Source organism: Procambarus clarkii, unplaced genomic scaffold (assembly GCF_040958095.1).
Source record: "Procambarus clarkii isolate CNS0578487 unplaced genomic scaffold, FALCON_Pclarkii_2.0 HiC_scaffold_211, whole genome shotgun sequence".
In the NCBI taxonomy this organism is placed as follows: Eukaryota; Metazoa; Arthropoda; class Malacostraca; order Decapoda; family Cambaridae; genus Procambarus; species Procambarus clarkii.
The window spans coordinates 353,253-425,341 of NW_027189244.1; the positions used below are offsets into that span (position 1 = coordinate 353,253).

General features: G+C 41.4%; 1 long non-coding RNA gene across 1 annotated transcript; it reads right to left on the reverse strand.

Moving 5' to 3' along the window:
* Window positions 1-70,245: 70,245 nt before the first annotated feature.
* LOC138361166 (uncharacterized) lies at window positions 70,246-70,794 on the reverse strand. Its single transcript, XR_011226829.1, has 3 exons — window positions 70,737-70,794; window positions 70,453-70,581; window positions 70,246-70,339 (listed from the first exon to the last, which is right to left on the reverse strand). It is a non-coding gene; the product is annotated as an uncharacterized lncRNA (long non-coding RNA).
* Between the last annotated feature and the right edge of the window lie 1,295 nt (window positions 70,795-72,089).

Genomic DNA, 72,089 nt, shown 5'->3' on the forward strand with positions numbered 1-72,089 from the left:
ACCTTGAGATATAGAATTTCCAAAACATCTTTAGTTTTCCTAATACAAATGTTCAAAGTTCCCAAATTTTTTTTTGCAAATATGGCATGTTTATTGCTATTATAAAATCAATAAATGAACTTAGAGAAAAATGAAAACCCCCAATGTAGAGACATGCTCTCCACATATACTGTGAAAGTTTCATGTAAATTGAATAAAAAATGAATCAGTTTTGTAAACGTTTGTGTCAACTGAAAATAAAACAGAAATGAATAAAGTCTAAGGTTCTAAAATCTGTGGCTGAGGTTGACATCAACCAATTTTCTCCAAAATTGGCATCCTTACATATAAGCTTACGTACAGTCAGGTGTGTGTAAGTTTGATGCAAATCGCCCGAAAAAAAAACAACAACTTTTTTTTCTTAATTTTTTTTCAATTAAACTAATTATAATATTTGTTTAATATATACTATTGTGATAGCAATGAGTCATAGCTATGATTTCAGTTGACACTTTTGATTGATAATCGATTTTGACCATTTTGGCATAATTTTCACAACTACTTCAATATTTTTTTTCTCACTTCCTATTTATGCTACGATGCTGAAATTTGGACTAGATGAAACACTTTTCACATAGAACTTGTCAAAAAAGTTTGATTGAAATCGAACGAATTTTCATTTGTTGCATTTTTAGGGCAAATTGGAACCTAAGGCCCCCTTAAGACACAAATTGCAATCTTGTTATTTGCAGCCCTCTAAAATATAAATCAATAGCAACAATTTGCAAAGACACTCCTACCTCTACAAGATGCTCATTCGGCCAACCCTTGAATACCCGTACACCCCACTCACTCTGGCAAAGAAATCGAACATGCTGAAACTGCAACGGGTCCAGAACAGGGCACTCAGATTTGTGGCAAATGTATCACTCTTAGACAGAGTGCACATAAAAGACCTTCATACCACACTGAGGATCGACCCACTGAACGTTCGCCTGAATCGCCTCTCAATCAAACAGTTATATAAAATGAAAAGTCGTACATGCCAAATCGTGAGGACCCCTTTGTTGTCCTCAACACAACGAATTATGCTATGCTCGACCAGCCCCACAGATCGAGGAGGATGTCCCTCCAACATAAGAACGTAAGAACAAAGGTAACTGCAGAAGGCCTATAGCCTATATAGAGCTGCCTACGAGGCAGCTCCTATCTATAACCACCCAATCCCACTCATATACTTGTCCAACCCGCGCGTGAAACAATCGAGGGACCCCACCTTCACCACGTTACGCGGCAATTGGTTCCACAAATCAACAACCCTGTTACTGAACCAGTATTTACCCAAGTCTTTCCTAAATCTAAACTTATCCAATTGATACCCATTGTTTCATGTTCTGTCTTGTGTTGATATTTTTAATACCCTATTAATATCCCCCCTGTTATGTCCATTCATCCACTTGTAAACCTCTATCATGTCACCCCTAACTCTTCGCCTTTCCAGTGAATGCAACTTAAGCTTTGTTAATCTTTCTTCATATGAAAGATTTCTAATTTGGGGAATTAACTTAGTCATCCTACGCTGGACACGTTCAAGAGCCGGTTGCCGCGTGGCGTTGTGGAGGTGGGGTCCCTCGATTGTTTCGGGCACGGGTTGGACAAGTATATGAGTGGGATTGGGTGGTTATAGAATAGGAGCTGCCTCGTATGGGCCAATAGGCCTTCTGCAGTTACCTTTGTTCTTATGTTCTTATGTTCTTAAGTGAATTTATATCCATTCTATAATATGGCGACCAAAACTGAACTGCATAATCTAAATGGGGCCTAACCAGAGCAAGATATAGCTTAAGAACCACACCAGGTGTCTTGTTACTAACGCTTCGATTAATAAATCCCAGTGTCCGATTTGCCTTATTACGAACATTCATGCATTGATCCTTTTGTTTTAAATTCTTACTAATCATAACTCCCAGATCCCTTTCGCAATCCGACTTCACAATCTGAACACCATCTAGCTTGTATCTTGTAACTTGTATCATCATTACCTAGCCTCAGAACTTTACATTTATCAGCATTAAACTGCATTTGCCAATCCTTTGACCATTTCAAACCCCTATTTAGATCAACTTGAAGTGATAGCGAGTCTTCTTCCATGTTAATTTCCCTGCCGATTTTTGTATCATCGGCAAATTTGCAAATGTTGCTACTCAGACCTGAATCTAAATCATTGATATATATTATATTTATACAACAGAGGTCCCAGGACAGAGCCTTGAGGCACTCCACTTACAACATTTTCCCACTCTGACTTAACCCCATTTATACTAACTCTCTGTTTCCTTTGGAATAGCCATGCCCTAATCCAACTTAATATAGCACCCCCAATACCATGAGCCTCTATTTTTTTAATCAGTCTTTAATGTGGCACTGTATCAAATGCTTTGCTAAAATCAAGGTACACAACATCACAATCCTTACCACTATCAACTGCCTCAACTATGCTGGAATAAAAAGATAGCAAATTTGTTAAACATGAACGGCTATTTGTAAAACCATGTTGCGACTCATTTATTAATTTATGTTTTTCAAGATGGAGATGAATTGTATTTGCAGTTATTGATTCAAGTAACTTTCCCACAATAGACGTTAGGCTAATTGGCCGATAGTTTGACGCAAGTGATCTATCTCCTTTCTTAAAAATTGGTACCACATTAGCTACCTTCCATGCCTCTGGCACTCTGCCTGACTCTATTGATTTATTAAATATGGTAGACAGTGGCTCAGAAAGCTCCTCTTTGTATTCTTTAAGCACCCTGGCAAACACTTCATCCGGCCCAGGGGATTTGTTTGGTTTTAGTTTTTCTAATTGTTTAATTACATCTTCCCTGGTAACAGAGAGTTAGTATAAATGGAGTCAAGTCAGAGTGGGAAAATGTTGTAAGTGAGGTGCCTCAGGGCTCTGTCCTGGGACCTCTGTTGTTTATAATATATATAAATGATTTAGATTCAGGTTTGAGTAGCAACATTTGCAAATTTGCCGATGATGCGAAAATCGGTAGGGAAATTAATTCGGAGGAGGACTCACTATCACTTCAAGTTGATCTAGATAGGGTTTTGAAATGGTCGAAGGATTGGCAGATGCAGTTTAATGCTGATAAATGTAAAGTTCTGAGGTTAGGTAATGATAATAGGGTTACAAGATACGAGCTAGATGGTGTTGTGATTGCGAAGTCGAATTGCGAAAGGGATCTGGGAGTTATGATTAGTAAGAATTTAAAACAAAAGGATCAGTGCATAAATGTTCGTAATAAGGCAAATCGGACACTTGCATTTATTAATCGCAGCGTTAGTAACAAGACACCTGGTGTGGTTCTCAATCTATATCTTGCTCTAGTTAGGCCCCATTTAGATTATGCAGTCCAGTTTTGGTCGTCATATTATAGAATGGATATAAATTCACTTGAACGTGTCCAGCATAGGATGACTAAGTTAATTCCCCAAATTAGAAATCTTTCATATGAAGAAAGATTAACAAAGCTTAAGTTGCATTCACTGGAAAGGCGAAGAGTTAGGGGTGACATGATAGAGGTTTACAAGTGGGTGAATGGACATAACAAAGGGGATATTAATAGGGTATTAAAAGTATCAACACAAGACAGAACACGAAACAATGGGTATAAATTGGATAAGTTTAGATTTAGGAAAGACATGGGTAAATACTGGTTCAGTAACAGGGTTGTTGATTTGTGGAACCAATTACCGCGTAACGTGCTGGAGGTGGGGTCCCTCGATTGTTTCAAGCGTGGGTTGGACAAGTATATGAGTGGGATTGGGTGGTTATAAATAGGAGCTGCCTCGTATGGGCCAATAGGCCTTCTGCAGTTGCCTCTGTTCTTATGTTCTTAACTGCTAAACTAGTCAACCTGTCCTCATCCCCACCCACATAGACTTGTTCTTGAAGGCATATTGTTAAGTTCTTCTTTAGTAAATACAGATATAAAATATTTGTTAAAAATACTACTCATCTCCTTGTCATTATCCGTTATTTGACCTGTCTCAGATTTTAATGGACCTATCCTTTCCCTAGTCTTAGTTCGATATAACTGAAAAAATCCTTTAGGATTTGACTTTGCTTGCTCTGCTATGCGAACTTCATAGTTTCTTTTTGCTTTCCTAATCTCTTTTTTAACATTTCTAACCAGTTGTATGAATTCCTGTTCTAAACTGACATCCCCATTCTTAATCCTTTTGTACCAAGCTCTCTTTTTACCTATAAGGTTCTTTAAATTATTTGTTATTCACTTTGGGTCATTAGTATTCGATCTATTCAATTTGTATGGTATACTACGTTCCTGTGCTTTGTTTAGAATATTCTTAAATAAGTTATATATTAAATCCACATCGAAATCCCCTTTTACGTCACCTATCGCTGGGTTCATGTCTCGCTCCAAGACCGGCCCACACCCCATACCCAAGACTTTCCAATCTATTTGACCCAAAAAATTTCTTAGGCTATTAAAATCAGCTTTTCGAAAATCTGGCACTTTAACAGAATTTTCTCCTACAGGTCTATTCCATTACATGCTAAATCTGATTACTTTGTGATCACTGCTCCCTAGCTCACTCCCTATTTCGATGTCATTAATTTGTGTTTCCCTGTTAGTTAACAGTAAATCTAAAATATTATTTTCCCGCGTTGGTTCCTAATGTGTTGCGTAAGAAAGCAATCGTCAATTAATTCTAGAAAATCTTCTGGTTTACTATTCCCTGTTTTGTTCACCCAGTTTATTCCACTAAAATTAAAGTCATCCATGACATAAATACTGTTAGATCTAGATGCTCTAGATATTTCATCCCATAGATGCTTTGCTTCAATTCTGTCTAAATTAGGTGACCTATATATAACTCCTATTATAATATTATTTGCTTTTTCGTTTAATTCTATCCAAATAGTTTCTGTGTGTGGCTCAGTTTTGATTCCCTCTTTGAGACTACATTTCAAATTGTCCCTAACATATATGGCTACTCCCCCTCCTCGTCTAATATATCTATCTGTGTGAAATAGTTTTAATCCATTTATTTGATATTCATCTAATAGTTCTCTATTTTCTACATTCATCCACGTTTCGGTAAGTGCAATAATATCTATTTTTTCTGTGCAGACAAGAGCATTTAATTCGTTAATTTTATTTCTTAGACTTCTACTGTTAGTGTAATATACCCTAAGTGAATTGTTATTTTGAGGCCCTTCTCTTTCCCTGATCATTTGGCCAATTCTTTTCTCCCACGAACACATACTTTTATTACCTCCTTCCTTCAAATCAATTCCCATACCACTATCTACTAATAGTTTAAACCCAAACAAACACCTCTAACCACTGGTTCCAACGAGTTCGCAACAGCAACAACCCCAGCCCTTGATAGATGCACCCCATCACGAGCATATATTTCATTTCTTCCATAGAAGTGTTCCCAGTTGTCTATGAAAGATATTGCATTTGATTTGCAATATCTTTCCAGCCGGCAATTGACACCAAGTGCCCTCGACATCCATTCATTTCCCACTCCCTTTCTTGGAAGAATGCCACATATGATCGGGATTCCTCCCTTGCTCCTAACTAATTCAATGGCTGTCCTGAATCTCTGTATTAGTTCTTCACTCCTAACTCGCCCAACATTATTACCCCCTGCACTAATACAAATAATGGGTTTGTTTCCATTTCCCGTCATAATATCATTCATGTTTCCAACAATATCACCAATTCCAGCTCCCGGATAGCAAACCCTTAATCTGTTCCCCCTATCTCTGGCACAAAACGTTCTGTCTAAATACCTCACCTGGGAATCTCCCACAACCAAAATTCGCTTCGGTACCTCCTTAACTTTCTGAGCAGCCTGAGGGGCCTGCGCTCCGCCGCTCCTCGCTGTTTTCCGTTCCGAGTGAACTGTAGGCTCACCACAGCACTCGTCCTTCAACATGGCAAATGAATTTGCTGTCCTTAGGGCGTCTGTAGGTGGCCTTGTCAAGGTTTTCTTAAGACCCCTGTCCTTCATGTTAGCTCAATGACTTCACCCTATGACAGTCAAAACCCAGTGATGTTAATTACCTTAATTATCTTGGGCCATTAATTAGCCATCCTACAGATAATTTGTCCAAAGCAATTACGTTACCACAATTTCCGTCGCCCTCCCGACAGTCCCTCACTACTGTGTACTCATCTAGTTGTACTCACCTAGTTGTGTTTGTGGGGGTTGAGCTCTGGCTCTTTGGTCTCGCCTCTCAACTATCATTCAACCGGTGTACAGATTTCTGAGCCTACTGGGCTCAGGATGCAGGATTGGGTCAGAAACTGTGTATGGGGTCAGCCTCCACCACATCATTACGTAATGCATTCCACCTGTTAACTACTCTGACACTGAAAAAGTTTTTTCTAACGTCCCTGTGGCTCATGTGGGTACTCAGTTTCCACCTGTGTCACCTTGTTCCCGTATGTACCACCCATGTTAAACAGTTTATCTTTATCAACCCTGTCAATTCCTCTGAGAATTTTGTAGGTGGTGATCATGTCTCCCCTTACTCCTCTGTCTTCCAGTGTCGTGACGTGCATTTCTCGCAGCCTTTCCTCGTAACTCATGCCTCTTAGTTCTGGGACTAGCCTAGTGGCATACCACTGAACTTTTTCCAACTTTGTCTTATGATTGACATGGTATGGGCTCCATGCTGGGGCTGTGTGAATTCACTATGATGAAGCTACTTACCCTAATTAGCTAGAGTGATCAATTAGTTGCCCATGTACAGACAATTGCACCCGAATGCATTAAGTTATTCATTAATAACTTAAGCGCGAGCACTCGACCAGTACACCTCTTGATGTCTGCCGCGTGACTGGGTTAATGACCACAATATCCCACACCATACCTGCTCCTGCATACCTCTTCCCCTACACTTAGTAACATAGCGTGGAAATCAACTTTTTGTATAATGTCCAAATATAATTTTTGAAAATGCGAAGCATGTTTAGCACCCGCTCCATTACATCCAGACATCAAATAAAATATTACTGCATACATGTTTAGTTCTTGTAACACATTACATCATAACGTAACGTAACGTGGAAATCAACTTTCTGCCTGATGATCAAATAAAATTTTGGAAAATGTGAAGCATGTTTATGGGGTGTTTGCGCTGTCTGTCCGTTATTCTGTCTCGTTAGGGTCAGGCCTTCGTTAGAGCTCGGTCTTGTCTCTCCAAATCGCTTAGTTGTCTGTCACCTAGCATCACCCCTCTCTCATCCCCCCAGTAGTGCTCGATCCTACAGGTGTCTAATCTTCACCTTTTGTAATTCTCAATGGAGTAGTCGGTGAGTGTTTTTTTTTTTTAACAGAGGAGCTTAGTTTTAGTTTTAACATACTTTCAGTTGACAGCCGTTAACTACGTAGGAATGGATAGACCAGTTGTCCTGAGCAAAAAGCCTTTTCTTTTCACTTGTGCTAAGTGAGCCAGACAAAATGTGGCATTATACTATTAGCATGGCAATACAGAACAAAGAAAAATGTAGCAATACTCTATTAGTTAAATAGTCAAAACATAAAACACGCATTATTTCACAGGCTTTTAAACTATTACAAGTTTCTTCCAGCAAATAAGGTTCCTTTAAGCAGTTCAACACATCAAATATAATGTGGGCAGATTTAGTTTTTTCACATTTCTTTTCGAGTGTGTTGATTTTGTTTTAAACAAAGGTGTGCCACTAGTCCATGAACTAAGAGGGATGAGTTAGGATGAAACACTTTGTGAAATATGTCCCATACCAGGCTGGAAGACAGAAGAGTTTGGGGAGATGTGAATATTTTTTGTTAACTGTGTTATCACACCATATACCTCATAGTCTCTACTTCTGCCTCTCACTAGTCAATAAACACAATTTTTGTATCATTTCTTGACTTAAATAGCACTCCGAAACATCTCTGCACATCTTAATTTTTCACTGACACGTGCACAGCCATCAAAGGGACTCTCACTACTGCATGGATGTCTTGTGTGTTAAATAAAGCGTCCCTACCTAGCTTATCATTTTCTTTGAGAAACTTATATGTGATGATCATATCTCCCGAGTCCACACAAAAACACCACACATCACCCAACTTGTTTTCAAATCATAGCACCGGATCCTTTTTTTTTCCAGAAACTAAGTTTTGAGAATAAGCACAAAGTCACCAATTAGTATTCGTATCATCAAAGTTATTCTCAGATTATTTTCTAATTTAAAAAATACTTCCACCATCCTACATCCATTTTGAGAGATGGCAAACATAACTTGGTTATTGCATCTAGTTTTAAAAAGGGTTCGAATAAGAAGCCATGTTCCATAAAGAAAATACTTTAGAGCATCCATTATCTATGAGCAGTAAGAGGTAAACAGGATCCTAACATTCAATTTCCAAGCATTTTGCATCATTTCTTGACTAAAATAGCACTCCAAAACATAGGTGGTCATTTTTATTCTCATTGACACACGTATAGTCAACAACAATTTATTTTGCAGAGTGACGAGTTATTCACAGTGACGAGATTTCACGGTGTGCCCAGTTTTAAGAGAGTTCACAGTGTATTAATATCGGTCGTGGATATGTTATGTTTATGAAGATCATTAATGCTTCTTATTTTTACCGATTTCACTATGCCATGTTTTTCAGTCTTTTCATGTTCTTTTTCAAATAAAGTTTACTTACTGTTTTCCAGTAGCATCGCTTAACACTACATATATATTAATCAACTTTCAAATTCTTTACAACTTTAGTTCAGTTTCTTTCCACTATCATGGCTTTTTGTTGTTCCCCCCCCTGTCAGTATCTAGTTCAAGACCTCCTATTATCAGTCATTATTGTTTGTCAACAAGTTATTTTTTAGATAGTTCAAATTATTTTGTGCTGATAGCATGGTTACCGCTTACTGTCTACCACCAATGTGTGAATCATATTTCCTCTTTCACAAAAACATATATATATATATACTTGAACGTTACCCCCTCACAGTCTTTTATTCGCATTATAGCTTAACACGCGCACTTGACTTTTACTTATTTTATATTTTCTCATTCTTTTCAAATAATTTATAGAAAAGACTGTTATACAACATCTAGGCTTTACATACATTCTTTTTCATTTATCATCTAATCATATGCATATATGTTTTTCTCCAGCTCGGTTGCGGTTTATCCTTATGTGTTCCATATACTTTCCCTCCATCATACCCATAAAATATTTATAAATTGGCTCTGATCGAGGTTTGGATTGGACTCCGGTCCATAACCAGGACCAGAGGTCCAAGCCCGACCTCTGGCTTCCATGTATCTTGTCCTCCATGTGCGTCTCTGTTCTCCCAATCTATCTTCCATGGGTTAAAGTCTCCCATGATTACTAGTTCAGATCCATTCCTGCTAGGAAGAAAAGCTGCATTCTCTCTATTATGTTAATGGTGGCCATGTTGTTTCTGTCATATTCCTGTCTGAGTCTTTTGTCATTTGCTGATGGGTTATATATGACTACGACTATAATTGTATGTCCTCCCGTTGCTATGGTACCTGTTATGTAGTCACTGAAACCTTCACAGCCCTGAATAACCATCTCCTCAAAACCGCAGCCTTTTCTTAACAGCAGAGCTACACCACCACCTCCTCTTCCTTCTCTCTCTCTCATCACAACACAGTAGTCCTGTGGAAACACTGCATTTGTTATGGTTTTTGTTACCTTAGTTTCTGTGAGTGCTATTATGTCTTGGTTTTCTTCAAGTCCCCATTCTCCAAGTTCATTTGTTTTACTTGTAATCCTATCTATGTTAGTGTACATTGCCTTGAGACTCACTTTCTTCTGTCCTTTCTCATGTTCCCTTCATAGTTCCCAACACGGGAAAATAATATTTTAGATTTAGTGTTAACTAACAGGGAAACGCAAATTAATGACATCGAAATAGGGAGTGAGCTAGGGAGCAGTGATCACAAAGAAATCAGATTTAGCATAGAATGGAATAGACCAGTAGGAGAAAATTCTGTTAAAGTGCCAGATTTTCGAAAAGCTGATTTTAATAGCCTAAGAAATTTTTTGGGTCAAATTGATTGGAATGGCTTGGGTATGGGGTGTGGGCCGGTCTTGGAGCGAGACATGAACCCAGCGATAGGTGACTTAAATGGGGATTTCGATGTGGATTCAATATATAACTTATTTAAGAATATTCTAAACAAAGCACAGGAACGTAGTATACCATACAAATTGAATAGATCGTATACTAATGACCCAAAGTGGATAACAAAGAATTTGAAGAACCTTATAGGTAAAAAGAGAGCTTGGTACAAAAGGATTAAAAATGGGGAGGTCACTTTAGAACAGGAATTCGTACAACTGGTTAGAAATGTTAAAAAAGAGATAAGGAAAGCAAAAAGAAACTATGAAGTTCGCATAGCAGGGCAAGCAAAGACAAATCCTAAAGGTTTTTTTCAGTTATATCGTACTAAGACTAGGGAAAGGATAGGTCCATTAAAAACTGAGACAGGTCAAATAACAGATAGTGATGAAGAGATGAGTAGTATTTTTAATAAATATTTTGTATCTGTATTTACTAAAGAGGAACTTAACAATATGCCTTCAGCCGAACAAGTCTATGTGGGTGGGGACGAGGACAGGTTGACGAGTTTAGCAGTTACCAGGGAGGATGTTCTTAAACAAATAGTAAAACTCAAACCAAACAAATCCCCAGGGCCGGATGAAGTGTTTGCTAGGGTGCTTAAAGAATGCAAAGAGGAGCTTTGTGACCCACTGTCAACCATATTTAATAAATCAATAGAGTCAGGCAGAGTGCCAGAGTTTTGGAAAGTTGCTAATGTGATACCAGTTTTTAAGAAAGGAGATAGATCACTTGCGTCTAACTATCGACCAATTAGCCTAACGTCTATTGTGGGAAAGTTACTCGAATCTATAATAGCAAATAAAATTCGTCTTCATCTTGAAAAACATAAATTAATAATTGAGTCGCAACATGGTTTTATAAATGGCCGTTCATGTTTAACAAATTTGTTATCTTTTTATTCTAGCATTGTTGAGGCAGTTGATAGTGGTAAGGATTGCGATGTTGTATACCTTGACTTTAGCAAAGCTTTTGATACAGTGCCACATGAAAGACTGATTAAAAAAATAGAGTCTCATGGTATTGGGGGTGCTATATTAAGCTGGATTAGGGCATGGCTATACCAAAGGAAACAGAGAGTTAGTATAAATGGAATCAAGTCAGAGTGGGAAAATGTTGTAAGTGGAGTGCCTCAAGGCTCTGTCCTGGGACCTCTGTTGTTTATAATATATATAAATGATTTAGATTCAGGTTTGAGTAGCAACATTTGCAAATTTGCCGATGATACGAAAATCGGTAGGGAAATTAATTCGGAGGAGGACTCACTATCACTTCAAGTTGATCTAGATAGGGTTTTGAAATGGTCAAAGGATTGGCAGATGCAGTTTAATGCTGATAAATGTAAAGTTCTGAGGTTAGGTAATGATGATAGAGTTACAAGATACGAGCTAGATGGTGTTGTGATTGCGAAGTCGGATTGCGAAAGGGATCTGGGAGTTATGATTAGTAAGAATTTAAAACAAAAGGATCAATGCATAAATGTTCGTAATAAGGCAAATCGGACACTTGGATTTATTAATCGCAGCGTTAGTAACAAGACACCTGGTGTGGTTCTCAAGCTATATCTTGCTCTAGTTAGGCCCCATTTAGATTATGCAGTTCAGTTTTGGTCGCCATATTATAGAATGGATATAAATTCACTTGAACGTGTCCAGCGTAGGATGACTAAGTTAATTCCCCAAATTAGAAATCTTTCATATGAAGAAAGATTAACAAAGCTTAAGTTGCATTCACTGGAAAGGCGAAGAGTTAGGGGTGACATGATAGAGGTTTACAAGTGGATGAATGGACATAACCGGGGGGATATTAATAGGGTATTAAAAGTATCAACACAGGACAGAACACGAAACAATGGATATAAATTGGATAAGTTTAGATTTAGGAAAGACTTGGGTAAATACTGGTTCAGTAACAGGGTTGTTGATTTGTGGAACCAATTGCCGCGTAACATTGTGGAGGTGGGGTCCCTCGATTGTTTCAAGCACGGGTTGGACAAGTATATGAGTGGGATTGGGTGGTTATAGAATAGGAGCTGCCTCGTATGGGCCAATAGGCCTTCTGCAGTTACCTTTGTTCTTATGTTCTTATGTTCTTATGTTAGCGTTCTGCTGGTGAGGGAAGCTGTTCCATTGGTGTGAGGATTTGCGGGGTGGATAACGGGGTTTCAGAGGATACTGGAGTGAGGGATGGGGGGGTCAAGTGAAGGAGGTACAGGGAGGGTATGGGATGAAGGGGGAGGGAAGGACAGTGGGGAAAATGGTGGAGGGGGACATAGTAGGAGTAGAGGAGGGGTAGAAGGGTGGGAGTGGGGATGAGGGGGAAGGGAGAGTTGGCTGAGCATTTGAGTGGGGGCATGGAGGGTTCAGGGTATTGGTGGTTTCTATGCACAGGAGGTTGGTGGAATTGCCCTTCTATTTGGAGTTACTGGGTTACTGGTTGTGGGTTCCCCCTCACTACTGAGGAGGATGTGTTGGGAGCTGTGATTTCGTGGTTTTTGCCTCTCGTCCTGCACTTCTTCCTTGCTTCTGCAGCCAATACTCTCTCCTACCTTGTCATTTCCCCTCTGGATGAATACTTTTTTTTAATTCTCCCACATATTGCAGGTAGTTTTTCCATGTTAGAATCTTCTACTTTGTGGTCTCGTTTGCAAACACTATCTTCAACATGAGGTCTCTGTCCTTGTTGTACCAGCCTAACCTGAATACCTTTTCAATGCTATGTTCAGCCCCTTTCATCTCTAGTCCCTTTAGTATTTCATTCTCAGCTGCTCTCTCCTTATTGTTTCATTCTGTACTCTTGGAGCCTTCCTGCTCTTTAAATTAATACCTACAGCTACCACTGATCATTTTCTTTCCAGCAGCTGACTAGTGGCCTTTGCTACTTCCTGTGAGGTGGCTGCTTTCATTGCTTCCTTCCTCACTGTGGACATTACTTCCTGGTACTTTTTTAGCATTTTTGCAAATGTTGTTTGTATTATGGCAGTCCCTTCCAATGTACAATTTTCATCTTCTCTTTGGATGATTATCTGAGTCTCAGCCTCCGTATTGTTCTTCTTGAAGGGTTTTAATCTCCTCTTTTGCTGCTGTCAGCCGCTTTGCAGGTTGCTTATTGTATTATTCATTTCCTGCATCTCCCATGCAGGAAATGGAGAATAAGATATCTTTTCCCCTGATGTCCTCCAAAACCTGGGCGAACATTTCCTTCATTTGGTCACATTAACTTTTCCATGTTCCACTGGTATTCCTTGCTGCCATGTTTGTCCCTGTTCCTACTATGTCTTATAGCGTTTGCCTGAAGGGGGGCTGAGAGAGAAAGAGATTGAGAGAGAGAGAGAGAGACCATGGGAGAGAGAGAAAGAGAGAGAGAGAGAGAGAGAGAGAGAGAGAGAGAGAGAGAGAGAGAGAGAGAGAGAGAGAGAGAGAGAGAGAGAGAGAGACAAACAGAGAGAGAGAGAGAAAGAGAGAGAGAGAGAGAGAGAGAGAGAGAGAGAGAGAGACAAACAGAGAGAGAGAGAGAAAGAGAGAGAGAGAGAGAGAGAGAGAGAGAGAGAGAGAGAGAGAGAGAGAGAGAGAGAGAGAGAGAGAGAGAGAGAGAGAGAGAGAGAAAGAGGATGAGGACAAACAGGGGGCTGGGATGGAGGTTTAATATCCTGGGGTGAGAAGTTGGTGGAAGGATGTTTGTGTCTGTGTGCACATGTGTATTCACATGTGCACACAGGATGACCTAATTGGTCATCTCTCCCTCCGTGTTATTACTCGTGTTTACCACCTTTTGTCCCTAGGATATTTCTCATATTTTCGGCAGATCATCATATTGGTACCCTGGTACTTTGGTCTGTCCCCGGGTCAAGAGCACCTAATCTTCTGTAATCCGACTGTAGGAGGATAAAGAGGGCCATAGTTCCTCTAGCACGAACTTTGTTGCTGAATTGGGACCACAGCAGCAGTTCTCGTCACCAGTTGACACCTCGCACCCCTACACGTCGGTCAGAGATGATGATATTATCTAGGTAGGGAATTAGCTTTCTTTTTTCAGAGCACAAAAGTTCGCTAATTCTGTAAGTATCATATTTCATTTCAGTGGGGAAAACTTGCTTATGTCCTATAGAGACTCGGCAAGGTATGCCTACATTCTTGGACTACCTAATTCACTTTTGAGGCAAATAAATGTTTCATTTGTTTTAGAAACTCAGTTTCGCTTACTTAGTAGGATTTTCTTGCCCTTATCCTCTTACATTGAGTACCGGTTACAAGATTTCCTGCGATCTTGATTTATTAATCATTTACCATCTTGAAATTAATATTAATTGTTAACGATTCCACAGGATAGGTACCAGTTGCCACGTTGTCCGGTTTCTGACATTCACCATATCACAACAGTATATTCGTTGTACATTTATTTGCTAATTTCACCATGTTTCGTCTCCAAGCTTTCCGTGCAGATCCAGCAGGTGAAATAGGGAACTTAAGTCGTGCCAAGAGGACCGAATTACAAACTCTTGCACATGAGTATCAACTAGATGTTCCCCATGGAGCCAACAAAAATGAACTGCATAACCTGTTACTGGATTATCTCTTAGAGGAAGGTAAAATTGACTCTGAAACTCACGAAACTTACTCTATTGCAGTTAAACCTGATTTGGCAACTATGAAACTTAAACTAGAACTTGCCAAGATCGAGCGAGAGCAACAAAGGGAAGCAGCTGCAATACGAAAGGAAGAAAAGGAACGTGAAGTCGCCCTCAAGGAACGAGAAGCTGCACTGAGGAAAGAAGAACAAGAACGTGAGATTGCAATACTCCGTGAGCGTGAGCGAGTACAGCTTGAAGCAAAACAACGCCACCTGGAGATACAACGCGAGCATGACAAACAACAAGCGGCTATGGTTATAGAATGTCGTCAACAAGAACTCGCGTTGGAAACTACACACCTCACTCAACGCCAGCAAGCTACCGCCAGTCTTCCAGTAAGTTTCAATATCTCCCATGCCAGTAAGTTAATGCCACCATTCGTAGAGACAGAGGTCGACGTATTTGTTACCACCTTTGAGACCCTTGCTAATCACCTTAGCTGGCCTGCCGACCAATGGGCAACCCTTCTCAGAGTACATCTCACATGTAGAGCTGCAGTTACACTCAGTACTTTGGCGTCTGAGAATGACTACCAGACCCTGAAGCAAGCAGTGTTGGACACCTACCTTCTCTCCACCGAAAGCTACCAACGAAAATTCCGTGACCACCTAAAGGCAAGTACCACCACCTTTCTAGAATTTGCTAATACCAAAAGGAGATATTTTATGAAATGGCTGGAAGCAGCACATGTCTCTACCTTTGCAGAACTCGTCAACCTCATGCTAATTGAAGAATTCTTGAGGCGTGTGCCTCCTCCTGTCCGTCTATATTTAGCAGATAAAGAAGAAACCGACTACCTAAAGTGTGCTAAGTCGGCTGACACTTACAGCTTCATCCACCGGCTGACACCAGAACCACCTTCCAGTAAGAAGTCTTGGTACAGTTACGAGAAAGTGATTACCGATCAAGCTGGCTCGCAATTGTACTGTAAGTATTGTAGACTCTATGGACATACCATAGATAAATGTGGTAAGTCTCAATACAAAGGTAATACTGAATCCACTAAACCAAAACAGACTCCTCCTAAGTCCGGTAAGCCTGTGATGAATGTTGGTGTTCATGTTAATGATTTTTCTCTCTTCAGTAAACACCTGTATACTGGAACTGTCTCTACCAACGGTTCAGATCCGGAGGGACGTTTCAAACTGAAGATCTTGAGGGACACAGCGGCTCTTCAATCAATCATTTCGAAATCAGCTGTGCCCAACATCGCCTACACCGGAGAAACTGTCTTCATCACTGACCTCACTGCTACCACTCCTTATCCTCTCGCCAGAGTCTACCTGGATTGTCCCTTCGTGACCGGTGAAGTCCAAGTCGCCATGAGGGAAAAGCCTTTTCCCATGCCTGGAGTGCAACTTCTCCTGGGCAACGACTTGGCAGAAGACCTGCAACCAACCATCCTGATCGTCACGGACACACCCCAGGTGTGTACCTCTGTAATGGATAATCCCATCTTTGAGTATGTTCCAGCAAAGGTTCAAGAGTGATGAAGTTTCTCCTCCGGTTTTGGTGACCACCCGTGCACAAGCTGCACGACCACAGCCAGCTGACTCTTCTGCTACCGCTGTCCCTCAAGACCCTCAGAAACTACCCCCGAATCTGACCACGTTGGAGTTCCGTAAGTTACAGAGGGAAGATCTTACCTTGACACCATTATTCTTCCAGGCTGAGACTCAACCTGACAGTATTCCTGGGTTCTTTCTAGAGAATGAGTTGCTCTACCGTAGATACAGACCCAGTAAACTGAAGGAGGAGGACGATTGGGCCAACGTCGAACAACTAGTGATTCCTGCCAGCCTGCGGCCCACTATTCTACACCTGGCCCACGGAGCACTTTCGCACTACGGTTTTAACAAAACCTACCACGGAATCCGTCAAGACTACTACTGGCCAGGTATGGTAAATAGCATCAAACAGTGTCATACAAGTCAGATGGCAGGTAAACCGAACATCTCTATCCCCAGAGCACCACTGACACCCATCCGGGTGCCTGCGGAACCTTTCCACAGACTTATTATAGACTGTGTTGGTCCTTTACCTGGGACCAGTTCTGGCAACGCCTATATACTAACCATCCTGTGTCCTACCACCAGATTCCTATAGCAGTTCCAGTAAAGTACATTACGGCTGCTACTGTGGTGAAACACTTATTGAAGATCTTCACCCAGTATGGATTTCCAAGGGAGGTTCAGAGTGACTGTGGCACCAACTTCACCAGTGATCTCTTCAAGAGGACACTGGAAGAGTTCAACATCACACAGGTATTGTCCAGCCCCTATCATCTTGCTTTACAGGGTTCTCTTGAGCATAGTCATCAGACTATTAAAGCACTCCTAAAGAAGTTTTGCAATGAGACCTCTAAGGATTGGGATAAACAACTTGATCTCATTATGTGTATTTTTAGATATCTTCCCAATGAGTCTCTAGGAGTATCCCCTTATGAGATGCTTTACGGACGTAAGTGCCGTACTCCTCTCAAAGCTTTTAAAGACTCTCTACGTGATGCCACCTTCAGTGAGCATCAGAATGTGCCCCAGTTTCTTCAAAACCTACAACACATTCTAGAGAGGGTCCGCAGTTTTGCCCAAGATAATCTATTGAAAGCACAGGACAGGATGAAGACTCATTTCGACCAGAACAGCAAAGTAAGGAAATTTAAACCGGGAGACATCGTGTTGGCCTATTTCCCTATCCCAGGTTCTCCTTTGCAAAACAGGTTTTCAGGACCCTACCGCATCAAGGAGTACAGAAACAACCACAACTACGTTCTAGAGACTCCACATAGGTGGCGGAAGACCCAGTTGTGCCACGTCAACCTCCTGAAGCTATATAACGGTACTCCTCCCACTGTGTTAGTAACATATTCTACCTTTAAAGGTCCATACATCCACAGTGAGACCTTCCCAACTTCTCCTCCCGAAAGCACTGATATTGAGTCAGCGCTTTCCAATTCGGAAATCCTAACTGATCTTCATCCCAATTAACAGGACAATAATAGTGCTCCTTTGCCATATTCTAATCCTATTCTCACCTCGCCAGATATAACGAAGCCTTTCATCCTCCATGTCGACGCTAGTGGTACCGGCATCGGGGGTGACCTAATACAACAACGAGGCGAGGAGAATCTACCTGTTAGCGACCACACCTACAAGGAACTACAGCACAATCGACAGGGAGCTACTCATCGTCCTGAACTTGCAGCACTTCAAACAATACCTGAAAAGTGCTCGGTCTACCACCATCTACACGGACCACAACACCCTACACTTCCTGCAGCAAGCCCAATTCAATAATCAACGCCTTCTACGATGGGCTTTATATCTGCAGAAATTCAACCTGGAGATCTCTACATCAAGGGTTCTGACAACATCATAGCCGACGCCCTCTCCAGAGTCTATGAAGTAGAGGCAGCTCCATCTATCACTCTACCACATGAAGACGTAACTTCTTCCGGAACCGCAGGCTTCAGGGGAGAGTTGTGACGATAATCTCTTTCAAGAGAGATTGAGCCTGCTCTTCCCTATATCAGTCACGTCATTCTACAAGTACAAGATGTTACATTAAAGATACGTCCACCATTAGCACAAAACGTTTCGACCAGGAAGCAAAGCGTACCTTGCACCCCCCGTCACGCCGGCTCACCACCCGTCGTCAACGAGCTAACTACCCATTCTCCGCCTGCCTGCTCCTGATTGGCTGGTGTATCGCCGACAGCACACCTGCACCTGCACTCACGCCCTCTACCTGAGTCGACGTCTGGGCCAGCTCAAGCCGTCCTCCTCAGAATATTCCTGTGCTCTTAGAAGTTGACATCTCTCTCTGGTATACTAAGCCCTGGCTGTCGTATACTAAGGGAGGTGGCAGCTATAGCCAATATTCTCAGCACCTGATATTTATTGTCTTGCACATTATTTTATTGTAGAGTAAATTTTCATATCTAGTAATTATTCATGTTGTTTTGTTTGTTGACTTGTTTTGAATTTTATGTCAGCCAAGGGATTGTCTTTGTTCATATTTTGTTTTCTAAAGTAATTAAAATTTCATTGTTTATATTTTGTGTTTTGCGTGTCTTCCCATTACTTTACCACAGACAAACAGGCAAGCAGTCTCTTTTCTTTATGTAAGTGTGACCAGGCATTGACACCTGCCATTGGAGGACTGCCGAACATCAACACTCCAACACTTTACCGTCACAGTGTACTTGTGGGGGGTACGGTGGGGGGTATGTGTATGGAATACGTAATCCTTATCATATCTTTAATGTGTACTCACCTATTTGTGCTTGCGGGGGTTTAGCTTCGGCTCTTCGGTCCAGTCTCTCAACTGTTAATCAACTGGTTGATAGATTCCTGGGCCTATTGGGCTCTATCATATCTACATTTGAAACTGTGTATGGAGTCAGCCTCCACAACATCACTGCCTAATGCATTCCATCTGTTAACTAATCTGACACTGAAAAAGTTTTTTTCTAACGTCTCTGTGGCTCATCTGTGTACTAACTTTCCACTTGTGTCCCCTTGTTCGTGTTCCACCTGTACTAAAGTGTTTGTCTTTGTCCACCTCGTCAATTTCCCTGAGAATTTTGGAGGTGGTTATCATGTCTCCCCTTACTATTTCGTCTTCCATGGACGTGAGTTTCAGCTAATTTAGCCTTTTCTAAAACTCATCACTCTCAGTTCCGGTACGAGTCTGGTGACATACCGCATAATCTTCTCTTTGTATTGTGTTTAACTAAGTATAGACTCCAAGCTGGAGCTGCATATTCTAGGATTGGTCTGACATAAGTAGTATACAGGGTCCTGGATGATTCCTTACATAAGATTCTAAAGGCAGTTCTTCTCTTGGTCAGTCTAGCATATGTCGCTGATGATATCCTTTTGATGTGGACCTCTGGGGACAAGTTCGGTGTGATATCAACCCCCAGATGTTTTTATCTAATTGACTCTTGCAGGATTTCACTTCCCAGATGGTTCCTTGTGTTCAGTATTCTGCTCCCTTCGCATAATTTCATTACTTTGCACTTTCCTGAGTTGAACTTTATTAGCCATTTTCTAGACCATTCCTCTACCCTGTCCAGGTCGTCCTGTAGTCTCTGTCTATCATCATCTATCTTGATTCTTCTCATAATTTTTTCATCATCAGTAAACAGTGTGTGTGTACTCACCTAGTTGTGCTTGCGGGGGTTGAGCTCTGGCTGTTTGGTCCTGCCTCTCAACCGTCAATCAACAGGTGTACAGTTTCCTGAGCCTATTTGGGCTTGTGGGGAAACTCCAGGCAGCTAGTCTCTTTTTTTAAATTGACTTTAATAAGATAAAGTTATGTCTTATTTATTTTTCTTAGTAAGTAAGAATTAATTGAGTGAACTGTATATACTTGTAAACTGCCTGAAATTATCTCACACTAATGGGAGGGACAATTGGTAGCCTAAACCACTTTGCTATGGCTCCTTCTTAAACTACCGATTGTTTACCTTTTATTATTATAATATTATACCACATGTGGTGGTTCACTTATCATTATCATACCACATATGGTGGTCTAATCTACTAGTAATAATTTCTAATTATGACTACTAATACTGATATAAATGGCTTAGCTGTGCCAGTAGTGGGGGCCTGCTAAGGCGTTTTGTTGTTGCATCCAGATTGGGTGTGGCTCTGTGCCTCCTTGTGCCACGTAATGGCGGCTGGTGGGAAGGACAAGGCTTGGCAAACAAGTAGTTAATAATGTGTATGAACCAACTGTCTGCATAGATTCTTGCTGCTCCTCTCACCATTTACCTGTATGGGAATGCAAGGAATTAATCAAAGTTCCCTATACATATCAATTACAGGTATGACATGAAGTGTGAGGGCTGTAATGGAGTACACGTACATTGTGTTTGTTTTTGTCCTGTATTATGACCGACTTGTTTATAATTGAAAAAATGTGCGCACTAATTTCAAATACAATACTTGATAAGCCGGATACGGTCGTTGTTGTGATGTTGATAGGCTGTGTTGCTGGTTGTTGACACGTAATTGGGGTGTCTAGTTGTTTCACCAGCTCTGGAGCCAAATACAGCGTATGGCTGTTTCTTTGTTATTGTTCTGTAGCTGGGAGCGTCGGCCAGTGACTCGCTAATGCCCTGAGGCTGGTTCATTCCTCAAAGTAATTTTACATTAACAATGGAACCAAGCTACCTTACGGTGTTAATAATTATATTCAGTCTTGTTGATTACTTTTTTGCTAAATCTAGATACAAAACTATTCTATAAACAATATTTAATAATGTAATATTTAATAAACGCCTAGTTAAATAGTTAAACGCCTAGAAAGAGACTCTTTCTAGGCGTTTAACGATGCATAAGCAACAGGGCTCCATTAAGGAACATATAATCTCTTCCCACAACCAAACCATCGCCAGAGAAATCCTAGTAAACAACACAGAAATCATCGATAGATACAGCGATAGCAGGCGGCTTGACGTTTGCGAGGCACTACACATCAAGAAGTCAACACCAGCAATCAACAGCCAATTATTGCACAACTATATTCTACCCACCTCAAGACTCCGCTCCAATATAGAAGCATCAAGAAATATGGACCAATAGGCTTTCTACAAACACTTCTATTCAATATCCATTGCTTCGTGTTCTGTCTTGTGTTGATGAAATTAATACCCTATTAATACTCTTGTTCTGTCTTGTGTTGATGAAATTAATACCCTATTAATACCACATTTTGTTCTGTCTTGTGTTAATGCCACATCACCCCTTCCACCTCACTCAAATGTAGATATAAAATCGGAGATACGTAAGTTCTATTCAGTTGTGTATTTGTGAACTAAAGTCTTTGAAAATGTAATAAGTTTTACGAAACGCGCCCGTGTCGCATCAGACTAGAAATAAAAATGAATTTTGGAGAATTGATTTTTGATTTACCTCCAACAGTGAAGCGTAATGTACGAAAGATTGAGAAAATTCGTGTTAGAATTATTAATCTTACTTTTTCGGTCATTATATATATATATATATATATATATATATATATATATATATATATATATATATATATTATATATATATATATATATATATATATATATATATATATATATATATATATATATATATATATATATATATATATATATATATATATATGGGTGAACTATGGTCCAGGGTGAACTATCGCAACCAAAAACAATCAAACAAGTGGATTGGCAGTGTGGATCATTTGAACTGCAGTGAGGGCCAACAAGGGCGCCCTGAGGGGCTCCCTCGGTTATGGTGGTGGGGGTCGGGGGTGGGGGGATGGGGTGTTGTTGTGCGGTCAGTCGAGGGGGGTGACCAGTGTGTAAGTGTTTATGAAAATATCCCTCAAAAATAGATACCTCGGCTCTCGGGAAACTGGTATCGTGTTTTAAGTGCATCGAGTCCACAGTGAACCAGTTTATATTGTGCAGTGATATATCACGAGATTATACAAACGTGTTAGTGTCACCCCTCTGACCCCCCCCCCCCCCTCCCCATACCCGCTAGTGTGTACCGTCACCCAACCCAAGAGTCACCCTCTCCCTCCAGCCCCACCCCCAACCGCGACCGCTACCTCCCTGTGTCCACCCCCTCACGCTACGTCCGCCCAGCGCCCACCCAGCGCCCGCCCAGCGCCCGCCCAGCGCTCGCCCAGCGCCCACTCAGCCTTCGCCCAGCGCCCGCCCAGCGCCCACCCAGCGCCCGCCCAGCGCCCACCCAGCCTTCGCCCAGCGCCCGCCCAGCGCCCGCCTGGCGCCCGCCTGGCGCCCGCCCAGCGCCCGCCTGGCGCCCACCCAGGGCTCTCCCAGCGCTCGCCGATGTCGCAGGTCACGACTGACAGCCAGGCTTCTCTCAGCCAAGAGGAGCCATCAATCGACGACAGGTATGGCACATGCCAAGTGTGTGACAAGGTGTGGAGACTCAAGCGTAACGGAGATGTGCGCAAGCATGCTCACAACGGAACCGATTGTCCGGGTATGTGGCGCCCTCCCAAAGAGGGTATCAATCAAGGCCCCACTCCAGCAGTCAGGGAAAACACCTCCAACAGCTTCATTTCGACTGAGAATCTACTAGAGGCCATCAAAGCAACATCGGTTGGAACCTTGTAGCACATCCCTAAAGCTGCCCGGCCCCAGGCAGCAGCCAAACTATCCAGCCTCTTGAAAAAGGTCAATGACTCCCCCGGAACCATCCAAGAATGGCACAACCTTTTCCTGTTTGGTAACATATGCCTAGCTCTCCCTGCAAGGAGAGACAACTCACTAGCTTCCTAGGTCATTATGGCTATAAATAGTTTTCCTAGAGAGGACAACAAGGCACCCCTCCCCACCCGTGCCAAAAACACCCACGGTAGGAAAGGTATCAACAGCAGAACTGAGGCATCCAAAATCAGAGCAACAGTCAGCAAGAAAATAGAAGAAGGCAACACAATAGGGGCGATCAGAGTCATCACCAGTGAAGACATAGTTGCCACCAGGGATGCCCATACAGCACAAGCCCTGAGGGAAAAACACCCACCCAGAGCTCCTCGTGACGACAGTGTTCCCCTAGTCGGTGTCACCAGACCAGAACCCCTGTATGTGCTCGAATCCATGGTGCATAAAGCAGCTTTATCCTTCCCACCAGGATCAGCAGGTGGGTTCACAGGACTACGACCCAACCATATCAAACAAATGTTCAACCCTGAACTGGGAGACATTGCACAGGACCTCCTGGTGGAACTAACTAGATTCGCCAACACATGTCTAGCTGGCAACATACCAGAGACCATACGGTCTCTCTTTTTTTGGCGCTACCCTCTGTGCCCTGAGGAAAAAAAGATGGAGGAATCAGACCGATAGCTGTGGGCAATTCACTCCGGCGTCTCGTCGCTAAGGCTGCTGCTAGAGCAGTTAGTCAGGCAGCAGCCGACATGCTGAAGCCAAAACAGCTTGGGTTTGGCATTCCCCAAGGGTGTGAGGCCGCGGCTCATGCAGCTAGAGCCTACATTGCCAACATTACGAATGAAAAAGCCCTGATAAAGCTGGACTTCAAAAATGCTTTCAATCTGGTTAGAAGGGATGCAGTACTCAGTGCAGTTTATCGCCTTTTTCCTTCCCTCTACCCGTTTGTAAACTCATGCTACAGCAAGAATCCTACTCTGCTTTTCGGGGAACATGAAATTGAATCACAAGAAGGTGTCCAACAGGGTGACCCCCTTGCTCCTTTTCTTTTCTGCCTAGTTATCAAGGAAGTCACCGATAACCTGTCCAGTGAGCTCAACATTTGGTTTTTGGACGATGGTACTCTAGCCGGCTCCTCAGCCTCACTCTTGGACGACATAAGAATAATTCAGGAGCAAGGAGCAAGCCTAGGCCTCACTCTGAACCCTTCCAAGTGCGAAATAACCTCCACCAACCAGCACATAATAGAGCAAGTAAAGGTTGTTTTGCCTGACATTCATACAACCAACCCTGAGGACAGCACACTCCTAGGTGCTCCTCTTGGAAGGAATGCCATCGACGGGGTCCTTGGTAAGAAGATCACTGACCTGAAGAGGATGAACGAGAGGATTGAAGACATCGATGCTCATGATGCACTTTACCTCATCACCAGATGCTTGTTCCTCCCCAGGCTGACCTACTTTCTAAGATGTTCGCCATCTTTCAACAATATTAAATTAGAAGAGTACGACAGCTTGCTGAAATCAACACTAGAAAAAGCCCTCAATCTTTCCCTCAGCGACTTACAGTGGAAACAGGCCTCCCTTCCTGCCAGACTCGGGGGCCTTGGCGTGCGCACAGCAACACAAATTGCTGTATCAGCGTTCCTGTCCTCTTCAGTGGGGTCTGACAACTTGGTGAAGGAAATCCTACCTGAGCACCTAGTTCAACAGGCAGGGGTACATGATCCCAGCTTCACAGACTGCACAACCAAATGGGTCTCTCTCGCAGGACCAGCACCCCAACCACCGCCTTCTGAAGCCCGTAAGCAATCCAGCTGGGATCACCCCATTGCCGACCAAGAAGCTGCGACTTTGCTAGAAGCTGCGACAACACCATATGACACTGCCCGACTCAAAGTTGTAGCAGCTCCCCATGCAGGTGATTTCCTATTAGCAACCCCAATGTCAGCAACCGGCACTCGTCTCACACCGCAGGCCCTCCAAATTGCCGTGGCTCTCCGCCTCGCTGCCCCAATCCACACCGAATACAGGTGTATTTGCGGCGAGGCAGAGGCTGACAGATACGGACGGCACGGCCTTCTCTGCCAAAGGACAGGAGGATGGCATGCAAGACACGGCGAGGTCAATGACGTTATTAAGAGAAGCCTTACCACAGCCGGTTGTCCAGCAGAGAGAGAGCCCCGTTACCTAATGTCCCGCAACTCTTAAGAGCCTGTCGGTCGCCCAGACGGAATCACGGTGAACCCCTGGAAGAATGGTAGACAGTTGGTGTGGGACTACACTTGCGTTTCAACTTTAGCCAATACCTATGTTGACGTCAGTGCTACACAAGCAGGAGGAGCTGCCAATCACTGGGAAGCGGCCAAGTCATGTAAATACAGAGACCTTGAGCACCACTACAATTTTGTCCCCATTGCCTCAGAGACACTTGGTGCCTGGGGTAAAAGTGCTGCTAGCTTTTTGAAGAAGTTGGGTTCTAAGTTAATAGAAACAACTAGAAACCCTAGAGCTGCCAGTTTTCTTTTTCAGCGCCTTAGTGTGGCAATCCAGAGAGGAAATGCTCACTGCATCCATGGTTCCTGCCCGCCATCTGAGGAGCTGGAAGAGCTGTACAACTTGTGACAAGGAGCCTTGCACCCTGCATGTAATCAATATTGTAACTTTTTTGTGTAATGACATTTTCAAATAAAGTTAGATAAATATACACACATACCAAAAGAATAGGGGTGGTAGGAGAAGAAAATATCAAAGTGTTCAGTGAGGATCCACAAGGTCTTCTCTGAGTACTCTTTATTTTCTTCTACGAGGCTATGGGTCCCAACACTTGCACCAGAGGTGGTACCCCTTCTAGTATATATATATATATATATATATATATATATATATATATATATATATATATATATATATATATATATATATATATATTCGTATATTTTGGTAGCAGTCTTTCCTGTAGACATATATTATTAAATATGACCGAAAAAGTAAGATTAGTAAATCTAACACGAATTTTCTCGATCTTTCGTAGGTTTCTTTTCAGTGTTTGTGGTAATTCAAAAATCAATTCTCCAAAATTCATTTTTATTTCTATTCTGACGCGACACTTGAGCGCGTTTCGTAAAACTTATTACATTTTCAAAGACTTTAGTTTACACATACACAACTGAATAGAACTTACACATCTTCCATTTGTTTATATCTACATTTGAGTGAGGTGGATGGGGTGAGGTGGTATTAATAGGGTATTAAATTCATCAACACAAGACAAAACACGAAACAATGGGTATTGAATGGAAGTTATTGTAGAAAGCCTATTGGTCCATATTTCTTGATGCTTCTATATTGGAGCGGAGTCTTGAGGTGGGTAGAATATAGTTGTGCATTAATTGGCTGTTGATTGCTGGTGTTGACTTCTTAATGTGTAGTGCCTCGCAAATGTCAAGCCGCCTGCTATCGCTGTATCTATCGATGATTTCTGTGTTGTTTACTAGGATTTCTCTGGCGATGGTTTGGTTGTGGGAAGAGATTATATGTTCCTTAATGGAGCCCTGTTGCTTATTCATCGTTAAACGCCTAGAAAGAGATGTTGTTGTCTTCCCTATATACTGTTTTTTTTGGAGCTTACAGTCCCCAAGAGGGCATTTGAAGGCATAGACGACATTGTTCTCTTTTAAAGCGCTCTGCTTTGTGTCTGGAGAGTTTCTCATGAGTAGGCTGGCCGTTTTTCTGGTTTTATAGTAAATCGTCAGTTGTATCCTCTGATTTTTGTCTGTAGGGATAACGTTTCTATTAACAATATCTTTCAGGACCCTTTCCTCCGTTTTATGAGCTGTGGAAAAGAAGTTCCTGTAAAATAGTCTAATAAGGGGTATAGGTGTTGTGTTAGTTGTCCCTTCAGAGGTTGCATGGCGTTTCACTTTCCTCCTTATGATGTCTTCGACGAAACCATTGGAGAAGCCGTTGTTGACTAGGACCTGCCTTACCCTACAGCGTTCTTCGTCGACTTGCTTCCATTCTGAGCTGTGGCTGAGAGCACGGTCGACATAAGCGTTAACAACACTCCTCTTGTACCTGTCTGGGCAGTCGCTGTTGGCATTTAGGCACATTCGTATGTTCGTTTCCTTAGTGTAGACTGCAGTGTGGAAACCTCCGCTCTTTTCCATGACTGTTACATCTAGAAAGGGCAGCTTCCCATCCTTTTCCATCTCGTAAGTGAAACGCAGCACGGAACTCTGCTCAAATGCCTCTTTCAGCTCCTGTAGATGTCTGACATCAGGTACCTGTGTAAAAATGTCGTTAACATACCTGCAGTATATGGCCGGTTTCAAGTGCATGTCGACTAAGACTTTTTGCTCGATGGTACCCATGTAGAAGTTTGCAAACAGGACACCTAGGGGAGAACCCATGGCGACCCCATCTACTTGCTTATACATGTGCCCATCCGCGCTCAAGAAGGGTGCCTCTTTAGTTCAAGCTTGGAGTAGTTTCCTTAGAATATTTTCTGGTATGTCAAGAGGAGTACAGGCTGGATCACGATACACTCTGTCGGCTATCATCCCGATTGTCTCGTCCACAGGTACGTTGGTAAACAGTGATTCTACGTCCAATGAGGCTCTTATCCCTGTGGCCATTCTTATCCCATACGTCATTCTTAAAAAAGACGAATATCTGGCGAAAATGAACCTCATACTCTCTGACCAAACTAAATTCCAAAGGGTAACAAAGGACACTACAGCCGAATTGAAAGCAAAGGTCAATAAACTGATCGAAACTGTGAACGCCAAGAAATCCGGACTCCACCTGCCAAAGATCATTGGGGAATATAAACCTGGATATGCGTATGGAAATGTCAAGACACACAAGCCTGGAAACCCACTTCGGCCAATCATTAGCCAGATACCCACACCCACGTACAGACTGGCGAAGTGACTCAACGGCCTGCTGACTCCTTATGTCCCTTGCGCCTTCAGCCCGAAGTCTCCAAAGGAATGTGTTGACTTACTGCGGGGCACATGGGCCACAGGGATAAGAGCCTCATTGGACGTAGAATCACTGTTTACCAACGTACCTGTGGACGAGACAATCGGGATGATAGCCGACAGAGTGTATCGTGATCCAGCCTGTACTCCTCTTGACATACCAGAAAATATTCTAAGGAAACTACTCCAAGCTTGTACTAAAGAGGCACCCTTCTTGAGCCCGGATGGGCACATGTATAAGCAAGTAGATGGGGTCGCCATGGGTTCTCCCCTAGGTCTCCTGTTTGCAACCTTCTACATGGGTACCATCGAGCAAAAAGTCTTAGTCGACATGAACTTGAAACCGGCCATATACTGCAGGTATGTTGACGACATTTTTACACAGGTACCTGATGTCAGACATCTGCAGGAGCTGAAGGAGGCATTTGAGCAGAGTTCTGTGCTGCGTTTCACTTACGAGATGGAAAAGGATGGGAAGCTGCCCTTTCTTGATGTAACAGTCATGGAAAAGAGCGGAGGTTTCCACACTGCAGTCTACACTAAGGAAACGAACATAGGAATGTGCCTAAATGCCAACAGCGACTGCCCAGACTGGTACAAGAGGAGTGTTGTTAACGCTTATGTCGACCGTGCTCTCAGCCACAGCTCAGAATGGAAGCAAGTCGACGAAGAACTCTGTAGGGTAAGGCAGGTCCTAGTCAACAACGGCTTCTCCAATGGTTTCGTCGAAGACATCATAAGAAGGAAAGTGAAACGCCATGAAACCTCTGAAGGGACAACTAACACAACACCTATACCCACTATTAGACTATTTTACAGGAACTTCTTTTCCACAGCTCATAAAACGGAGGAAAGGGTCCTGAAAGATATTGTTAATAGAAACGTTATCCCTACAGACAAAAATCACAGGATACAAATGACAATTTACTATAAAACAAGAAAAACGGCCAGCCTACTCATGAGAAACACTCCAGACACAAAGCAGAACGCTTTAAAAGAGACCAACGTCGTCTATGCCTTCAAATGCCCTCTTGGGGACTGTAAACTCCAAAAAAAACAGTATATAGGCAAGACTACAACATCTCTTTCTAGGCGTTTAACGATGCATAAGCAACAGGGCTCCATTAAGGAACATATAATCTCTTCCCACAACCAAACCATCGCCAGAGAAGTCTTAGTAAACAACACAGAAATCATCGATAGATACAGCGATAGCAGGCAGCTTGACGTTTGCGAGGCACTACACATTAAGAAGTCAACACCAGCAATCAACAGCCAATTATTGCACAACTATATTCTACCCACCTCAAGACTCCGCTACAATATAGAAGCATCAAGAAATATGGACCAATAGGCTTTCTACAATCACTTCCATTCAATACCCATTGTTTCGTGTTCTGTCTTGTGTTGATGAATTTAATACCCTATTAATACCACCTCACCCCATCCACCTCACTCAAATGTAGATATAAACAAATCGAAGATGTGTAAGTTCTATTCAGTCGTGTATGTGTAAACTAATGTCTTTGAAAATGTAATAAGTTTTACGAAACGTGCTCAAGTGTCGCGTCAGACTAGAAATAAAAATGAATTTTGGAGAATTGATTTTTGAATTACCACAAACAGTGAAAAGAAACCTACGAAAGATCGAGAAAATTCGTGTTAGAATTATTAATCTTACTTTTTCGGTCATATTTAATAATATATATATATATATATATATTCTTAGCATCAGGGCTTAGCTGAAAGAGGAGTTCTCCAAAACTCATTTTCGTAATTTCAAGTGAAGAAAAAAGTGAATTACTATAGAAAGTATTACACTTTCAAATTACACAGCAGTTTCAAATTACGACGCTTTATACCGAAAATATACAAATTACTGAAAACTTCGATGAGTCATATTTTGCCCCCCCCCCCCCCACCTGCAGTTTTTAAAATATCTGATAAATAAAAAATTTTACTCCTGAGCGTCATTTTTGAGCCGAGTTTTGGCTCTCTTCACCTATTTGCAGTTTCATAAAACGAGTTTTCATACCGAAAATATTCCAATTACTGAAAACGGCGATGGGTCATATTTTGCCCCCCCCCCTCCCCCTTGCTGTTTTTAAAATATCTGAAATATCTGAAATTTGATTCTTGAGCGTCACTTTTGAGCCGAATTCTGGCTTTCTGCACCTTTATGCAGTTTCAACTTACGAATTTTTATTCCGGAAACATTCCAATTACTGAAAACTGCGATTGGTCACATTTGGTCCAAACCCAACTGCAGTTTTCAAAATATCGGAAATTTGACTCCTGAGCGTCATTTTTGAGCCGAATTCTGGCTCTCTGCACCTATTTGCAGTTTCAAACTACGACTTTTTATACCGAAAATATGCCAAAAACTGAAAACGGCGATGGGTCATATTCCCCCCCCCCCTTCAGTTTACAAAAATCTGAAATATCCGAAATTTGATTCTTGAGCGTCATTTTTTAGCTGAATTCTGTCTCTGAACCAATTTGTAGTTTCAAGTTACGATATTTTATACCGATAATATGCCAATTACTGAATACGGCGATCGGTCATATTTTGCCCGAACCCCCCTGCAGTTTTCAAAATATCTGAAATATCGAAAATTTGACTGCTGAGCGTCAATTTTGAGCTGAATTCTAGGTCTCTGCACATGTTTGCAGTTTCAAATTACGAATTTTTATAAAAAAAAATATGCCAATTACTGAAAACGGCGATGGGTCATGTTTGGCCCAATCCCGACTGCAGTTTTCAAAATATCTGAAATTTGACTCCTAGGCGTCATACGCCCTCGGGGCCGGTAGGGCGCTCGGGGCAGGATGCGCGAGTTGCCGCAAATATATTTTTGTTCATTTTTTGCGCACAGTTCCAAATACATTTTATATGCTTTTACTTGCTAATCCTATGGATAATGAACACGTACTCTATATTATGGCCGTAGAACATCCGTGCTGTCCTATTGTGTTACGTCCATGACACGTGTACACTTATCCGGCACATATTTCCATTGTATCTCGCTAATTTATGTATATATACAGTCCATTTACACACTCTACACTATATACATTCACCATCAACACGCAGAACTCCGCGAGTGTCAGCTGCCACACCCTCACTCCTCCATCATCCAGTCTCTCCCTCACTCTTCCAATATCCAGTCTCTCCCTCACTCCTCCAACATCTTACTCCCCAACATTGCTCCTTCCACCATACTGTTATTGTTTGTATTACACTACTTACACATGTTATCTACTTATTTATATGTTTTATTCACTCGAACTATGTAAGTAAGCCAAACTTTACAGTGGCCACCATACCCTGCATGAGAAATCACACAGCAGCCAGCAGACGACGCAACGATTACGTCACCTTCCTCACCAAAATAGCTCCTCCTGTTTCTGTTACTACACTATATACACACATTGTACATACCCATGTACAAATGTGTTCACCATAGCGAAGTTATACAAGTTATATATATTTTTTGACATTTTTGGTGTGGTCTCATGCTGAACAGCAGTGCTGTGAGCTCATGCTGCGTGCGCCGGCCTTGGTTGCTCACTCAATACTGAGTCTCTCTCACCCTGGAATGTGGACCACGATTTTGTTTCAAGATGGCGTCTGTTTACAAGAGCCCCTGAGGAAGGTGATGTGAACCCCATGTAGCCGCGGGAGTTTTGAATGAACGTGAAAAATACAAATACCTGGAGGCACGTAGCGCACCCGAGACGTGGGCCTGCAGGCGCATTGCGCAGTTAAAGGGTTAATAACAATTCCAGTTCCCAGAATAGCAAGATTACAGAAAAGACATGTGACCATAATTCCGTAGAAGACATTACCGCAGGTATACCGGCAGTCGGGATTAGAGGTGACATGGTCAGGAGGTCAAGAAGGAAAAAAGGACTGAATCCAGGATAGCAGCCTTACGGGCTCACCATAGCCCGTGCTACATAGACATTTCGTTCTGAGTAGCTAAATCTGAAACAACAACAACAGGATAGCAGCCATCCACACAGCACCACTCCTGTGCCAGGTAAGTCCACTTCGGGCTCACCATAGCCCGTGCTACTTGTCCCGCTCCTGTGCCAGGTAAGTTACAGGCTCACCATAGCCCGTGCTACTTGGAACTTGTTCCGAGTAGCTGAATCTATAACAACAACAACAACAACGGATAGCAGCCTCATTAGACGTTGAGATGTAAGTCACGTCCTAATCACACACTCAGACTTTGACAAAGCACTCAAGAGAGTGTGAAAGACTTGGAGTAAATTCCTTTCATGACTTTCACGAATACTGAAGTGAAAGTTTTATCCAAATTGAACCTCGTTAATGTGCGTAAATAGCAAGAGGATATATAGCGAGTTTCATTTATATAATGGATCATGAGTTAGTGTGTGACTCTATATAAGAATCAAATGCATTGTTATAATATAGGACCTATATATAACCCAAATACAAAGCTGGTAGCTAGCAAACCTCGAACATTTTTATAATATTCAAGAAATAAATTTTGACAAGGCTGCCAGTATTAGAGAAGGAACGTTGTAACACTTATGTAAAATTTGAATATCCCGAGACAAAAATATAGGTAAATGAAATCTGGATTAGTTTAAACATACAGTGTTAAGCTGTTCTTATAGTAAACATAGAAATTTTGTAAAATAAATTACACAGTGCAGAAGGCAAGTGACCTGGGACTTAATGTGGGGACAATTGTAGCTACAATACAACGAGATGAACTCAACTCCTTAATATAAATTTATAATTCTGGTGTCTTAAAGGGCAGCTCAGAGGGGGACATGATAAGACGAAGAAGTTGGAGTATAAATGTACAGGGGCCTCTGAGAGCACTCTGTGCGAGAGAGACAGGTAAGTTAAGGTAATTATTAGGGGAAAGCTATAAGCACTGTTACTAAATAGACTGGGCGAGAGGGAAGAAGGTATTAATGGAACGGCATCGAGGGGACGCAGGAGGGGAATAAGCTAGATGAGGAAGGTTATGAAGGCGATACAGAACATAAAAAAATAAGAAGACGAGGAGGTGAAAGGGATAAGAGAAGACAGACGGGATGAGTAGAGAAGCTGGAGACTTAAGGACTGAAGAGTTTATAGAATACCGGAGGATGGCAGGTACCTGGAATGCTGTTGAAGACTGTGAGCTACAGACTGAGGGACAGCAGAGAGAGTGTGGGAATACGGGACACTAGTAACAACAGGAGATAGGTGCAGACTGCTGGAAAATGGTGACTATGGAAGGCTAAAGAAGTTCCAGAGAATAGGGGGGCTAGGAGACTGTTGGAGACTATAGGAGACTAATAGACTGTAGGAGAATGAAGAACTACAGAAGGCTGGTCGACTGTAGAAGACTGGTAGACTGTTGGAGAGCTGTGGAAGACTGGCAGACTGTAGGAGGCTAGAGAACTCTAGAAGAATGGTCGACTGTAGGAGACTGGTAGACTATAGGAGAATACATAACTGCAGGAGACTGGTATACTGTAGGAGCCTAGTAGACTGTAGGAGACTGGTAGACTGTAGGAGCCTAGTAGACTGTAGGTGACTGGTAGACTGTAGGAGCCAAGTAGTCTGTAGGAGACTGGTAGACTGCAGGAGCCAAGTAGACTGTAGGAGACTGGTATACTGTAGGAGCCTAGTAGACTGTAGGATACTGGTAGACTGTAGGAGCCTAGAAGACTGTAGGTGACTGGTAGACTGTAGGAGCCAAGTAAACTGTAGGAGCCAAGTAAACTGTAGGAGCCAAGTAAACTGTAGGAGACTGGTAGACTGTAGGAGCCAAGTAGACTGTAGGAGCCTGGTAGACTGCATGAGACTGGAAAACTGCAGAAGACTGGTAGACTGTAGGAGCCTAGTAGACTGTAAGACAGTGGTAGACTGTAGGAGCCAAGTAGACTGTAGGAGACTGGTAGACTGTAGGAGCCAAGTAGACTGCAGAAGACTGGTAGACTGTAGGAGCCTAGTAGACTGTAAGACAGTGGTAGACTGTAGGAGCCAAGTAGACTGTAGGAGCCAAGTAGACTGTAGGAGCCAAGTAGACTGTAGGAGCCAAGTAGACTGTAGGAGCCAAGTAGACTGTAGGAGACTGGTAGACTGTAGGAGCCAAGTAGACTGTAGGAGACTGGTAGACTGTAGGAGCCAAGTAGACTGGTAGACTATAGGAGCCAAGTAGACTGTAGGAGACTGGTAGACTATAGGAGCCAAGGAGACTGGTAGACTGCAGGAGACTGGTGTTATGATCGCCGTCTAATAACAATCCTTTCCGGCCTTAGGAGTAATTTTTACCAAACCAGAAAGATCGCAGACGACCCAAACTGTGATCTGAGTTAAAAAGGAACGAGTCTGGAGCACGATCTGTGTTTAAGCTGCAGCTGTTTATATTAATGTCAGTGTATGTTTATATTATTATTATGTACTTGTGGATTATGTTTATATATTTCATATTTCCTTATGTTGTTGTTGAGTGGGTGAAGTGCTTGTATGACGCTTGTAGGCTGGCCAGCCCGTGTCTGTGTGTGTGATAGCGTCAGACCAGCCAACCTTAGCTGGGGGGTTTCTGACCATACTTTATCTTGTATATATTCATAATGCTATTTTTATGTAAGCCGAACATCTGCGCATGTTCAAGACTTAATGTTATTTAATTTAGTGTATTTACAGTTTGTTGTCTTTTCTCCGAGAGTGCGTATTAACGTATTAAACATTAGTACTACTTACTAACACACATGTAATGTTTAGCTGACTTGCGGAGACAGACAAGCTGCAAGTCGTTACTTGTCCTGAGGTATTGGTGGGTTAACATGTACTGTGTTGTGCTCTGATGAGCCATTGTATAATGGGTATATATATATTTTAGCTGATAAGGTAGATTTGTGATTATTGTAGATAGGCGCTCCTCAATTTTATTACCATATTTTCAATCTGTAACGCTTGTCGTGAAGTGACGTGTATTTAATTTCTGTTTGGAGTCTTATTCATTATTCCATGTCATTTTGGGCTCTAGCTTTTGTGAAGAGCTCATCCAACGTACCTGTGGATGAAACAATCGGGATGATAGCCGACAGAGTGTATCGTGATCCGGCCTGTACTCCTCTTGACATACCAGAAAACATTCTAAGGAAACTACTTCAAGCTTGTACTAAAGAGGCACCCTTCTTGAGCCCGGATGGGCACATGTATAAGCAAGTAGATGGGGTCGCCATGGGTTCTCCCCAAGGTGTCCTGTTTGCGAACTTCTACATGGGTACCATGGAACAAAAGGTCTTAGTCGACATGAACTTGAAACCGGCCATATACTGCAGGTATGTTGACGACATTTTTACACAGGTACCTGATGTCAGACATCAGCAGGAGCTGAAGGAAGCATTTGAGCGGAATTCTGTGTTGCGTTTCACTTACGAGATGGAGAAGGATGGGAAGCTGCCCTTTCTAGATGTAACAGTCATGGAAAGGAGCGGAGGTTTCCACACTGCAGTCTACACTAAGGAAACAAACATAGGAATGTGCCTCAAATGCCGACAGTGACTGCCCAGACAGGTACAAGAGGAGTGTCGTTAACGTTTATGTCGACCTTGCTCTCAGCCACAGCTCAGGATGGAAGCAATTCGGTGAAGAACTCTGTAGGGTAAGGCAGGTCCTAGTCAACAACGGCTTCTCCAATGGTTTCGTTGAAGACATCATAAGAAGGAAGGTGAAACGCCATGCAACCTCTGAAGAGACAACTAACACAACACCTGTACCCCCTATTAGACTATTTTACAGGAACTTCTTTTCCACAGCTCATAAAACGGAGGAAAGGGTCCTGAAAGATATTGTTAATAGAAACGTTATCCCTACAGACAAAAATCAGAAGATACAATTGACGATCTACTATAAAACCAAGAAAACTGCCAACCTACTCATGAGAAACTCCACAGACACAAAGCAGAACGCTTTAAAAGAGACCAACGTCGTCTAAGCCTTCAAATGCCCACTTGGAGACTGTAAGCCTCAAAAAACTCAGTATATAGGCAAGACAACAACATCTCTTTCCAGGCGTTTAACGATGCATAAGCAACAGGGCTTCATTAAGGAACATATAATCTCTTCCCACAACCAAACCATCACCAGAGAAATCTTAGCAAGCAGCACAGAAATCATCGATGGATACAGCGATAGCAGGCGGCTTGACATCTGCGAGGCACTATGTCACCACCCTTGAGACTAAATAAGGTTCTTCTCCCCACAGTGTAAAGAAATGATAATAAATCGGCCATGCCAACAGATGTCTAGTGGTATAATTACATCACTGCATAAAATGGAGAACAATATATTTATGCTAAGGGGGACAAACATAACAACAATTAAATGTATAAATAATAGCCAGAAATATTCTTCAACATGTAATATCATAGAATGAAATTAATTATTGAGACATGAGCAATATCACCAGAACATGGATTAATCAATAGTAATACTCAAATCATCTAACCAGATAATTAACATTTATATGGGCTAAAATAACAGTGACCAATGACTTAGCTTAACACACAACTCCTCTCGACAACAGCCGAAACGCTACTGCCCACGCTTTGGTCCGCAGGCCAAACGTCGACTAAACGTCTACCAAAAAATCAACTAAACGTCCACATGAACATTGTGGACATTTTAATAACAAAATGCAGCACTAATATTCAAAACATTGTCAAACTAAAGAGTAGTAAACACTGGTATAACATTCCAGACAATAATACGGCAACCAAATATGGGAATAAATCAAGGTAAAACTATAGACACTCGATTGACAACAATGTTCCCACACTGGCCATATCCAAATATGGTCAACCGCCCACACGGAGAAACTACATGAGAAATCTAACACCAAAAGCCTCACACACACTGCACAGCATGCTATGTTATATATATATAACATACAAAATCTTATATCATACAACTGGATGCAATATTAATTAGAGAACAAGACAATACAGTAATATGAGAATCAGGAGTAATGGCAGAATCTTAGTAAGATTCGTGACACACTACACATCAAGAAGTCAACACCAGCAATCAACAGCCAATTAATGCACAACAATATTCTACCCACTTCAAGACTCCGCTCCAATATAGAAGCATCAAGAAATATGGGCCAATAGGCCCTCTGCAATTACGTCCATTCAATACCCATTGTTTCGTGTACTGTCTTGTGTTGAAAGTTTGTTTTCACCTCATCCAAAACTGTTGTAACATATCACCTCACCCAAATGCAGGGATAAAAAAAATCGAATATATATATATATATATATATATATATATATATATATATATATATATATATATATATATATATATATATATATATGCGAACAAGCCTGAATGGTCCCCAGGACAATATGCAACTGAAAACTCACACCCCAGAAGTGACTCGAACCCATACTCCCAGGAGCCACGCAACTGGTATGTACAAGACGCCTTAATCCACTTGACCATCACGACCGGACAAAATGAGGTGATAGCCGAGGCTATTTGAACCACCCCACCGCCGGCACTCGGATAGTAATCTTGGGCATAGCATTTTACCAAATCACCTCATTCTTTGGGGCACACGTGAGGAACACAAATGCGAACAAGCCTGAATGGTCCCCAGGACAATATGCAACTGAAAACTCACACCCCAGAAGTGACTCGAACCCATACTCCCAGGAGCCACGCAACTGGTATGTACAAGACGCCTTAATCCACTTGACCATCACGACCGGACAAAATGAGGTGATAGCCGAGGCTATTTGAACCACCCCACCGCCGGCACTCGGATAGTAATCTTGGGCATAGCATTTTACCAAATCACCTCATTCTTTGGGGCACACGTGAGGAACACAAATGCGAACAAGCCTGAATGGTCCCCAGGACAATATGCAACTGAAAACTCACACCCCAGAAGTGACTCGAACCCATACTCCCAGGAGCCACGCAACTATATATATATATATATATATATATATATATATATATATATATATATATATATATATATATATATATATATATGCGAACAAGTCTGAATGGTCCCCAGGACAATATGCAACTGAAAACTCACACCCCAGAAGTGACTCGAACCCATACTCCCAGGAGCCACGCAACTGGTATGTACAAGACGCCTTAATCCACTTGACCATCACGACCGGACAAAATGAGGTGATAGCCGAGGCTATTTGAACCACCCCACCGCCGGCACTCGGATAGTAATCTTGGGCATAGCATTTTACCAAATCACCTCATTCTTTGGGGCACACGTGAGGAACACAAATGCGAACAAGCCTGAATGGTCCCCAGGACAATATGCAACTGAAAACTCACACCCCAGAAGTGACTCGAACCCATACTCCCAGGAGCCACGCAACTGGTATGTACAAGACGCCTTAATCCACTTGACCATCACGACCGGACAAAATGAGGTGATAGCCGAGGCTATTTGAACCACCCCACCGCCGGCACTCGGATAGTAATCTTGGGCATAGCATTTTACCAAATCACCTCATTCTTTGGGGCACACGTGAGGAACACAAATGCGAACAAGCCTGAATGGTCCCCAGGACAATATGCAACTGAAAACTCACACCCCAGAAGTGACTCGAACCCATACTCCCAGGAGCCACGCAACTGGTATGTACAAGACGCCTTAATCCACTTGACCATCACGACCGGACAAAATGAGGTGATAGCCGAGGCTATTTGAACCACCCCACCGCCGGCACTCGGATAGTAATCTTGGGCATAGCATTTTACCAAATCACCTCATTCTTTGGGGCACACGTGAGGAACACAAGTGCGAACAAGCCTGAATGGTCCCCAGGACAATATGCAACTGAAAACTCACACCCCAGAAGTGACTCGAACCCATACTCCCAGGAGCCACGCAACTATATATATATATATATATATATATATATATATATATATATATATATATATATATATATATATATATATAGTTGCGTCGTACAACTATATATATATATATATATATATATATAGTTGTACGACATATATATATATATATATATATATATATATATATATATATATATATATATATATATATATATATATATATATGTGTGTATATATATAAAATATTTATGATCGATGTTCCCTTCGGGAATCTTAATTTTAAGATAAATAGGAAAACCAGGGATATACTGAACATCTTGTTTCAGAATCTTTACTTTAAAATGCATAACCTTTCGAATACTTCTCGTATTCGTCATCAGATCTAAATAAAAAAACAGAAATCACAATCAAATAGCTGGTAAACAAAGAACTCATACTGAATATAATTGCCTATCAAAGAAAGGAAAATGCTTAAAAAACAAAACACTTAAGCGCACTTAAAGTGATCAATACAAATGAAACTTAATAACTGTCATATATATAAAAACTAATTTAAATTCCATTAAACTACAAGATGAAATTTATAACTACTAAAACAAACCATTCTATTAAACTTACGTGAAGTGATCAAAAGTGAAACTTGATACCTAACCCATTGATACTAAACACTATAAGAAATATTTATATAATGACTACAAATCTACAAAAAATGTATGTAAAATACAAACAGAATAAACGACAATTAAAAAGTACTAACCAAAATCTTATAAAAACTCAAATATTAAATAAAATTAAATACCAAAAAATGTATTATATATCCTAAATAAAAGATTATATTAATGTACAATGTCAAGACTGGATTTTGTAGTAAAACATTCAGACGACTGTTAGAAATAGCAGTTAAAGACTCCATCTTTATGTTTAATAATATTTATTATAAACAAATTGATGGAGTAGCAATGGGGTCTCCTTTAGGTCCTGCACTGACTAATGCTTTTTTGAGTTTTCACGAAATAAATTGGCTTGATAATTGTCCTTCGGCCTTTAAACCAGTCTTGTACAGGAGATATGTAGATGACACTGTTTTGTTGTTTAGGGACCAATGTCATATTGAGAAATTTAGAGAGTATCTTAATGCACAACATAGTAATATAAGGTTTACTGCAGAGTGTGAAGTTGATAATTCATTGTCGTTTCTTGATGTAAAAGTGAATAACCGTAATGGGTTCAACACTAATGTTTTTAGGAAACCAACCTTTACTGGTTTAGGTTTAAATTTTAATTTCTTTGTTCCTGATATTTTTAAGAAAAATGCAATTAACACTCTACTGTATAGGGCCTTTGTTTTATGTTCTAATTGGAATAACTTTGATCAGGAAATTAATTTTCTTGTGAAATTTTTTTCAAATAATGGTTATCCTTTGCATATGGTTTATACTTTTATAAGGAATTTCTTAAATAAGAAGTTTCACCCATTGTGTAGGATTACTACAGTGGAAAGGAATCTTAAATATATTAAATTACCATTTTATGGCAGTATTAGCTTTTCTGTAAGGAGTCGTTTGAGGAGACTGTTGCAGCAGTGTTATCCTCAAGTAGATTTTAGATTTATTTTTGTCAACACAAATACCATAGGCTCTTATTTTAAATTTAAAGATAAAGTGCCTACCCCCTTGTGCTCAAATGTCGTATATATGTATAATTGTTCCAGCTGTAATGCTGGATTTGTCGGGAGTTCCATTCGGAACTTTAAGGTTAGGATACTTGAGCACCGGGGATTATCTTTTAGGACTGGATTACCATTGTCTAAACCAGCATTTTCGGAGATTAGAAACCATTGTTATGAGTTTGATCATTCTCTGCTGGAATCTGATTTTAAAATTCTGGACACTTGTATGAATGGCCAGTCAGATTTGAGAGTAATGGAATCCTTATATATAAAGGAACGGCGGCCTCTGTTAAATAGCAACCTTTCAGCTGTTCAATTGTACACTGTATAGTGCACAGTAGGCCCTGTAATTTGATTTTTAGTTCATTTTGGTAGTTTAATTTTTTGTTTAGTTTACCATGTCTTTGCCCTTTCTTACTTATTTTAAGTCTTGACATTGTACATTAATATAATCTTTTATTTAGGATATATAATACATTTTTTGGTATTTAATTTTATTTAATATTTGAGTTTTTATAAGATTTTGGTTAGTACTTTATAATTGTCGTTTATTCTGTTTGTATTTTACATACATTTTTTGTAGATTTGTAGTCATTATATAAATATGTGTTATAGTGTTTAGTATCTATGTGTTAGGTATCAAGTTTCACTTTTGATCACTTCACGTAAGTTTAATAGAAGGGTTTGTTTTAGTAGTTATAAATTTCATCTTGTAGTTTAATGGATTTTAAATTAGGTTTAACATATGTGACAGTTTATAAGTTTTATTTGTATTGATCACTTTAAGTGCGCTTAAGTGTTTTGTTTTTTAAGCATTTTCATTTCTTTGATAGGCAATTATATTCAGTATGAGTTCTTTGTTTACCAGCTATTTGATTGTGATTTCTGTTTTTTCTTTTAGATCTGATGATGAATACGAGAAGTATTCGAAACGTTATGCATTTTAAAGTAAAGATTCTGAAACAAGATGTTCAGTATATCCCTGGTTTTCCTATTTATCTTAAAATGTTTATATATATATATATATATATATATATATGTATATTAGTATATTTTGGTAGCAGTCTTTCCTGTAGACATATTTTATTAAATATGACCGAAAAAGTAAGATTAATAATTCTAACACGAATTTTCTCAATCTTTCGTACATTATGCTTCACTGTTGGAGGTAAATCAAAAATCACTTCTCCAAAATTCATTTTTATTTCTAGTCTGACGCGACAAAAAAACGCAACTACTTCATGCTACAAACGAGTGGAGAAATAGCAACATCGACCATAGTATCCGTACCCGCATTGAACAACACCTCGACATCCTCACAGACCAACATCACCTCAGCACTGAAACAAGGATTATCAAGAAACTAACAACATTATATGGAGGACCTATGGCAATTCCACGACCAAGAGATGGCTTCCTGAACCTTGCAGGAATTAACCTCACTGAGGACCAAGTCACTCTCCTAAATCTGGGCATAAACTGTCATGTTATGTCCAGACCGAGTGAAATGGCCCGGAAAGTGGAGTTGGAAATTCTGTTGGACGACATATTCGACCTCGAGACACAAAAGAAGGTCACTACCAAAGATACCTTACAAGCAGAACTTATTGCAGAAGGAGGAAAGAATCGAGGCAACTACAGAAGCACCATACTGTCCCCCGAGCTTAGAGCGGCAGCTAAAAGCCTTCGTGAGAACAAGGAGATAGTTGTCAGGAGAGGTGACAAGTCGCCAATATATGTCATTCTTAAAAAAGACGAATATCTGGCGAAAATGAACATCATACTCTCTGACCAAACTAAGTTCCAAAGGGTAACGAAGGACACTACAGCCGAATTAAAAGCAAAGGTCAACAAACTGATCGAAACTGTGAACGCCAAGAAATCCGGACTCCACCTGCCAAAGATCATTGGGGAATATAAACCTGGATATGCGTATGGAAATGTCAAGACGCACAAGCCTGGAAACCCACTTCGGCCAATCATTAGCCAGATACCCACACCCACGTACAGATTGGCGAAGCGACTCAACGGCCTGCTGACTCCTTATGTTCCTTGCGCCTTCAGCCTGAAGTCTCCAAAGGAATTTGTGGACTTACTGCGGGGCGCACGGGCCACAGGGATAAGAGCCTCGTTGGACGTAGAATCGCTGTTTACCAACGTACCTGTGGACGAGACAATCGGAATGATAGCCGACAGAGTGTATCGTGATCCAGCCTGTACTCCTCTTGACATGCCAGAAAGTATTCTGAGGAAACTACTCCAAGCTTGTACTAAAGAGGCACCCTTCTTGAGCCCGGATGGGCACATGTATAAGCAAGTAGATGGGGTCGCTATGGGTTCTCCCCTAGGTGTCCTGTTTGCAAACTTCTACATGGGTACCATCGAGCAAAAAGTCTTAGTCGACATGAACTTGAAACCGGCCATATACTGCAGGTATGTTGACGACATTTTTACACAGGTACCTGATGTCAGACATCTGCAGGAGCTGAAGGAGGCATTTGAGCAGAGTTCCGTGCTGCGTTTCACTTACGAGACGGAAAAGGATGGGAAGCTGCCTTTTCTAGATGTAACAGTCATGGAAAAGGGCGGAGGTTTCCACACTGCAGTCTACACAAAGGAAACAAACATAGGAATGTGCCTAAATGCCAACAGCGACTGCCCTGACAGGTACAAGAGGAGTGTTGTTAACGCATACGTCGACCGTGCTCTCAGCCACAGCTCAGAATGGAAGCAAGTCGACGAAGAACTCTGTAGGGTAAGGCAGGTTCTAGTCAATAACGGTTTCTCCAATGGTTTCATCGAAGACATCATAAGAAGGAAAGTGAAAAGCCATGCAACCTCCGAAGAGACAACTAACACAACACCTATACCCCCTATTAGACTATTTTACAGGAACTTCTTTTCCACAGCTCATAAAACAGAGGAAAGGGTCCTGAAAGATATTGTTAATAGAAACGTTATCCCTACAGACAAAAATCAGAGGATACAACTGACGATTTACTATAAAACCAGAAAAACGGCCAGCCTACTCATGAGAAACTCTCCAGACACGAAACAGAACGCTTTAAAAGAGACTAACGTCGTCTATGCCTTCAAATGCCCACTTGGGGACTGTAAGCTCCAAAAAACCCAGTATATAGGCAAGACAACAACATCTCTTTCTAGGCGTTTAACGATGCATAAACAACAGGGCTCCATTAAGGAACATATAATCTCTTCCCATAACCAAACCATCGCCAGAGAAATCCTAGTAAACAACACAGAAATCATCGATAGGTACAGCGATAGCAGGCGGCTTGACGTTTGCGAGGCACTACACATCAAGAAGTCAACACCAGCAATCAACAGCCAATTATTGCACAACTATATTCTACCCACCTCAAGACTCCGCTCCAATATAGAAGCATCAAGAAATATGGACCAATAGGCTTTCTACAAACACTTCTATTCAATATCCATTGTTTCGTGTTCTGTCTTGTGTTGATACTTTTAATACCCTATTAATATCCTCTAATGCCACATCATCCTTCCCACCTCACTCAAATGTAATGCTACATCACCCTTCCCACCTCACTCAAATGTAGATATAAAATCAGGGAAACGCAAGTTCTAATCAGTTGTGTATTTGTGAAGTCTTTGAAAATGTAATAAGTTTTACGAAACGCGCCCGTGTCGCGTCAGACTAGAAATAAAAATGAATTTTGGAGAAGTGATTTTTGATTTACCTCCAACAGTGAAGCATAATGTACGAAAGATTGAGAAAATTCGTGTTAGAATTATTAATCTTACTTTTTCGGTCATATTTAATAAAATATATATGTATATATATATATATATATATATATATATATATATATATATATATATATATATATATATATATATATTATATATATATATGGATGGGGTGAGGTGGTATTTAATAAGGTATTAATTTCATCAACACAAGACAGAACACGAAACAATGGGTATTGAATAGAAGTGATTGCAGAAAGCCTATTGGTCCATATTTCTTGATGCTTCTATATTGGAGCGGAGTCTTGAGGTGGGTAGAATATAGTTGTGCATTAATTGGCTGTTGATTGCTGGTGTTGACTTCTTGATGTGTAGTGCCTCGCAAACGTCAAGCCGCCTGCTATCGCTGTATCTATCGATGATTTCTGTGTTGTTTACTAGGATTTCTCTGGCGATGGTTTGGTTGTGGGAAGAGATTATATGTTCCTTAATAGAGCCCTGATGCTTATGCATCGTTAAACGCCTAGAAAGAGATATTGTTGTCTTGCCTATATACTGGGTTTTTTGGAGCTTACAGTCCCCAAGAGGGCATTTGAAGGCATAGACGACGTTGGTCTCTTTTAAAGCGTTCTGTTTTGTGTCTGGAGAGTTTCTCATGAGTAGGCTGGCCGTTTTTCTGGTTTTATAGTAAATCGTCAGTTGTATCCTCTGATTTTTGTCTGTAGGGATAACGTTTCTATTAACAATATCTTTCAAGACCCTTTCCTCCGTTTTATGGGCTGTGGAAAAGAAGTTCCTGTAAAATAGTCTAATAGGGAGTATAGGTGTTGTGTTGGTTGTCTCTTCAGAGGTTGCATGGCGTTTCACTTTCCTTCTTATGATGTCTTCGACGAAACCATTGGAGAAGCGGTTGTTGACTAGGACCTTCCTTACCCTACAGAGTTCTTCGTCGACTTGCTTCCATTCTGAGCTGTGGCTGAGAGCACGGTCGACATATGCGTTAACAACACTCCTCTTGTACCTATCTGGGCAGTCGCTTTTGGCATTTAGGCACATTCCTATGTTCGTTTCCTTAGTGTAGACTGCAGTGTGGAAACCTCCTCTTTTTTCCATGACTGTTACATCTAGAAAGGGCAACTTCCCATCCTTTTCCATCTCGTAAGTGAAACGCAGCACGGAACTCCGCTCAAATGTTGACAACATTTTTACACAGGTACCTGATGTCAGCCATCTGCAGGAGCTGAAGGAGATGACTCCCCACTCTCTCCTTAGGTGATATGATCTCCTCAATCCCCTTTGTTTTATTGATTATTCCATTCTACCCTGTCCACAGCTGTGGTTCTTGGTTCTTTCTCTCTCACTCCTTCTTTCCTACTTCCTGGGAAGCCTTACTAGGACAAGGGCAAACACCAGCAAATTTGAATACATTTACTGGACAAAGCACATACACAATACATACACACATATAATAATAATAATAATGAATTCTACACTCTATACTATTTCAGTCAGGTTGCACTCCAGCACCATTAGAACTCTATCATCTGCTTATCAAGTGGTATCCTATCCAATGCTCAGGTGGTCCTCACTCTGGGAGGGTCCTCCGCTGCCAAGAGCTGGGCTCCCTCAGTCATCTGCAAGCGATCAGAGGAGACGGACGTCGCTCCGTCCTCCAGGACGTTCCTCCATCTCCACTCTCTTATTTCAGGCCTTCTGCCTTACCAAAACATGTCTAACTTATCAATAAACATTCGCTACTGTCACTGGGCACACGACCAACTACAAGTAATCACTATAAACTGGCTTAGAATCATGCTTACCACAGATTGTCTAGTCGAGGGCGCTATCCCTCTGACGGAGTCTGATCAGGGTGCTCCCACGGCCCACGATAATGTCTCTGGGCAGCTTAACAAACTCTCCTTGCCGTCCATGACTTGAGACCACAACGTTCCCAGCTAGATTCTGTGAGATTTTTCACTACGCCTACCTCCCTTAGGAGGTGGACTACAAGTTTAAAGTCTGCTCACGGCAGTTAAGCATAAGTCCAATAGAAAAAGGAAAAGCGGGAGCAAACCGCCAGGCCTCCACCACCAAGGGTGAAAACCTGTCCACAATAGGCCGCTGGCTCCTCCTAGTTAAACAGGACGTTAAAACTAATAAAGGGTAACCGACGGGTTCTCACAATCAAATATTTATATTTGATGTGGCGCTATAAATTGGAATTCGAATTCCCAAGAACAGCCGTCATATCAAGATCACATCAACATTTAATAATATGCAGAAATATGGTGGAATAATATGGTTGAAGGGTTGACATCAAAGACCGTTTTCTATAACATAACAATTTATTAATAACAAGAGACTAACTACTACATTACCGAGTTTACGTTACGTTAATGTCAATCCAGTGGCACGATAACAAACAGCTAAATAGCAACCCTTGCTGTGAGGCTGCATACTGAACTAACCTGAACACAGGTGTGCCCACTGATGACGCAATAGTGCAAAACAAAGAAAAATATCACAGACTAAGTTACACCACAGCGAATGGTTACGTTATTGTACATCAAGTGGCATTTGCAACACAGCTATTAAACAGCCCCTCGAGAAGTGACAGCAGGCTCCATCTTGCTGACACTTCGGGCTGACAACATGAACTAACTGAACAAATGAAGGATATCCACTGAAGACAAAGACACAAGCAGGCAATCAATAGTGTCTCGGTTTCCCTGACAGCTACTATAATCACAAACTTAGGGGTAGGAGAGACCCACGTAACTAGGCGGGAGTCCAACAGTGACCTCCCCTATCACAACCCAGTGTGAACACTCTTTGCAACTCCCAACAAGAAGTTGCCCTGTTGCAAACAGTAACAAAGACAGGCAAGGCGAGATTCTGGGACACAGCTCCACAGATCCCTAGATGACTCTACTCTCGTCACCAGACGACAACCAAAAGAAATTGCCTTAAGTGATTAATTACGTTAATTGACTGATCGCAGCAGTCAGCAACAAAGTACTACGGTAATCACAAACAATTGTCTCCCACTTAGACAACAACATGATGATACTGTACGTTAATCTTTAACACTTGTCTCTCTCTTGTCAACAATAACTCAAACTTATATTACATCACACTTGATTCCTTGCAAGAATTCAGTGAGTAATTCTCAATTAAGGTCAAATGGACCACTAATTACATCCCCATTGATTTACGTTAACTAAGCCTACCCTAACTTGGTAGCTTCTCAACAGTCTGTGTCAAAAAAATACTAGTGAGTGTTAATTACCCTAATTAAGTTCCTAATTACTTCTGAGCAATTAATTAACTGTCACCAGGACCGATAATTAATCATCCATAAATATGTCTCACTCCACACTGCCTAAGCAGGTCTCATCAAACACTGTGAATTCACGGGAACGGAGTTAATTACCCTAATTAACAAGATGTGCCACTAATCCACTGTCCTCAGACAGGATATGATTAATACAACGATTTATTCTAGCTCCATGACCTCGCTTTACCGAGTCATCGGAGCTCTCCAATGTTATTTACTCCACTAATTAACCTGAGCCACTAATTGCTATACCCCTGAAAGGTAATTAGTCTCGAGCATATTACGTTAACACAAATACTGTCAGACTCTGACAGATCCTCTCCCACTACGTGAATTCATGATGAGAAGGCTAATTACATAATTAGCTAGAGTGGTCAATTAGTTGTCACACGGACAATTAATTTGCTCCCGAGACGAATCTCACTCAAGCTCAACACTGTTCTCTCTTAACAGCCCTCACTCACTCCACAATACTAAGTGTGCACCCCTTATCCAGTTAATTACCCCTTACTTAATTAACTCACTGAATCCTTAAGTCCTCAACACAACTTAAAGAAACAAAGTAACCCCAGTGTTACATAGGTCACACTAAAATGACGTGCAACATCATAAAAGCACTGCCCACATATGGTTGCGGCTACTGCAACTCGCTAATTACTGTGCCCACACAATAATGACACACGGTTGTGCAACACACAAAAGTATACTAATATTACTGCCCCCCTCTTTTTCTTGCACCCGATTGCAAAGAACTACTGTGAACACACACCTACCTCAGCAAGGCAATTAACCAATCAATTGCCTGCTCTCATTAAGTACTGTGAATTCCCCTGAATAATCCTAGAGGTCCCTTAAACCCTCAACACAGTTCCTGGGGCAATAATATCGTATAAACTGAAACAATACTGCACAAACCTGCAACATAATGATGCCGTCAGCATACCCCACATGCTAATGACATCATTAGGCAATCAGTCAGCAACAACATCTACTGACTTACCACACAACACAGTACATATACATGCAAATGAACACATAGAAATGGCATTCACATAATCAATGAAAATTATATCATCAAGTAAATGTACTACCTACCTCTAATGATTATAATTTTACGGTACTCTATGGCATTAATCCAGTCTGAACGATTATATAGAATCGACAGGCTGGATCACTTATATGGTAAATCTCTACACTGACCGGTTACATACACTAGTCAGTCTACTATACATACAGTGTGGTTCCGTGTATAATATCTATCTCCAGGTACCGCCCTATCAATCACCTGGCCCTACTGACAGCTGTCACTCAGCTGCTTCTCTAGCCTGGCGAGGCTCTGAGACAACTCTTACCGTGAATTTCCACCGGTATGCATCACACTGTAATAGTACTCATTTCTACTGCCCTCTTTCCCTTATTTTTTTCTCATTTCCCAAGTCACTACCACACTAGCTGACAACACTTAGCTTGCTTGCTCCTCATGCGTCGACAAGATGTGGCCCTAGGCTGTCCCGGGAAAGTGGCCATGGCATGTGGCCACCGCGTGGCCCACAGCGCCCCTCCCGAGCTGAGAGGAGGAGTGGGGTTTGGCCGGCGCGCGGGCAGGCGGGTGGGGTGGTCGGCGCACGGGCAGGAAGGTGGGGTGGCCGGACCATGCGGCGGGTGGCCGGGGTGGCCCCCCGGGCATACACACGTGGTTGAGAAATCACCCACAACTCCAGCAGACTAGAGCCTGCCTTGCTCTACACTGGGGTGACAATGGCTAGCGGCGTCCCCACACTGACGCAGCCTGGCGGAATGCAAAGTCAAACATGGGCCTGTAATATCACACTCACTTACACTGCCCAACACCAATTGTTCATTGCCACTAGAGAGGATACTCGACCCACCTGTTACACAATGAGGCTCTGCCAGCTGCCCCCTGGGTGAACACAGTCAACTGTCTCTCTAGTTTTCTTTTTTACTGTTCCTTCCGTAAATCCTTGGCCCCAATTCCCCTAATTGGGCCTTGACACAACCCCTGATGGCAGGAGTGCCATATTCAATGAGTACTTAGGACGACAGAAGCGATTAACGGGGGTGGAGGGGGAAAACTCCCCCCCTCCACCCAGACACATCCTAGTCCACCTGCTACTCTCCTCAGACTGACGATTTCCCGCGCCAGGGAAACTCAAAATTCCCATACCTTCTCCCTACTTTGTCTTGACCAATCAGCCTGGAGCCGGCACGGCTCCCTCGTGCCGCATCCAACCATAGCTCTTCGCGCCAAAACTAGGCTTGGAGCACACATGCCTAAACCAATCAGGCTCACTCACCCTCGAGCGTCCTGTGACGTCACAAGAAGGGGGAGGCCTAAGGAGAGTGGCGTGATGTCTCCCATGTGGGGGGGAAAGGCAACGTTCACTCCACTCTTCCCCCACCTCTAACGGTTTTAGTCAAGTACCTCACCGTCCAATTTCACAGAAACAGGAAAATCTCTGTAATTCTCTCTACAGAGCAATCACAGACTTCTTACTACTCACAAATGATAGTCCATAACATAAGCTTTCATTCAACACCCAACAAGCATATGTTATTTTGAAAGCTTCAGTTTCTAGAGTGACTAGCCTAATCTAGAAACTAGGAAAACTAGCTGAGGGATCTAGATCCCTCACAATATATATATATATATATATATATATATATATATATATATATATATATATATATATATATATATATATATATATATATATATATATATGTCGTACCTAGTAGCCAGAACGCACTTTTCAACCTAGTATGCAAGGCCCGATTTGCCTAATAAGCCAGGTTTTCATGAATTAATTGTTTTTCGTCTACCTAACCTACCTAACCTAACCTAACTTTTTCGGCGATCTAACCTAACCTATAAAGATAGGTTAGGTTAGGTTAGGTAGGGTTGGTTAGGTTCGGTCATATACCTACGTTAATTTTAACTCCAATAAAAACAAATTGACCTCATACATAATGAAATGGGTAGCTTTATCATTTCATAAGAAAACAATTAGAGAAAATATATTAATTCAGGAAAACTTGGTTTATTAGGCAAATCGGGCCTTGCATACTAGGTTGAAAAGTGCGTTCTGGCTACTAGGTACGACATATATATATATATATATATATATATATATATATATATATATATATGTATATATATATATATATATATATATATATATATATATATATATATATGCATATATATTTGTATATATATATGTATATATATATTACCACAACTTCACTTAAAGTTGTGGTAACTGTACTTGGCTTTACTACAAATTTAACTTTTCAGAACTTTTATTCTTTGACAAATTTTAATGGTGCTTCATACTTTTTGCTTTACAGATGTAGCATTTTATGATTGTTGGATGACTTTGGATTACGTGGTGTCTTGTGGCCACAGTTATACTCGTGATTGGTTGTTCCACAATCTTTGCTATATCCTGTGATTCCACTTTATTCTCGTCCCTTCAGGAGAGTTCTCATTCAGGCAGATCACCCCTTTTGGTACCCTGGTACATTGGTCTGTCTTCGGGTCAAGTACACCCACATCTTTGCAACCCGAATGTAGGAGGATATAGAGGGCCAAAGTTCCTCTTGCACGGACTATGATGTAAGGTTGGGATCCCTACAAGCAGTTCTCGTCCGTAATTGACACTTCGCACCCCTATATGTCGGTCAGAGATATGGTACTTATAAAGGTAGGGAGTTGACATTCTTTTCCAGAGCACAAAGATTGTTAATTCTGTAAGTACTATCTAGTGTTAGTAGGAAACCTCTTACCTTTGCTCTCGTCATTAGAGACAAGGTAAGAAATCCCTACATTTTTTTGGACTGCCTTCGAGACAATTGTCTCAACATTCAAGAAGGATCCCTCTTGCCCTTATCCTCGTCATATAGAGTACCAGGTACAAGATTCCCTACTTTCTTGAAACCCTTAGTTTCATTTTTTATCTTAATTGTAACCTATTAAGTTTAACAGGATAGTTTATCGTTGCCACATCATCCTGTCACTCTGATATTTCATATTTTGGTACATCCACCTGGGTATTCTCTTGCATATATTTGCTATCATTCACCATGTTTCGTCTTTCCACATTTAGACAGAATCCAAACGATGAAGTGACCACACTAGTTCGTGCCACCAAGGCGGAGATTCTGACTCTAATAAATGAGTACAACCTTACAGCCCCACATGGAGCCACTAAAACTGATTTGCATAACCTCATCTTGGACCACTTACTAGACAATGATGCTATTACTCCTAAATCTTATGAACATTACTTAATTGCAGACAAAAACGCTTTGGCAGCCATGAAATTGAAGCTAGAACTCGCTAACGCCGAACGTGAACGTCTGAAAGAATAAGCTGCCTTTGAAAAGGAAACTCTCCAGAGGAAGGAACATGAAACTACCTTAGAACGTGAGCGTGAAAAGGAAGCTCTTCAGCTCCAGAAAGAACTAGCTGCCCTTCAACGTGAGCGTGAGAGGGAACAGCTTGAATTAAAAGAACGCGACCTGGAGATACAACGTGAACACAATAAGAAGCAAGCCGCCAGTGCTCTAGACCACTGTAGAAAAGAAATAGACTTGAAAGCTACACACCACACTCGGCGCCAACAAGCTGAAGTTAACCTTCCGATACGTGTTAACCTTTCACATGCAATTAAGTTAATGCCATATTTTGTTGAGGCAGAAGTAGATGTCTTTTTCACTTCATTTGAGGCTCTAGCTACCCACCTTAGCTGGCCTCAGGATCAATAGTCTGTGCTTCTCATGTCTCATTTAACAGGTAGAGCTGCAGTGACTCTCAGTACTATAGCGTCTGAAACCGACTACCAGGTACTAAAGCAAGCGGTGCTCGATGCCTACCTCCTCTCCACCGAGACCTACAGACGTAAGTTCAGGGATTACCTTAAAGCAAATGCTACCACTTGTCTAGAGTTTGCAAATAACAAAAAGAGATATTTTATGAAGTGGCTGGAAGCCGCAAAAGTCTCCACCTTTACAGATCTCCTCAGCCTCATCCTGGTGGAAGAATTCCTTAGGCGTGTACCTAATCCAATACGTCTCTACCTCGCCGACAAGGAAGAAAACGACTTTACCCGATGTGCTCAATTGGCTGACTCCTACAGTCTTATTCATAGAGTACCAGCCGACACGCCATCTAGTAAGACCTCCTGGTTTAGTCCTGAAAAAGTGAGTACCAGTAATGTGAACTCCTCGTTGTATTGCAATTATTGCAAAGACTATGGGCATACCATAGAAAAGTGTACCAATCCTCACTGTAAGATCAGCAGTGAAAATAAGCCCAAATCACCTCCTCCTAAAATTCATAAGAATCCTTAGCCAATAGTGAATATTTTTTTTTCTTCCACTCATCTTTCTCTCTTCAACAGACACTTGTACTCCAGAACAGTCTCTGCCAGCCGTGGAAATTCGGAGGAAAGGTTCAAAGTGAAGATCTTGAGGGACACAGCTGCTCTACAGTCTATTTTCTGAAATCAGCCGTACCCAACGTCACCTACACCGGAGAAATTGTCCTTATCACGGACCTAACTGCCACTACTCCATATCCTCTTGCCAGAGTCCGCCTGGATTGTCCGTTTATGCAAGGTGAAGTCCAAGTCGCCATCCGGGAAAAGCCTTTTCCCATGTCTAGAGTTCAACTTCTCCTGGGTAAGAAATTGGCAGAAGATCAACAACCTGCGAATGTAATCAAGTAAGATCCCCAGCCACAGCTGCTCGCCCGAAACAAGTTGCTGCAGCTGTTTCTCAAGATCCACCGAGCCTCTCACCGAATCTCACATTGCTGGAGTTCCCTAAGTTGCAGAGAGAGGATCCCTCCTTAACATCTTTATTCTTACAGGCTGAGACACAACCTAACTCTATCCCTGGTTTCTTAGTAGAAAATAAAGTGCTGTACCGGCATTATAGAACTAGGATATTAAAGAAGAACGACGATCGGGCCAACATCAAACAACAGGTAGTTCCCAACAGCCTACGATCAGATATCTTGCGTCTGGTCAGGGGATCTCGCTCACACTACGGCTTCTCCAAGACCTACAAGGCCCTGAAACAGGACTACTACTGGCCAGGTATGATTTGAGACATTAAACACCATGTCAAAAATTGTCACACGTCTCAGATGACAGGTAAGCCGAACGCTCTTCTATTAAAGGCATCCCTAATACAAGTACCAGGGTCTTCTGAGCCGTTCAGTCACATCAACAACTGTGACGAGCCTCTGTCCCAGACAAGCTCAAGTAATTTTCCTCTATGTAATACCCCGTGTTCTGCCATCAGGTATTCTACAGCAGTTTCCGTCCAGAACAGTACGACTGCTGACGTTGTGAAACACCTTGGGAAGCAGTGCCCGCAGTACGGACACCGCCAGGAGAGTCAGAACAAGTGTGATAACCCCTCCAAAGACCTGAGTAAGACAACCAACATCACCAAGGTACTATCTAATCCTTCTCGTTGTACTTGGACTGACTACAATGGTTCTAAATTCACGATCTATTCCAACACCAGGAAAGGTCCCTCTCTCTATGAACCCAAACAAAATAAACGTGCTCCTCCAGACAGCTTTACCAGCCCTCAGCTAAAATATTGTAAGACGAACTTGCCTTCCATTGCATTTGAAAGGCGTAAATCCTTGTCTAGTACTAACTCCATTCTCGCCCTGCCAGGTATTAGAAAACCTTCAGTCTTCCACCCTGGCGATAGGAACACCATCACATCACCGCGAGATGGGATCATGATCTATAACTAGTCATCAGAGAGGAGCCACTCGACATTCTGCCCGATGTGCAAACAACGTATCATCCAGTCTACTAGGTTACAACTTCAACCTCACCTCGGACTTCAACATTCTTTGGTCCCTCCATCAGGATCAGTTCTCCAAACTTCGCTAAACCCTGCACACACTATCTGGTCACCACTTGGTCCGGGAGACATCTCCCGTCACGCAGGGTGCAGTCGCGCCTCCACAGATCTCCAGTATCAGCTCTTGATGCTGGTAATGGCTCAAAAGGGCCACCACTTACGGGCTATTCATGCCCGTGCCACCTCTTGGGTGGCTTAATCTTCATCAATCAATCAGTTAGCAGTGTTCACCATCTGGTCACCATTTGGTCCGGGAGACATCTCCCGTCACGCAGGGTGCAGTCGCACCTCCACAGATCTCCAGTATCATCTATTGATACTGGTGATGGCTCAAAGGGGCCACCACTTACGAGCTATTCATGCCTGTGCCACCTTTTGGGTGGCTTCATCTTCATCTTAACACATTCACAAGGGAGACATCTCCCGTCATGCAGGGTGCACTCACACCTCCACAGATCTCCAGTATCAGCTCTTGATACTGGTAATGGCTTAAAAGGGCCACCACTTACGGGCTATTCATGCCCGTGCCATCTTTTGGGTGGCTTAATCTTCATCAATCAATCGAACCCTGCATCACCATGTGAACATCATGTATCACAATCTCCTTCGGTTCCTACTGCTATCCCAGTTCTCCAATCAGCACTTGCTATGCTGGGTCTTGCATCAGAGGAACAATCTCACCCCTCTCCTTGGATCACCATTCTCGTCGATCCATTCAGCAGGCTCAATTCTACAGCAGATTCATACTTCACAGAGTCCTGCAGTGCTACCTCAACATCTTCAAGCACCATCTTCTCCAGCTTCTGCTGCAGACCCAGTTCTCCAACCAACATCTGCTTCAGTAGGCCCTCTACCTGCAAAACTTCATCATCATCAACTTCATCAAAGACTCCAACAACGTCGTCGCCAACGCACTTTCACGAGTCCACGGGGTGGACTCATCCACTCCTATTCTAAACTCCGCTGCAGTCGAATAGGCAATAGGAGCAGGTTTCGGGAGAGAGCTGTCAAGGTAAAATCTCTAGGAAGAGATCCTGCCAACTCCATTATCACCTAATCTACTCATTCACGTCTATGTAATCAAGAACTGCAGCCAAGAACAACAATACTTCCAGACGTCTAGACAGTATACCAGTCTCCATCTTGCACCACTGCCCATCACCCCACCTCGCACCTGGATAGCTGGGAGGCCACGCCCTCCAAAAAAAGCAGTTGAAGTCACCCAGCTCATAGTTATAGAAGTCACCAGCGCCCTCTGCCCGGCCGATATTCTGTATAAATAGGGCTACCAAGCTCTCCAAGATTCAGATTACTCCTGTGTGCTCAACTGAGTAGACCCGTTAACACATCTCAGTGTGCTAATCGATTTAGTCAGACTAGTTCACAGTATTCCGCACCATATTTTATTTTGCACCTTAACGTAACGTAAATTTGATTGTTCATCTTCTTTGTTTTGCATACTTTGTATTAAAACCAAGCCTGGATATTATTTTATGTTTTGTAATTTGTTTAACTTCAGTTTTTGTTTTAAAAATAAATTATTTTTAAATGTTTTTTCCCTCTGCTTTATCCTACAGTTTATCCCACTGTGAAGACACCTTTGCAGTTTAACTTTTTTTCTATTTTTTTTTAATATTTTGTGACTGGCATTACAGACTGCAAGACCAGATATATATATATATATATATATATATATATATATATATATATATATATATATATATATATATATATATATATATATATATATATATATACATATATATATATATATATATTGTGACGGTAAAGCGTTGGTGTTCGGCTGTTTCAAAAGCTAGGGGCAGGGCCTCGTCACATAAACAAAAAAAAAGAGAAAAGTTGGTCCTTTCATCTGTGGTAAGGTAATGGGAAGACACACAAAACACAAGTATATAAACAATGAAATTTTAATTACTCTAGAAAAACAAGACATGAATAAAGGCAATCTCATAAAATATGCAGGATAAGTCAACAAACAAAATAACATGAATAATCACTGGCAAATGAAAAGTTACGCTACGACAAGTAAGTTACAGTGATAGCAAAATAAAATATGAGTGCTGGAATACTGGCTTCGAGCTGCCACCTCCCTTAGTACACGAAAGCCAAGGCATAGTCTACCAGCGAGAGATGTCAACTGCATGGAGCACTGAGATATTCTGACGAGACTGGCGCACTGCAGCCCAGACGTCGACTTGTGGTGGTGGCGGAGGGCAGGCGCGACGAGACACCAGCCAATCAGCAACAGGCAGGCAGAGGATGAGCAGTTAGCTGGTTATGGCGGTGGCCAGGTGTTGGGGGTACGATTTGCTCTCTGGGCAAAACGTTTGGCGATACTTGGTGAACGTATCTTGTATATAGTATCTTGTATTTTGACGTAATTATGAAGGGAAGAGCAGGCTCAATCTCTCTTGAAAGAGATTATCGTCACAACTCTCCCCCGAAGCCTGCGGTTCTGGAAGAAGTTACTCTTCATGTGGTAGAGTGATAGTTGGAGTTGCCTCTACTTCATAGACATTGGAGAGGGCGTCGGCTATGATGTTGTCAGAACCCTTGATATAGCAGATCTCCAGGTTGAAATCTTGCAGATATAAAGCCCATCGTAGAAGACGCTGTTTAGTGAATTGGGCTTGATGTAAGAAGCGGAGAGGTTTGTGGTCTGAGAAGATGGTGGTAGACCTGGCACCTTGTAGGTATGGAGCAAAGTGCTGGAGATTCAGGACAATGGATATTAGCTCCTTTTCAATAGTGCTGTAGTTCCTCTGGTGGGGTTTCAACTTGTAGCTGTAGTAGCTGACAGGTAGAACCTCCTCGCCTCGTTGCTGCATCAGGACACCACCGATCCCGGTACCACTGGCGTCGACATGAAGGACGAAAGGCTTGGTGATATCTGGCGAGGCGAGAATGGGATTAGAACAGAGGAGGAATTTGAGTTGTTCGAAAGCAACGGTTTGCTGCATGGTCCAATTATACCGTTGCTTGGGACTGGTTAAAATGATTAATGGTGTGGCGACTGTACTAAAATTTTTCACAAACCTACGGTAGTAGGAGGCAAGACCAAGGAAGCGCAGGAGCTGCTTCCTGGTGGTAGGTTGTGGATAATGCTGGATGGCATGAGTGTGTGTGTCTAACGGAGCTAGGCTGCCACTCCCAATTACATGACCCAGATAACGCACTTTACCTTTGGTGAAGGTGGACTTGCCCAGGTTGATGGTGAGGCTGGCTGTCAGGAGCTTGGCGAACAGTCGTTGCAGCTGGAGCAGATGTTCACTCCAGGTGTTGGATGCTACGACGATATCATCCAAATAGGCATAGGTGTTATCCAAGCCCTGGATGACGCGGTTGAAAGCTCTCTGAAAGGTGGCCGGGGCATTACATAGTCCGAAAGGAAGGCGTTCATATCTGAAAAATCCAAAGGGAGTGATAAAGGCAGATATTTCTTTGGCTCGCTCCGTTAAACACACTTGGTAATACCCCTTAAGCAAGTCCACTTGGGACAAGTACTGGGCATTACCAATGGCGTCAAGAATATCATCTATCCTTGGCAAGGGGTATGCATCCTTGACAGTCACATTATTTAACTTACGGAAATCCGTGCACAGTCTCACCTTACCTTGGGGTTTTGGCACCAAGATACAGGGTGAGGCCCAGGGGGACTCACAAGGTGTAGCCAGTCCATGATCCAAGAGGTACTGCACCTCAGCACGCATGACTTCCTTCTTGCTAGGGCTGATTCGGTAGAAGGGTTGACGAATCGGCCGGGTGTCGGGGAGCAGTTGGATGTCGTGCTGGGTAACATTACACTCTTGGGGGTCATCTCGGAACAACTCCTGATGTTCTTTGAAGATCTTGACGAGAGGTGCACTATGATTGTCCTGAAAATAGTTGGGAAGATCAGTTAGGATTTCGGAATTAGAAAGCGCTGACTCCTTGTCAGTGCTTTCGGGAGGAAAAGCAGGGAAGGTCTCACTGTGGATGTATGGCTCTTTAAATGAAGAGTAATTAATCATGACAGTGGGAGGAGTACCGTTATATAGCTTCAGGAGGTTGACGTGGCACAACTGGGTCTTCCGCCGCCTATCTGGAGTCTCTAGAAAGTAGTTATGGTTGTTTCTGCACTCCTTGATGCGGTAGGGTCCTGAAAACCTGTTTTGTAAAGGAGAACCTGGGATAGGGAAATAAGCAAGCACGAAGTCTCCCGGTTTAAATTTCCTTACTTTGCTGGTCTGGTCGTAATGAGTCTTCATCCTCTCCTGTGCTTTCAATAGATTATCTTGGGCAAAACTGCGGACCCTCTCTAGAATGTGTTGTAGGTTTTGAAGAAACTGGGGCACATTCTGATGCTCACTGAAGGTGGCATCACGTAGAGTGTCTTTGAAAACCTTGAGAGGAGTACGGCACTTACGTCCGTAGAGCATCTCATAAGGAAATACTCCTAGGGACTCATTGGGAAGACTTCTATAGATACACATTATTTGGTCGATTTGCTTATCCCAATCCTTAGAGGTTTCATTACAAAACTTCTTCAGGAGTGCTTTAGTAGTCTGATGACTACGTTCAAGAGAACCCTGTGAAGCAGGATGATAGGGGCTGGACAATACCTGTGTGATGTTGAACTCTTCCAGTGTCCTCTTAAAGAGATCACTGGTGAAGTTGGTGCCACAGTCGCTCTGAACCTCCCTTGGAAATCCATACTGGGTGAAGATCTTCAATAAGTGTTTCACAACCGTAGCAGCCGTAATGTTCTTTACTGGAACTGCTATGGGGAATCTGGTGGTAGGACACAGGATGGTTAAGATATAGGCGTTACCTGAACTGGTCCGAGGTAAAGGACCAGCACAGTCTATAATAAGTCTGTGGAAAGGTTCCACAGGCACCTGTATGGGAGTCAGTGGTGCTCTGGGAATAGAGATGTTCGGTTTACCTGCCATCTGACATGTATGACACTGTTTGACGTACTGTTTGACGCTATTTACCATACCTGGCCAGTAGTAGTCTTGACGGATTCCATGGTAAGTCTTGTTAAATCCGTAGTGGGAGAGTGCTCCGTGGGCCAGGTGTAGAATAGTGGGCCTCAGGCTGGCAGGAATCACTAGTTGTTCGATGTTGGCCCAATCGTGCTCCTTCTTCAGTTTACTGGGTCTATATCTGCGGTAGAGCAACTCGTTCTCTAGGAAGAACCCAGGAATACTGTCAGGTTGAGTCTCAGCCTGGAAAAATAATGGTGTCAAGGTAAGATCTTCCCTCTGTAACTTACGGAACTCCAACTTGGTCAGATTCGGGGGTAGTTTCTGAGGGTCTTGAGGGACAGCGGTAGCAGTAGAGTCAGCTGGCTGTGGTCGTGCAGCTTGTGCACGGGTGGTCACTAAAACCGGAGGAGAAACTTCATCACTCTCTTGAACCTTTGCTGGAACATGCACAAAGATGGGATTATCCATTACAGAGGTACACACCTGGGGTTTGTCCATGACGATCAGGTTGGTCGGTTGCAGGTCTTCAGTAGTAGGAAAAGGCACTACGAAGGACCGTTTTGCTTTTTCCAGCGGTCCTTCGTAGGGCCATGGGTTTTTCTATGTTTATCCCCAACGGTCCTCCGTAGGGCCTAGTCCATTTCGTTACCCCGGCGAACGAGTCAAAGTTTTTTATCAACAGTCCTTCGTAGGGCCATGGGTTTTTTGCATATTTTACCCAACGGTCCCTCGTAGTCTCCTAATATTTTCATTCATTTTATCGTCCCCTCCCGAATGTCATATAGAATTTTCCAACTGTTATATTAAAAGGTTCGCTCCTAGGCCCCAGCCATTTTGTTTCAAGGGGATTTAAAGGTCCCTCGTAGTCATACATGTTTTTCGTTACCCCAGTGACCCATGCACAGGCATCGGTCAATGACGTCATCAGCTAGCCAGTCTTCATCTTCCCTGAATAAGTCCGTTTTCTGTTATAGTGTATTTATTCCCATTTTCAATATTTATAGTAAAGGGGGATTAAAAGGCCGCCTTCTGTCAAGCCTAATATACAATGACGTCATCCATTATAAGCTAGTTTTTCTCAATAAGGTATTTCCATACTATTGCCCATTTTTCTAGGATCATTTGAAAGCTAAGATTTCAAATTAACACGAGAAATGAGTTCAGCTCTGTCACCAAAGGAGTATTTACCCAGGTCTTTTTCCTAAATCTAAAACTTATTCCAATTTATACCCATTGTTTCGTGTTCTATCTCGTGTTTATAGCCTATTAATTTAATATCCCCCTTTACTATGATCATTCAGTCAAACCTCTATCATGTCACCCCTATTTCTTCTTCGTCTATCTAGAGAATGTAATTTAAGCTTTGTCCATCTTTCTTCAAGGATCGTTTATTGAGCATAGGGCAAATAAAATTGAAAACCCACTATCATCCATTTGTATGAAAACAGTCCCTTGCCAGGCATGGTGACTTCAATGCGATTTCAGTACTAATCCAATATTACTGTATAAACTAACAGTAAAAAAAAAAAAAAAAAAAAAAAAGTCCCCTGCCAGTCATGGTGACTTCAATGCAATTTCAGTAGTAATCCAATATTACTGCATAAACGCATAAATATATATATATATGCCCATCTCACATTCGCTCAAAACATACCTCCCACACCTTACTGTAGCATATAACAGATCAAAAATACTCATTCAGTAGAAGCAAAGCCTCTCATGTTTTTGAAATAAGGCCTTCTGCAATTACCTGCTTTTCTAACGTCATCATCCCTAATGCGGTGCGAGGCGCCAACGCGGTAAATGCGGATCCTAGGAGGTTCACACATAAGTGTGAACTCTTAATCTGGCTTAATACCTCAACTGTACTCTGTTGTTCATCAGAGTTGATATTCAGCTATAATGGCTCGTATTTTCGCTCATTGCTCATATTTTCTGATATTCATAAACCCTATCAAACCATCCTAACCTAACCTAACCTAACTTATTATATATAACAAACAAATACATTCTACAGACCAGTTGTTGTTGTTGTTTAGTGACATCACAAAAAGCGACCTCAGGTATAGGGATAAGGTATTGCTGGCCATTAGCATATAGATGTCAAGGTATTACAGCACCTGACTGGTCAACTATATATGACGTCACCAGATAACCAATGCGACCTTTGGCGTCCTACTGGCATGTGTATTTGATGTTATTAATCAAAAATGACTAACTATCCATCCCCACCTAACCTAATCAGAGGTTTAAGAATATACATTATATAGGTTTCTATTATTTTATTGGTAATAAAAGTTTACATTCTAGTCTTAACAGTAAAATTGTAATGGGGAACAAGCATAATATTTCAGATGTTGGTCATAGCAATCCCAGATCTTGGTAATTTTTTGTGAGACCAGTTCCTCTGCCACATCAAATCTGGAAGAATAAATAGAAACCATATTAGCAACACAGAATAATAATAATAATAATAATAATAAATCAGCAATAATATGAAAGACAATATATGGCAAACATCTAGAAATATACTTACAGCTCAGTAATATGAGGATTCATCACACAGCGATAGACATTTATCCTGTCCATCTATGCAAAATGTCTTTTTGCAGTTAGGCATTGCAAAATTAGAATATGCAAATTGAATTATCTTCCTATCGTTCATATCATATTCCCCATATTCAAATAAAGTTTCAAATTTATGTAGTGCAGCTCTCAAGTTCAGGTTGCATAATTGATAAACGAAAAACATGGCATAGGCTCCACAATAATAGGAGTCCATGCTCTGTATGCGTTGTGTGAACATGTATACTCTATAATCTTCAAAATAAGAGAGGAATTCTTGTAAATAACGTGAATTGAATTCCATCTTCAGCCCAAAACTGTCCAACAGGACGATAATGGCTCCTGAAGGTTTATTGTGCACATACAGTCATCCAATGACCCATCATCGTTGCAGGGGATTTCTCATCTAAAGTATTTAAAATAAATACCACTGGCTCTTTATTTAATTTCTTGAAGATTCTCCATACATCGTTCGCTAAATAACATCCGATATATATGGCTTCTTCCCCTAAATATATATTTTTCAACCCATTGTTTATTTCTAAACAATTCATGTTTCTTAGGCTCTCGTTTCACAAATAATACGTCGGTCAGCACTAATTTTCATAACCCCAGTAGTAGGACCAAACAGCAGTATAACTTTATTTCCCACTATGGCTGTATTAAATTCCAATGTAATTCTTAAATTCCCTGTCGCTTCCAAGGAAACTGTATCCTTTATTTCTTCTGGTAATAAATTAAAGACCAGCAGAGTTTGTCCTTTAACGAACGATTCGTAGGACAAAATATTATCTACATTAAATCCTACAGCATTCAGGACCGTATAATATAATTTCGAACATTTATGGGGGAAATCACACGCGATATTAAATAAACTCGTGCCGTTCACCGAGATATATACGTTGCTCAAGGCGGAATGGTTGAAATATAATGGGTTTAAGGTGTAATCTCCAGAAATGGCTTCCATATCAATAATGGCCATGTATAATTTCTCAGGGATAACTCCACCCCAGGGTTGGTCCATAGTTAATGATTTTTGGCCCTGCCCTAGAATATAGGTTTTAAATAGGGTTTTATCAAATATATACGTTACTGCTCCATTATTTTGGGCGAGTGCTCTGTTAATAGCTAGTAGCCCAGAAGGGAATGGGGTTAATCTATCGATCCACAAGCGGGCCATATTTATATTATATTTATAATTAGCAGTTGCTGTATCACTGCCAATAACCCATTTATCACTATTTAACTCCAAACGTATTCTTACATCTACGTTATCCAGTAAATATTCGCTAATAGATGCAATATCCAGCAGTAATTTAAAGCAAGTATAAATGCCCTGTTCTTTCATATTAGCCATTTTCTCATCCTGATCTATCGTGGTCGTAGCAAAATACTGCGTATCAATTTTATTGGGTATCGTTAGCGCCTCTTCTTTATAAAAATGCGCTAGATGCTTAAAACCATCAATTTTACTTCTGGAAAGAGTCGTTAGCAGCTTTATATACGCCCAATAAGAAAATAAAGAATTACTTTCAACTACTTGTTCGTTGAAATACACCTCCACTGTTTTAAAAAGTGTTTGTGATAATCCATTGGCGACATTCACTTTTTTGCCCGAATCTATTACGGCGTCAGCTTCTGTTAATTCTATGCCCACTTCTAGGGCTAGTGATGACATATCCAGGAAATGACCTGGAATGCCAGGGATACTAAATTCAATATACGAGTCCTTAAATTTATTAATTCCTAAATTAACAGGTAAAATATCAATATTTTTCCTGCTGGCTATAGTGGACTCAATCATACGTGCTGAATTAAGTTTGGGAAATCCATCTGTTACAGCCACTGTGTAACTTTCCAAAGGGGATTGTAGCCCCGCTCCTAGTGTAGTAGTAGTATTCATGCTGGATGCTATGAGAGGAATGAATTGTAATTTATGCAAACACGTCATTATATCTCTTATTCTTCTTATTCTGTTTTGTGAAACTTCGAATAAGTGCTAATTTGGTGGCCTTAGCCTTTCTCTTAGACTGTTTCCGCCTTTTACCACCACCTAAAATCTGACGCCCAACTCCCTTCAATGATTCGATCCCATGCTTCTTCATTGACTTTTTAAAGGAATGTTCGCCTGTTTGCATGTCTTGCAATACATTCTGACCCATACTTAAGACGACAGGAGTGAGGGTTCTCATTAAAAATGGGGCTGCCTCACGGGCTAAACCAGTGAGGAAACTGAATATACCACCTCCTCTTATATGACTCCTATTGAATATTCTAATATCACTCAGCCCACCTCCTTTATATGAGGCAGGTGGGCTAATTAAGAATAATATTTCGTCTACAGACGGAGGGATGAAATTGACGCGCATTTTGTAGCTTGCAGATGAGTAATGAGGCTCGGAACTGTAATGTCCTTATTATATAGACCCAATTCGGGGTCGTATATGTAAAACAGCTGTTGTGCTTCCTCGTTTATCGAAATAAATAGGAGTCCCATTAGGATCGGTTCCTGCAATACTTATACTATCCAGTACATTTGTATTTAGAGGTTTATATAGTTTCCTATTCGTGCTTTCACCACCCTGCAAAGACACTACGTCCAATATATTCACTAATAAATTTCCGTACATCGTGGGAGCAATTTTATCGCAATAAACACACAAGTAATCCATCATGCCCCTGGGTTGTGGAGGGTAGGGGCACGTGTCTGATATGGGTGTTTCATCCAAATAATTCTTGTGTACGTATATATCATAATTTTTATGTTGTTCAGTTCCTAAAATCTTGCCAATACTCGCCCCAAAAGATAGGGAAATCCTGCATATTGCTCGATTATCGTCATAATACAATACATTCTCATCGCTGCTCGCGGTATTGAACTTTACTCTATTGGAAATCGATCCATATTTAATATATGCATCAGCATATCTTTGGAAATAGGTCTTATGGACATCAGACACAAAACTCAAATCGTTCTGTGAAAATATATGGGTAATTTCATTATTGATGGCGTATATAATTTCCTTTATGCCACCATCTAAAATATTAGTTTTCGGTAGAAATTTGGAATGTTTGTATCTAATTCCTTTAACATCTAGGTACATAATTCTCACGCGGATATAACTCTCCAGATCATCCGATCTTATTATGTAATATGACGAAGGCAATAATATATTCTGGAGACACATTTCGTAGGAACGTCTAGAATCCAGCACAAGTTGATTATACAGTCTGTTTTCAAAAGCACTAGGTACGTTATTAGGAAATAAATCTGTATTAGAAACACTAGCAGCATAAATAACGTGGGAATCCATTGCTGGACTATGAATGAATAAACTAAAAACAAAACAGAACATCTATTTATACACTCACCTTTAGTAAGCTAGCAAAGTTGCTCCTCCGCCAACTTTAGGGCGTTTAGTTTCTCCAGCAGCTGTAGTAGGAGCATACGCCCGTTTTCTTCTTAGTACCACGTCATCATTAAATACTTGTTTACGAGATTCTGTATTCCTAAACATTTCTCGTGGAGTTGAGGTTAAAGAGATGAATAATTTAACCAGCGGTAATTTTTCTCGTGGGAATACAGAGCGGTGAATTGTCATTTTAGTTAAAATATCATCAATTATGTTTATTCCAGTCACTGGCATTTGCAGATTCCCATTGACATCCCATTGCACCATCTTGCTTTCATCAAAAAATTTCAACAGCGAAGTAGCATAATCATGATCTTTAGCTTTCAATTTTAAATGTACCAAATGTACTATTGAAGGATTAGCTCGTACTGAAACTGGTGCTACTGGAGTACTTGCTGCTGGTGTTGGAGCTAGTGATGGCGCTACTTCTGCTTTTTTAACTACTGCTACTTTAGCAGGTCCCTCATCGATGGATTTACGAGGTACTATATAATATTCTTTCATTTTTATTTATTAAATAGCATGGATATTAAACTAGCAGCTATGGGTAATAATATACCGAGGATACTGCCTCCTTTACGAGTCAATAAAATACGCTTTTTGTTTGAAATTGAGGGTTTCTTGCAAGCTAGCGAATGCAAGGTGTCTCTGTACTTCTTCAATTTCACTATAACTTTCTTTTTAACCGGAAGCCTATTTTTCAGAAAATTGTTGAAAATCTCTGACAAGCAATGAATATGTGTTTTTTTAAACTGAGCAATCAATTTTTTCCTGGCTGAGGAATTAAGTTTGCTCAGCAAGGTCACCAACTCTCTGTACTTGTATACTAATGGCTTCTTCATATCTTCAACAAATCATCAGCATCAATCCACTGATCAAATGAAGAATCGTAGCCTTCGTACCTTACTTTATACTGTAATTTATTATTAGGCAATGTACGTTTGCGTAGTACTTTCTCAATATTAAATGCAACTGGTAAATGGGTTAGGGTTAATTCTTCCTTATAAAACCCTCTGTCAATAGGCTTGTTATTCAAATCTTGTAAAAAATATAATGGGATAGGCTGACTTTTATCTATACGAATAATTCTGAAAATTTCTTCCGTGTTTTGTCTAGCAAAACCTTTCTTGAATGTCGAAATTCTGTTGGAGAGAGTAATGCGAACTGTGTCCCCGACAGCTAGTAGAGAACTAAGACCCCCTTTAGGTTTGTCCTTACTTTTATACATGAGATTGAACTGTTTCTTTATATCTTGTGGACGAGATAAAGCATGAACGTCAACTGGAGTACGACCACCTAACCCTCGGTGGGGTGTTGTGTTATAGGCCTTTATGATATCAGGCAATATGGGCAGATATCTCGAGGTATTGTGCGCAGTCATATATTTATAAATCTTGGTTTTCATGGTACGTATAAAGCGTTCGGCGATAGCGGCTTTTGTTTCTTGAGAAAATACGCTATACAGTTTAATATTTTTAGCTGCAAGCATTCGTTGCATATGAGAATTATAAAATTCACCTCCTCGATCTGTATTTATTTTACGTATTCCTTGGAAATATGAGGATTCCAATATGTTTTTCAGAGCTTTACTCACAGTCTGTCCATCTTTGCGTTTCAGAGGTGCGACTTGCGCATACCGTGAAAAAATATCGACACAGACGAGAATGTATTTAATATCATCATTATGTTTGGCCAATAATCCCATTTCTGCTAAATCACATGCTAAATATATACGGGGTTTAGGACTCAGCACCTTTCTTCGTTGAAATTTGTGAGGTTTTAATGCGTGCAAAGTGTAAGCTTTAGACGATTTCAAGTATTCTTTGACATCTGATAAAGTTATATCTGGCTTTAGGGTTTTAGCTGCTTTATACAACCTATTGACCCACCTAACCCTCCTGAGGATGCGGGGTTATAATAAATTTTATCTAGTACGTGCTCCATCTTCTAATAAAGTGTTATCGAATTGTATGGTTTTAGCTGTTTTATACATCCGATATACCAACCCCCCTAACCTCCCCTTGTGGTGGTTGTTGTTGTTGTTGTTGTGGGGAACACATCCTATACACCCCACCCCCCTAACCTCCCCTTGTGGTTGTTGTTGTTGTGGGGAACACATCCTATACACCCCACCCCCCTAACCTCCCCTTGTGGTTGTTGTTTAGTACATTCACCATTGGTAAACAATTTCGTATGGATGCTCAACAACAATATTGCTACGGAAGGTAATGCGTTCAGGGGTTTTCACTCCTAAATCCACCAATAAATGCCCATAAGGTTTACTGATGGCTTTCTTGTAGATATCCAAAAGCTTTTTAGAATCTTGTTTTCCAAATAACTGCCGTCCTAAAGTCTCAATTTGAGCTAAATCTCTAGATTTCACTAATATGAAATGGGAGGCGTTTAAACTGATACTTCTAGCATATTTCCCAGAGAAAAATATATTTTGGGTAATGAATATACACGAAATAGCGAGATGTCTGCCTTTAGTGAAGATATCAGACACAATTTTGGAATTGGCAGATTCGATGAACAAGTCATCGATAATAATTAAAATAGGTGAATCGTCTGTACGTTCATCTAAAGGGTTGATAATTTCAGGATGAGCTATTATTTTCTTGTTACTTACTGGATCGTCTAGCAATGCTCTGTAACTGCCGCCGCATATAATAATACTGGAGAATTTCAGATGGTATTTTTGTACGAGTTTAGTGCACAAATGAGATTTTCCGCCATTGGAAAATCCTGCAATGATTATTCTGCTAGGTTCGTTGAAAATATCGAGTTGTTCTTCAGTGATAGGTGAACTATCCATGACTCGTGTTGGGTTTGTACTGAAATAAGTATGATAAGGTTATTATATTTAAACATGGAAGGTTTCATAGAAACATCAAAGTATACATTTCATATTTTTTATTTTTTTTGCATAGAACATTTTTCAAAACATAGGTTAGGGGGGCACGGTTTTATAAAAACAAAGTATACATTTCACAAACTTTTATTTTTTTATGTACAACAGAACATTTTCAACATAAATATACAACAGAACATTTTCAACATAGGTTACGGGAGACTGCATTTTCAGAACATCAGTGATCAGTCAGGGGCCCCGCAATTTTTCAAACATCAATGACAGGTTAGGGGAGGTAGCAATTTTCAAACATCAATGTCAGGTTAGGGGAGGTTGCAAATTTTATGAAATCCATCTTTGGAGGCAATATCAATTTCACGGGTAGGGAGGTTAGACAATTCATTTAAAATTACCCCGAGGTCATAAGCTGCATTGCGAGAGAATGTGTATAAATATTTATAAGAATTTCTGCATAAAATGTTGCACCTTTGGCAATAGGCTGCAAGATAATTATTAAATTCAATAGCATGATCATGATGACGGTGTTTGTCCTTATCTGATTTAAATGGCCTATAACACATTTCACATGTGGTCTGACGTCTATAGGCTTGCCAATGTTCACGTGTCATAGATATTTTGTATTTAGGCATGGCAGATTTGATTCTCTTCCATGCTTTCTCTAAAGTATCAATGAAATGATTCACAGGGTCATCTCCCATATACGTTAATTTATCTACCACCTCCAATTCCCTGTTGATGATGATAAAAGCATATGCCACGGCTTTGTGACGCTTCTCAATCATACCTTGGGGATTGGAGGGGTCCAACAAGCTCTCGAAATCATAATATGCTGTGTGAGACGGCCCATAAGCACGACCGTAATTTTTGAACTTAATTTTATGACCTTCAGGGTAAAATTTCAATGTTTGTTTAACTTCGCTTGACTCTTCGTGATCCCGCATCGCATCAGGTGACAAATGAATTAAACACGAATGGCAAAAAATATGATTGCCTGGTGCTCTATTTGGATTGCCGCGCATATTGCGGACATACTGATTGAAATCTTTAATGAGTACAAGATGCTAATCCTCTAGCATGAGCAAAGGTACTTTCGGAGCAGAATGTTCTCTACCTTTTCTAGCTAAGCTAATGTAGTACCTATTATCTTCACGAGTGAGCACATAGATAAATATACTTAATTTATTTATACTTTCTATTTTATTGATGTTATCGTACGTTATGGGAATTTCAATATCCTCAGGCCATCGGACAAATCTAAGACACCACCTGGCAGATTTGGAACGCCTACCAATGTTATTTAAATTCATCCCCCGAGCTAGACATATATATGCTGCTAAACATTGGATCAAACATATATTTTGTTCCCTTTAGGGTTGAAAATAAGTTGTTTCCTACGCAATTTATCCGGATACGGTACATAATCGCCAAGACGGATAGGGTGCTGAACAGCTATGGAATTGATATAAAAACCAGAAATGCTCTGTATACCCAGACTCGAACCTTCTGTCTCGGCAAAGAACTCTTCTAACTTATTATCCAATTCAGCAATCCATTGATCTACGACAACACTAGCCTCATGCCTAGTTACAGTGCGTTCCTCGGCCCTTATAGGCAACTCTCCCTCAAAATCAGGTTCATTTTCTTGATTAAGCCGTTGTAAATTGAATGTAAAATCAGGGTATATCAAGAGGGCAGGAGGGAAATTGGGGTGAACGGCATCAAACAAGGATTCTATTTGCCGAATTAAATAATCACGATATATAGTCAAATAATGGGCAGGATCTCCTTGGGCATGATCTGGGATGCTATATGAATGGCGTATGTACCCCCCCATTGAAATTATTGATCACTTCAAGCACTTCGGGTTGAGGAGGAAGCAAAACATCTACTTGCTGCTGTTCCTGAGGTGGTGGTGGCGAATTAGCGATAGGCTGGCTGGCTTCCAGATCTGAATCAGCTTCCCAAACCAAATGCAGGGAGTCTTCATCCTCTAGATGGCTACCTTGAGTAAAAAGAATTGAGATTTTTAATAAAAAATAATGTAAATTTAATATAGGAATGTTTACAAATAAATAATGAAAGGTTATGGAAATAATCACTGAGGATGATACTTACGATCTAGACTGGGCCTGCTATTGTTACTATCTTCTAATGGCGGTGTACGAGCTTGACTAGTGCTAGGTTCTCCAGCCTCATTCCCTCCTCCACGAGGATATTCCTCATCCAACTGTTCAACAGATGATCCTGGAAAAAAAAAAACATTAATTATTTTTTTGTAGATGTTAGTTAGCATTCATAACATATATATTTTTAAATAACTGATTAATGATGGGAATAGTGCAATATTATCTCAGATTAATAAAATTAATAATGAATACTGATGATGGATATTAACTTACTTTCGCTCTGAGGCGATGAAGCTTCTGAGGTCTCAGAATCGTATCTGGTGTTAGACTCCGTATCGTCATCAACATCCAGATTCATACAAAATGGACAGGTTTCGGGGTCGCGACCTGTGGATCACAGTAATATTATTTATGCGAATAAAAACAATATTACTGAAGCTGGTAGGCAATATTTTTTTATAAAATATCACATGCTGCTGGTGTAATTCTATATAAAATTATTTGATCATAAACGAAGCAAGTGTTGCTGATATTAATATTACTCACGACTGGTGCAGAAGATTTTGGAGCACGAGGTGCAGACTGCATCATAATGTCCACGAGGGATATTAACGCACTGGGGACAGCATAAGACACACTCACGACGCGAGTTGGCTGTATATGAAATACGACATTCTATGCACCTTACTTCGCACAAGTGCAATTTCCCCTGCTTTGGCTTATTGCAGAAAGGACAAGTTTCCATGGTTGGGTATTGTTGGTGAATAATACAGAGGTCTGGTGAAATGTCCAGGAGCGATGTTGGCTGCTTGTGCTGGCTGGGAGTGTGTTACGAACCCGGATCTACCCTGGAGCAGTGACAACCACGCCATCTGTGAGTCAGCTCCCGAAACCCCCGCCAAACGGACGACGACACCTGGTGAGGACAGCGTGTACTGGCCTCGAGGACCAGTTTCCAGTCTGGTTCCGCGCTCAACACCGCCGCTCCTGACCTCTGGTGAAGTGGTGCTCCGACGACAGCACCATCTATGGGCTGGATACGTCAGGTGTTTGTGCCCGAGCCCGTAAGTGAGGTGTATTAGTGTCCCGGTTATTGATGACGTGTCTGCTTACAGAGCCGACCTGGGACCACTGTGTTGAAGGTTGAGTCAGTCTACCTGAGGCAGCCAGTCTCCATACCTTGAACGTTGCTGCAGCTGTTGTGAAGTTGTCCCCCCGGAAGAACACTGTGGTGTGTTAGCCTGCCAGTGGAGTGGCAGTAAGAGGATTTACCCGGGACTGACTGTTGGAGACGATCATCCACTGGGGTATTGAGGACAAGAGGGTGATTTGTGATATCACACGAGACTCCTGTCTAGGGCGTACCCCTTATATCGCTCGTGGAGTGGCCGTACCAGCCTTGGTGGCTCAGTACCTGCCAGCAGACCAGCTGGACGTGTGGTTGACGGCCTCCACGACGGTGCCCCCAGTGGACCTGTGTTTTGGCTGACCTGTGGCCAGGGTAGGCTCAACTTCTTTGGATATTTCGTTGTGTGGCCACGAAGAAGCACCAAGGACTCGGCACCGAGAGTTGTGGCACCAGCGTCTTCAGCAGAAGACAACGATTATGGATTAATCCCCTTGTAT